A 72,089-nucleotide genomic window follows, 5' to 3' on the forward strand; every position below is an offset into this window, starting at 1 on the left:
CTGCGTCATGATGTTTTATGGAAAAGTGAACACAATCTTCTCATGTGACATCCTTTCAGCTACAACTTTGCCGAAGACCACATTTTGATTGGACGTCAGAATAAATTGCTATTCATAATCATAAACTAGGTTTGCATTTTGCATGCTTAACCAACTGCTCGGGAGGCAACTGTGGTGCCCCTGGTGGGTAAAATAGATCAAAGTAATCCAGGCTACTATATTCTGCAGCAAAAAAGCAGTGTTGCTCTGAAAGTAATTGAATGATCATCTCAGCATGGTTTAGACTTTGTTATCAATAATAACAAATCATCCTTACGTCCCATCAAAATGTGGTGTTCGGCAAAGTTGTAGCTGGGAAGCTTTCACATGAGAAGAGTTTGTTCAATTTTCCATAGATTATTATTTCGAGCAGTTAGAGGACTAAACACAAAAGCTTTGTCTTTTTCATAGTAATTTCCATATAAACTTGAAATGGCGTGTGCACAACCAAATTTCGTCCAAATCACTTCAAATTTTGGGAGAATGATTTTTATCATAATTGACACCGTTAAAGCATAGGGGAGCAAAAATTTCAAAATTTGTATCAGTCTAATGTACATATCTGAGAAAAAGTGTTTAAAAGATTTGAATTCACCTTTCAGAACACATTATCCAAAATTGTCTCAATAAGTGTTGTCAAAAGTACTATTCACAATTTAACTCCATAGATTATGATTAGTCCGGGTTTCGTTGGCAATTTGCCTTTGTGTTAAACAAATGATGTTCTTGTTCAACTAGTATTCATTCAGAGATCCCTAAAGAGGAACTTCGTAAGATATTTCTATAAGACTATCCATGAGGACTTTTCGCGATAGGACTAACAGCTGAAATTGTGCACGCAATCGAAACAGAAGGGTAAACAAAACATACAAGTGTAACCAGAGCTTAACATTTTTCTTTGTATTCGAACGATCACTCCGATCGCCAAACGTCAAAAGCTCATGGTTAACAAAAAACTAGCTGAGGGCAGTTGTCTCATGGATTGCCTTCTAACTACTCCAGAAAGTAGTAATTCACCCTGTGTATTACAAACAAGTTTTTCATAATAATAATTGGGAAAGGCTATCTACCTGAAGTCGTCAAAACCAGTTCGTGGTAGAACACAACTCATTAGTTCTCTTTCAGGGAGGGAATTTCAGAACCATTTTCAAACATTTTATCAAATAGCTAGTCCATACTGGTACAGCATACAACATGGCTGGCCTGAAAATCGTTAGAATATCAAAAGCTTGTTCTTAAATTATTTTGTTTTTATTTTCTGTTAATAAGTGGGTAGACATTTTATATATTTGTTACATTTGGCTTGAATGCACTCAATGTGATTTTCGAAAGTTAAATTTATATCCAGTTTAGCTATTTAAAATTGGATCTTACACAATGAATCATTTAGTTATTGCGTGCCTTATTAAATCCATTCGTTGTTTTGAATTGCTTTCTTGTCGTAATATGAGGTAGCATCGTTAGTAATTATTTAATGTTCTGTTTATTATATCCTTTTACCGAAGATCTAGGTAATAAATAAAACCGCAGAAGTTGTGGTATTTCTGAGAAATAGGATTACAAGATGCTCATCAAACATTCAGATGGAAAAAAATCCCTGAATATGTGTCAGCTAAGAATCACAATATTTAAACATGAACATATGTGTTATTGGAAATTTACCATATAACGAAAAATGGCATAAATTAGTTCTGGAAATATTTAAAAAAGTTTTTCTTGAAAATTGTTGTTCCACAAACTCATGTATCTCATCAAATTGTAGAAGGGCTTACTGCACTAAGCATTTTCATCTATAAATTTTTTATGTATAAAAATTTAACGAAAAATGCGATTTTTGATAACCTCAATGATTGTTTATGAGAAGCTCTGAATCTCCAGTGCAGCAAATTTTAAATTACTTTCAAGCAACGATGAATCAAACTTTAAAAAGCTGAGATTCATGTCTTCAAACTTGTCTATTTTGTATGGAATAACGGTCAATGCGTACTTCGTTTTGTCTAGTATTTTAAATTTACGTAGCACATGAACATAATCATTGTAAAACGAGTTATAACTTAACATTCAATGAAAAATTATTAATTAAGTAAATATAAATAAAGTAAACTGCCTCATTGCATTCTGAAATGCTTGCAATCTTGAGCGAAACTGAAGCATTTCATGATCTTGCATCCAACATTCGCCAATGTTGCATGCTTTTTTGCATCTTGAAAGTGAAATTGCAAACGATAACGTTCAGTTTACACGATTAAACCCTGAATATTGACAATTCGAATGACATTTAGAAGTTCGGCAGTCAATACTTCGACGAAGTTCGGCGTCGGCATTCTAATTTAGTGCTTCGCCGACGCATAAGGATTGCCTCTGTCGGCGTAGCAAGGCGTTAGAATGTTTGCAAATGGACATCCATTAGAAAGACAGTTCCTGCTGAGAGAAGTGCGTGAAAATATCATAGAGAAAATATTTGAGCAACGAAATGTTATCGTTTATTATCTTGCATTGTTGCATTATCATTTTTAAATGTAACATTCCTTATGTATGTTGCCGTTGGATAACGTCTTTCGGCAACATACTGGGGTACAATTTCGAAAAACGAAAATCGCTCGCGTCATGAAAACTGGTTAGATTTTGACTGTTACCGTAAAACGGGGTAACTTTGATAATGCGGGTAACTTTGATAGTGCGTAACCCACCACATACTAAACGAAATATCATAATTTCTGTTAATCAGTTAAGCAAAACGAATGCAAAACTAAAAAATATTAGTATGCCATTTCATGTAAGAGCGGTTTCCATTTAAATCAAGAACATTTTAGGCTTTTTATGCGAATTTAAAAAAAAATACACAATTTTAGCATTTTCGAAACGTAGTTTTGAATAGTTGGCCACTTATCTTTGACAGCCTAGTTATCATAGAACTTGAATACGGTCTCAAATCTCTTAGCGAAAAGCATTTTCACAAACTGGGATCATTTTTGTAATCTAAGTCAGAAATGTCCATATAACGTTAAACGCCTAGAGGTATGCAATACCCTACAAATGTTCATTATTCATTCAATTTTGTTCGAATCATACTCCAATATCAAAGTTATCCCAAAACAGAAAACCGACTTTCGATTATATGAAAAATTATATGTCCATTCAAAATAAATCTTTTGCCAATTTATCGACTGTAATCGATAGCTAGGATGCTAGTACTTGTTTTAAAAATATAAATTTTAAATCTTTGAAACAGCATGCAAAAATATTCAAGTTTTCTTCGAAAAAACTATCAAAGTTGATAATACCGACATACTAACGCTTGGATAGATTTTTGAGACTCTTGCACAAATCGATTGGAAATCTTTCTACGAATCGACTCCAATAATGAAAACTATTAATTTTCATGACTAAACTAGTGATAAATGGGTAAATGTCGAGGCATGTCTTGTTTTCCATAGAAAAGCACATTTTACTTGCTGTTATAAGGTTTTGACGTTTTGAAGTTTACATGTACCGTAAAACGGGGTAACTTTGATAGTTTTTTCGAAGAAAACTTCAATATTTATGCATGCTGTTTCAAAGAATTACAATTTATATTTTTAAAACGAGTACTGACATCCTAGCTATCGATTGCACTTGATAGATTGCCGAAAGATTTATTCTGAATGGATATATAATTTTTCATATAATCGAAAGTCGGTTTTCTGTTTTGGGGTAACTTTGATAATGGAGTATAAATCGAACAAGATTGAATGAATTTCGGAACATTTATAGGGCGTTGCATACCTCTAGGCGTTTAACGTTATATGGAAATTTCTGACTTAGATTACAAAAATGGTCCCAGTTTGTAAAAATGGTTTTCGCTAAAAGATTTGAGACCGAATTCATGTTCTACTATAACTAGGCTATCATGGGTAAGTGACGAACTCATTATGACTTTATCAAATAGTGGTCGTAGAACAGATTGTTTGTAAGCGTTGCAAAAATGCTAAAATCTTGTAAATTTTCAATATTTGCATAAAAATCCTCAAATGCACTTGATTCCAACGAAAATAGCTTTGACATGAAGTGTCATATTGATACTCTTTACTTTTGCATTCGTTTTTCTTAACTAATTGACAGAAACTTCGTTATTTCGTTTAGTATGTAGGGTGTCTCGCACTATCAAAGTTACCCGCATTATCAAAGTTACCCCGTTTTACGGTACCGTAAAACGGATAACTTTGAAAGTTTTTTCGAAGAAATCTTGAATATTTTTGCATGCTGTTTCAAAGAATTTTAGTTTATATTTTTAAAACAAGTACTGGCATCCTAGCTATCGATTGAATTTGATAGATTGCCAAAAGATTTATTTTGAATGGATGTATAAATTTTTCATACAATCGAATGTCGGCTTTCTGTTTTGGGGTAACTTTGATAATGGAGTATATATCGAACAAAATTGAATGAATAACGTAACATTTATAGGATATTACATACCTCTAGGCGTTTCACGTTATATGGAATGTCTGACCAAGATCACAAAAATAGTCCCAGTTTGTGATAATGATATTCGCTAAGAGATTTGAGACCACATTCAAGTTCTGTGATAACCAGGCTGTCAAAGATAAGTGACCAACTATTCAAAACTGCATCAAATAGTGATCGTAGAACATATTGTTTGTAAGTGTATCGTAAATGCTAAAATCGTTTCAATTTTTAAAATTCGTATATAAAGCCTCAAATGCTCTCAATTCAAATGAAAATAGCTCTTACATGAAATTTAGGGTCGCCAGGTTCTCTTCCACTGCGTACAGCCAGCGTATTCGTGGTCTTCCCCGAAGCCGCCGACCTCTACCTGGTTCCCTGCTGAATATTATTTTTACAATTCCATTCCAGTCCACTAAATTCTGCCGTATTTCACACGCTTGATAATATTCGCATATTTGTACACTTCATACAACTCGTGATTCATGCGTCTGCGCCACACACCATTTTCGAGTTTCCCACCGAGTATTGTCCGCAGCACTTTACGCTCGAAAACACCGAGAGTTTTCCGGTCTGACTCTTTCAACGTCCACGCTTCGTGCCCGTAGAGAGCCACCGGAAGAATCAATGTTTTATACAGGGCGAATTTCGTTTCCATTTGCAAGCTGCGGGACCTAAGCTGGTTACGTAGTCCGTAAAAGGCCCTATTCGCAGCCGCAACACGTCTTTTCACTTCGCGGGAAACGTCGTTGTCACATGTCACAAGTGTTCCAAGGTAAACAAATTCTTCAACAATATCAAACACATCTCCATCAAACACTACCTCAGCACCTACACCACCATGTCTGACTCTACCTCTACCTGCAATCATGTACTTCGTTTTGGTAGAATTAATGGTCAGGCCTATCCTCGCTGTCTCCCTCTTCAGAGGCACGAATGCTTCTTCCACTGACCTGCGATCGATTCCAATTAGGTCTATATCGTCCGCAAAGCCAAGGAGCATGTGCATTATCACCTTGTGATAATAGTGCCATGTCTCTGCACACCAGATCTCCTAATAGCACCCTCGAGTGCAATGTTGAACAATAAATTCGAAAGTGCGTCTCCCTGCTTCAATCCGTCTAACGTCACGAACGTGGTTGACACCTCGTCTGCGATCCGAACACTTGATTTCGAACCATCCAGCGTAGCACGTATCAGCCTAATTAGTTTCGCCGGAAAACCATTTTCAGACATTATCTGCCAAAGCTCATTTCTTTTCACTGAGTCGTACGCCGCCCTGAAATCATTAAACAGATGGAGAGTCTACAAGTTATACTCCCGGAATTTGTCTAGGATCATTCACAAGCTAAACATGCCGTTGTCGAACGGCCCTCACGAAAACCAGCTTGGTATTCGCCGACGAAGGACTCCTCGAGCGGTCGCAGTCTGTTAAACAGGATGCGCGACAGAATTTTGTACGCCGAATTCAGCAGGGTAATTCCTCTGTAATTGGCACACTCCAGTCTGTGCCCTTTCTTGTAGATAGGGTGAATAAAGCCATCCAACCAGCCGGTGGGAAATTCTTCGTCCTCCCATACCTTCAGATGTACTCGGTGGATCGACTGGTAAAGCTGCTCGCTTCCGTTCTTGAGAAGCTTACAGTTCTTCAACTCGCTGATAGCCTTCTTAACCTCTCCTATGGTCGGTGGTTCTTCGCTACGTTTCCATTTTCAGCGTTCAACAATTGCTGAAAGTGCTCCTTCCACATGGCAGCCACCGCCGTGATTGCACCATTGACGGTTACATAGAATCTACGCATATCATTCCGATTCATGATTTCTTGAGCGTCAGCTACCACACTTTCCTCGTGCTGCCTTTTCTTTCTGCGGTGGATTCGCTTTTCTTCGGCTTTCGCTGCCCTGTGCCGCTCTCTGTTCTGTCGGGTACCGGCCACAAGCATACGGCTTCTGGCGACATTCTCCATGTCTGTCACTCTCTGGCACTTTTCATCGAACCAGTCGTTTCGTCTTCGTCGTTGACCAGTGCCGATCACTTCCCGCGCCGTTGTTGTCCCAGCTTCGTGGATAGGGTCCCACAGGCTGTCGACGTCTCCAGCAACGTTGATTCTTCCCAACTGCTCGTCTAGTTGCTGATGGTACTGTGCAGCTACCCCATCAGTCGACAAACGTTGTATATTGAAGCACAGCGTTCTGTTTGTTGTGAAACTCGTGACGCTGGATAACCTCGCCCGAATTTTAGCTACAACGAGATAATGATCCGAGTCGATATTAGGGCCTCTGAAGGTCCTGACATCAATGACATCTGAGAAATGTCGCCCATCAACCAGCACGTGGTTTATTTGGGAGAAGGCATCGCCACTCTGGTGTCGCCAAGTGTGTTTGCGGATACTCTTTCGTGCGAAGTAGGTACTGCTGATTGTCATCCCTCTAGCAGCAGCGAAGGTTACTAGCCGCAGGCCATTATCATTGGTAACGGAATGAAGGCTTTCCGTTCCAATGACGAGTCGGAAGAAATCTTCTTTCCCGATCTGCGCATTTGCGTCGCCGATGACTATCTTGACGTCTTGTTTTGGGCACTCTCCGTAGGCCTTATCCAGGCTCTCATAGAACTCATCCTTCATGTCATCGGGCTTATCGTTCGTTGGCGCATATATGCTGATCAGGCTGTAGTTGAAGAACTTGCCCTTCATTCTCAACACACAGATTCGGTCGCTTACCGGTTCTTGTTCTTTACATGATAACCACGGTCATAGCCATCACAACCATCCACCTTTATCAGGGCTTTGGACCTCAACCTCAAGCCCAGGCAAGACCATATAGGGAAACTGGAGGTAATTTGTCCATAGGGGGCAAAACGCGCAATTCTCGATTTGAACGAACGATGTGTTTTCCATCCTAGATTATATAAAATTGATAAAAATGCTTCTCTTAATATTTTTTATATGCTTTTTCTCAAGAAAATCGTAATCTATATAAATAAAAATGGAATGGTGTTTGTATGTCACGAAATGGCTTGAAAACGGGCTATCGGATTTTGAAAATTCTTCCATAGTTATGTTCCTGAGGTGTTCCGACGTGTTTGTAGATATAAAAAGTAAAGGATATTTAACGGGAAAGTTGAAAAAACTAGAGTGAACGGAACTTCCATTTTGCACGGGACGTTTCATGGCGTTTTTCAACAGCCTTCTTGATTGCAAGACGAAGTTTGCCGGGACCACTAGTAAAGTAATAAAAACGTTTTTCGTTGTTTTCGTTGAAAATTTGAGCGATTTTCAAGGTCATCACCAAGAGTCAACTTGTGCACTGTCATAGTTTGTATGAGATGCAAAAAAATATGTTAAATTTGACTTTAAAAAGCTTATTGATGGATCTAAACTCTAATCAACTTGTGGGGGCAAAACACTTATCTCAATTTCATAACACTACCGGCTGTTGTAAGTGTTGAATTCAAATTCTACCACACGCAATGTCACATTGAAGTTACGTGCAAATTGGAACCTTACAAATGTACATTTTTCGCATTAGCATGTATACTATTAATGAACAATAACATCTGAACCAAAGCCCGGATGTATGCGTTTAAAATATCTTTTTTTTTATTTTAAAATACGCTTTCAATTATACCAAGCCAAGCCGTACTTGAAATTTTCAAGAGAACAAAACAGTTGGTCCTGCTGTAAATTTGATCCATTAGTAACTCTTTGGTTGCGATTAAGCGATGGAAATTTCATTCATCAATCTTTGTATTGTTCGCTAGATTTGTGCTACCGAAAAAATACGTATCTTATATGAGTTCTGCGAATGATGTGAGCATAAAAAATGCTGTTTTAATTGAGCGGTTCCACGCCGTTTCGCAAACCCGATTATTTTTGTATTTTTTGAATCGCCTGAAAATTTGCATACAGATTATTTATGACCAAAAATGCCATTATGCACTTTCAGACTGCCATTTTGAACCTCGTCTTATTTTTAACCCTTCAGTCGACGCGCGGTTTGCCACCGTCAGAACTACCACGCTGATGCTGTGTACGATAAGCGAGGTTTTTTCACCACTGTTGTACAAAATACAACAGCGCGACGACTGAAGTGTTAAGAAGGGCGTATCGGAAAATGCATGGCAAATCTTTAAAAAACTGTAACTCGAAAATGGTTTGTCCGATCGATTTGAGATCTTTTACAAAGTTGTAGGTATTGCTTAGGACTATATGGAGAAAAATATGCACGGTAAAAAAAGTTACAGATTATTTTTTATTTCAAAAACAAAATTTTATCATCGATTTTCTCCAGAAACGCAGTTTCGATTTTTTTTTATTTTTGGATATGTTTTAGGGGACAACTTATGTGATTTATTGCACAATATTTCAAAATGGAAGAATTATGGACGAAGAAGTTATGATTTTTTTAAAAATTACAGATTTTGAAAAAAAATTGAAATAGAGGAAAACAATAATTTTTATGTGATTATTTAAAAGTACAGAAAAATTGCAATCGAAAAGTACTTAAGTAAATTTTTTCAAGGTTGCATTAATTTCGAGATATACTCATATTTATATAAAATTTTCATATAAAAGAAGAAAAATAGGCCCTTTTCAAGCATATTTCGTGTTTCTCCATTCCAAAAAAAAAAAAATATTTTGATTGAGCGATTCGTAGCTAAATCGTTTAGTTTGATCAAAACATTTATGCTTAAGGATTGAAAATGAGTGCACGGTAAAAAATATAAACGATATTTTCAAATGAAAATTTGAAGCTTATAGTTCTTAAAAACCGCAACATTGATGTTTTTAATTTTTGGATATATGTGCGATATTTTGATGATATATGTGCGGGTGTTGTAGGTATTGTTTAGGACTATTTGGAAAAAAATATGCACGGTAAAAAATAATGACAGATTATTTTAAATAAAAAAAAATTAAAATCGATTTTCTATGAAAATGCATCTGTGATTTTTATTATTTTTGGACATGTTTTAGGGGACAACTTATGTGATTTATTGCACAATGTTTCATAATGGAAGAATTATGGACAAAAAAGTGAAAGTTTTATAAAATATTACAAATTTTGATAAAAATCGAAATAAAGGAAAACAATATGTTTTATGTGTTTATTTGACAGTACAGAAAATGCATTGGAAGAGTACTTAAGTAAAATTTTTCTAGGTTGCATCAATTTCGAGATATACTCATACTTATATAAAATTTTCAAATAAAAAAAGAAAAATAGGCCCTTTTTAAACATATTTCGTTTTTCTCCATTCCGGAAAATTTTATTTTGATTTCAACAACACAAACCAAGTCAAGTCAAGTCAAGTACACAACACTGAAGACGGCTTTACAGTTGAGGTTGAAATACTCGTATCTGTCGAAGAATACAATAGTAGAATTAAAAGGAACAGTACTACTCATCTTTTTGTATATTTACAGGCATTTTACTAAACAGGCTAAACAAGGGTTTTCATCACTTTTGCCTGTGTTAGTAGGTATGATGAACAAAAGAAAAACGATGCTTTTTTTAAACGTACTTCATGGGTACAAAAATAATGCGCTATGTTGTCAAGTTTTATCACTGTGGCAATCATCATTGAAAAAAATGCGGTATAAAAACTTCGTGGTGTGAAGTACCTATGTAGTATATAAAGTAAGTCTGAAATCGTGAGAGCATTAGTGTTGTATCAACAGTCATTGTTCAGTGATTGTAAGTGACGTTAATTTGCCTGTGAAATTGACGTGCTACGAAAGAAGATACAGCATTATATTGTGGATTAAGGAAGCGTTTTACAGAGGTATTTATTTTTGTTGTGCGTGAAGCTGAACAAATATCATTTTTCGCAATGAGTTATATCAGTTCAAGATGTATTAAAGTGTTCAAACAAAGTTGTTCTTAACATTGTCGAAATCTTACGGAAGATAATATTCAGAAATTGGTTTTGTTGGGATTTGCTGAACAGAATAAATTAAATAGTTAGCTTAAAATTTGTGATTCTTGTCGTTTAAAACCAACCCTGGGGCATCATGACAGCTGCAGTACAACGTCAGTGTACCGAAAAATTTTGGTCCGTGGTACTGTCGAACTCAATGAAATCACGGAGTGTGCTGAAAATAGGGCGTAAACTAGAATTATGCTTGATGGGCATAAACAAAGTTTTACAATTTTTGTTTGGCATTTGTAATATAATTATGAATGAGTGGTTACCAAATTGCGATTCTCTGAAAGGATTTGTACGGCCATCGGGAAGATTTTGTATGGCCCATGAGCGAGTTTTGAATAGTGGTGTGATGTGGTCCGCATGTTGTAAGTTGCTTATAGTAATCGATCCTTTGTTTATGAAATTATTTATTGACCACTTGGCAATTCAAAACAAGATAAATTTGTTAGGGATCATTCAAATATTACATGACACAACAGGGGAGGGAAAAGGTCTTTTGTAGTGTTACGGTCCATACAATAAATTGAAATTTTCCATACAAAATCTGTTACTTCAGGGAGGCAGGGGGTTTAAATTGGCAAATTTCTTCGTTACGTAAAATTTGAATCATCACTTAAATATTTACGATGATCAATAATTTGTGGGAAATTGACTGTAGTTATAAGCCTGAAATTAATCTGAGATCATATCCAGCTTTTGACTCGCAGTACATTTTTTTTGTGGATTTATGGATTTTTCTCATAGTCACCCCCAGATGTCTATGTTTTAATCAGATAAGTTTATTAGATAAACTATCCAGCTTTTAACGAGCGCTAATATCACCAATAATTAGCCCACTTTTATAAAAAAGGGATCTAATGATCTGACGTTTCACATGGGTCGCTTAATATAGTATGGGTGCCCTAGTGTAGATGTAGTTGTGAACCTTAGAAGAAAACAATATGCACTCTGTCTCGAAAAACACCCAGAAACCGGGTGTAAATTTTTCAAATTGGGTAATATTTCCATATGCATTTTGATGAGTCTGAAAAGCGTGTGCAAGTTTCTTTGAGGAAAACAAAAACAACCTGTGTATGACGAGCGTATGCTAGTCTACGTGTTTTCAAAGCTCTATGGACTTATCCTCCGGTGCACTAAGTTTACTCAGTCCAAGAATTTTGACACTTGGGGAGCATTGAAAAGCGTGATCCGCTAAAGTGTCAAAATTCTTGGACCGAGTGAATTTATCACACCGGTGGACAAGTCAATTGACCGGACTCAAGCCAAACGTCAATATGTTGGATCCCTACCAGAAAGTAAGCTAACTTTTGGCGGCCATTACCGCTTTTGAACAGCTGGGTAGTTCATCCAATGGACTTATCCATCTAAATCTAAATATTTCATAAAATGAAATCCGCACCAACACGAATGTTCACCGGATGAACAATGCGTGGATAAATGTGCAACAAAATCGTTAATTTTTATGTATTTATAAATTTTTCTGTATGCAGTAAAGGTTTCTTTCTCGTTGGAAGTTGCAGCATGGCGTCATCGTATATTATTTCATAGGCTTATTTGATTGAAACTTAGACCTCTGGTGGTAAGTATGAGAAAAATTGAACACTTTTCCGCATAGAAAAAAAAAAACTGCAAATAAAAAATATCACTTTTCGACTTGATTCGATCTTATTGAAACCCATTCAAGGACTCCGTCTTCAGCCATTTAGCTGTACAGACTGTAACTTAGCACTAGACAACGGACAAGCATGCTCCAGTGGCACAGCCAAGAAACACTCCTGACGAAAAGTTTCAATGGCAGAAGCGGGAATCGAACCCACACCCAATGACACGATGCGCTTAAATGCCTGACCGCACGGCCGCGAGGCCCACAATATTTCTCTTGAGTTCATAAAAACGATCCACAAAATCAGTTAGGCTGTATTGTGAGTAATTTCTGATGGATTACTTTCCCGCAAAACAAAGCACTAACTGGTCATTTAATCTTTTCACCTAACGAATTGGTGTGCTCTGAAGTTCATTTGGTGCTTAAACTTGGTGATTTAATTAAATTTATTTTCATTGGAAAACGAAAATATCAGACTCGCCCTTATTTCATTTCATTCCATTTGTTGTTTTGCATCCGTCAACAACGAAACAAAATTCCGATCTGCCATAGTGAAAAATCGTGCCGGCAGCGGTGGATGGCCCCATTGTTTACGTTGCAAGTAGGTACGTGAAAATTGCGTTATCTGTCACTTCGCGGGAGGGTTGTTTAAAACTGTCTAATTGTACTCAACTATCAAGTAGCGATGACTCATCGAGCAGTGATGAACATGTAACTTCTGATACTGAAATGAATGTTCCAAGCAGTGTCTGCATATTTCAATATACAGTCAACAACGCCGATCCTCAGTAGGCTCCGTCATCGTTGAATTCTTCTTTGTGTGAATGTTTGTTTGACAATACATGCACGAATCTGGTAGAACGTGCATTCAGTTTTTCAATTACTTTTGCTACACTAATTCTCATCCACTACTGACATTCAAATTCAATTTCACTAGTGAAAAAAATCATTTCCGTCAGAATACCCCACAAAACATCCACAAATTGCAAAAGTTGTATTTTTTTTATTAAAAGACAATCATGATTCATCAACTGGAGGCATCACATTGCCGTTTTCTTACACCAGTAATATAAAATTCATTTGTAATTTTTTATATTCAATTTTCAATTTCAGTGCCTCTAGGTGAAACTGAATTTTGAAATGACACCAACAGTGGGCGAAACTGAATGTGTGCGTGTGTTGCACCCACTCTCTTTCTCGTCGCATTCGCACTCGAAGTCAGATTGGCTTCTTGCTAGCGGAGTTTGTTTTTGTTCGTTTTCGCAGTGATCGGGTATCATTCGGCTGAATTTTTACGACACTGGTTCCAAGTCAGGAGTCTTTGGTTACTGTGCCGTCAATGACCTCGGTCAATACGACTGATTCTGAAATAGGTGAAAGTTCACAAAGTGTAAATATTGAAATTTTTAACAAATCAATTTCCAGTATTTTGACATCTCCAATTGATCGTAAAAAAATGAATTCAATAAATTATGTAAAGCGAAAATATGAAGAAGTTAATAAAAATATAAGAAGAGAAATATTCAAGTTAAATACAATTGATGAAATTGACAGAGATAAGGTTAACGAGTTTGATGAAATGATTGCACAAATTAAAGATAAATTTTCTAAAAACGGTATCACCAGGAACGAAAAACTCCAACTACTTTCAATATTGCCGAGGTCATGGACGGTTCAGAAATTAATGGACACATTTAATACATCCAGGTATTTAGCAACACAAGCTAAACAGTCATTAGAAGGAACAAGTAAATCTCGTACATCTTTCGGGTTAAGTAATGTAACAAAAGAAATTGTAGTAAACTTTTACGTAGATGATGGAACTAGCCGAGTGATGCCTGGCCAACGTGATTATGTTTCTGTAATGAGAGACGGAAAGCGGCTGGCAATTCAAAAAAGGTTAATGATGACTACATTAAGAGAGTCGTTTAATCGATTTACTGAATTACATAGTGGTGTTCAAATTGGATTTTCATCTTTTGCAAAATTGAGACCGAAGAATTGTAAATTGTTAACTAGCTCTGAAACACATAATGTGTGCTTATGTACTATTCACGAAAATGTTAATTTGATAATCCATAGTTTAAAGAAATATAATTTACTACATGATTTCAATTTTTTTACTGATAGTTCATTATGTGAAACAAAAACAGTGGATTGCACCTTACGTTGTTGTGAAAAATGTTCAGATTCTACTACCTTTGAACGAAGCTTGTTATCAGAAATCGAAGAGAATGGCATTGACGAATTACAATTTGAACAGTGGGTCACAACCGACAGGTGTGATATTGAAACTTTTTTAAAGCAGCTCGATGAATTTGTATCATATTTTACTCGTAAATTGGTGAAACTAATACCTCATGATTTCATCAAAAAAGAGCAAGCTACATTTTTAAATAACACAAAAAATAATTTGATAGAAGGTGAATTTGTGGTAATTTGTGATTTTTCGGAAAACTACAGATTTATTCTTCAAGATGAAGTTCAAAGCCATCATTGGAATGCTCAGCAAGCTACTTTGCATCCGTTTGTAATATATTATCGTCACGATGGCAAAATCAATCATTTAAGTTTTGTTGTAATTTCAGTAGATTTGCGCCACGATTCTGTATCTGTCAACTTCATATATTCTATTTTTTCTGAAAAGTTGAGATCTTAAGCATTCATTCCATAAAAAACGATTGGAAATCGGTTGAGCTGTTCAAAACTTATGATTTTTTTAAACATAACAAATCTAATGCGCTGAGATCTACAGTGTGTGCCGATGAAAAATGACTGATTTTTAATTTTCAAAAAAATATATCTCAAAAACTAAAAAAACATACATCGCTGAAAATTTGACAGTTTACGTAAAATTTTCTGAACTTTTAAGAAAAAAATGAGAGCAACAATAGCCCCTTTGGTCCCGAGACCTTCAAAACACGAAAAAACGGTAACTATTGAGTTTTTTCATGTAAAAAACACAATTTTTGTGAACTTTTATGTTTTCCCGAAAAGTCAAAATCTTTAGCCTTCATTTCGTCCAAAAAAGATTGAAAATCGGTCAAACGGTTCAAAAGTTATAATTTTTTTAAAAATAAAAATTTTGCAAAATCGCGATTTTTCTGGTCACCCTATTTCGGAAATGGACACCCTAATCAAAAAATCCAAATAGACGTGTATCCTTATTTCGGATAAGGAACAAAATGGCAAATTTGCACGGAATTCGGAGACCCACTAGATCGGTTTTTCATGGAATGGCTGTATATATAAAAAAAAATGGTTGTACGATCTTGCCGCGATGAGAGGGCTTTACCCATTAGCCGGGCTTAGCCCTGGGGACCAAAGGTACACCGTTGTGATAGAATCACATTTTTAATGCCACGTTTAGATTAACCGTGTATATCTCGGAAGTGATGCATCTCAGCTAAATTTTACTTGGGTATTTTTCGATAGAAATTTTTCATATATAAAAATATCTAGTTATTTTTCTGTACTCAAATAAAAAACGTACCAAAAATATCGTTTTACATAAATTCGTTTTATTTATTTTTTTAAATAATTTATTTTTTATCCAAAAATTTTCCATTTTGAGGCATTCTGCAAGAAATTACAAACAATATGCTGCAAAACATATCCAAAAATTAAAAACATCAATTTTGCGATTTTTAAGAACAATGAACTTCAAATTTTCATTTGAAAATTTCGTTTATATTTTTTTACCGTGCATATTTTTTTAATTACTTTAGTATATAGGTTTTGATCAAACAATAAACAATTCAGCTACGATTCTCTCAATCAAAATACAATATTTCTGGAATGGAGAAACACGAAATATATTTGAAAAGGGCCTATTTTACTTTTTTTATTTGAAAATTTTATATAAATATGAGTATATCTCGAAATTGATGCATCCTAGAAAAAAATTACTTAAGTACTTTTCGATTGAAATTTTTCTGTACTTTCAAATAATCACATTAAAAAATATTGTTTTCCTATATTTAGATTTTTTTTTTCACAATCTGTAATTTTTAAAAAAATCATAACTTTTTTGTCCATTATTCTTCCGTTTTGAAACATTGTGCAATATATCACATAAGTTGTCCCCTAAAACATATTCAAAAATAAAAAAATCAAAACTGCGTTTCTGGAGAAAATCGATGCTAAAATTTTCTTTTGAAACTAAAAATAATCTGTAACTTTTTTTACCGTGCATATTTTTCTCCATATAGTCCTAAACAATACCTACAACTTTGTAGAAGATCTCAAATCGATCGGACAAACCGTTTTCGAGTTACAGTTTTTTAAAGATTTGCCATGCATTTTCCGATACGTTCTTCTCAAAAATAATGCGAGGTTCAAAATGGCGGTCTGAAGGGGCAAAATGGCATTTTTGGTCATAAAGAATCTGTATGCAAATTTTCAGGCGATTCAAAATATACAAACATTAAATTAAAAAAAAATCGTCATGTTCGGTGGAATTGGATTGTTTAGGGGTATCCAGTTTCATACATATTCTGAATCTTTGGTCAAAATTAAACAAGAATCCGAAGTTTCACCATTTTCCGTGGCCTGAAACTATTTTTAAAACACGTTTGAAATTAGTATGGAAATCACTTTTGAATCACCCCTCGGCAAATTTTACTTCGGGACGAGCTGTCAATATGTAAATTGAAATGTTATTGACATATGTTTTATTTATTTATAATATCAACATTTAGATAATGAAGTGCAATTAATTCGTATTATACTTAGAAAAATGTGCTCTTTCGATCAAGCTTCAAAAAACTGTGAATTTTTCTTCACTAAACAACCCAATTGCTCAATTAAACCAATATCGCTGAAGACAATTCAGTTATAATAATTCCCATAAGAATGTTTCACTCAAAATCTACAAATTACTATAAATAAAGCCGATTTTCGACTATCTATTGCCCACCTTTAGGCGTTTTGACAAGGTGACACAAAATTAGGGATTATTTCACGAGTTTTTTCAAGATTACACAACTTAAGTCTCTAATAAAATATATTGTACAATTAAGTAAAGAAATGTTTTAGGAATTAAAATGAAATTTAAATTATAAATATTATTTCAAGGTTTTCATAAAAAAATTAGGGTTGATTTAGGATTGTAAAAAAAAAATCTGGATTTCAAAAGGAGTGATGATGAAGAACAAGTTCGCACCTCAACAATTTTATTTCGAAAAGCTCTCCGCGATTCAAAAGGGCTGAAAACCCCTGGTCTTCATGATATGATAACTACTGACAACATTGAACTAATTATGTCTACTCAAATGGCATTTGAAGACTTTGCTTCTAATTTTAAAATCTAAAAAGTAGTACACAGAACAAAAATCTTCTGCACCGCAGAACTCTCGAGGTTACATCGATATTCAATTCATAATGAGTTATGTTATAAAGTTATGCTGCAGAACTAGTTCTCAATCAGTCATAAAAAATCGCACACCCCATTCCGTGACAATGCTTTGCGCATTGCCGTGACCAGGATTCGAACCTGGGTTACTACGGCCACAACGTAGGGTCCTAACCACTAGACGATCACGGCTACCTGGGGTGTCGTGTCAGTTATAAATTATCTTTCAATTCATTGCTTCTGCGCCCAAATCGGGTCAACTACCAAGCGAAGCCAAACTAGCACACAATCACTGAACTTTCAACCTGCGCCAAATCGGCGCCGTGCCGCTCAACTTCTCTTAGCTGCTGCCATTCACTTTAATGTGACAATACCGAGCAGCAGCAGCTACACAAGAGCGACGATTAATTCAGACATCTCAAGAATTGGAAGCATTGCCAAAATCACGTCCGTCGCGATACCTATACGTTACCACCGGCACGGCGACCAACAGCCAGCCAACCAGACATGGCGTTGGTCAAAGGAGAAAGTATTTTTCGTTTCTTCTCGCATCGCAACACCGCATCCACGTTTGGTAGATCTCGAACCTCATGCAGCAATGATCGTTGGTTGGCGTCAAGCTTGACATTTTTTGTGAACGGCGCTGTTGACGCGCTTTGCCTACCTTGTGCCGGTGCCTATATGATTGTTGCAAAGCAATTAACATTTTAGTTCAATGTCGAAGCCAGTTTCGTGCTGAAAATAACTCGAAAAGTGAAAGTCCACCACAGCAACGGTTTGAAGTTTGTACTGTGAAATCTGCTTAGCATGAGCAGTCGTGGCCGAGCGGTTAAGGCGTCTGACTAGAAATCAGATTCCCTCTGGGAGCGTAGGTTCGAATCCTACCGACTGCGTCATACTTTTTTTATAACGTGTTCATCTACCTTATCTACTTTTTATATGTGAATACATCACGATTGAGGACAACCTTGTTTGCTATCAACGTTTTCATAGTTATCACCATCGGAACAATTTGTAGCACACCGGTGGCGCCGATCGTCTGAGACGTGTTCAAAAGCGTTTCACCTTAATCTCGTTTCTCTCGACGTGTGCGTTGTTATTGTCATTGCTGTTCGCTGGCTTCTGTGGCGGTGAAATGTGTTTTGGCAGCGTGGAGAGACTTGTTATGGCATCTCAACGGGTGGTCGCAGTCGCAGTCGCCAGCCAGCCAGCGTCGACATAACGAGGTAGTAGCATTCATTCGATAGCGCACCATTAGGAGGAATGTGAATTATTTTCATCGGTGTCTCACCTCTTTACCTCGAGATGTTGCCCATCAGCAATTGCAGTAGGAGTGGGTGTTTTTTTACCCACAACCTTACAGTATCCTACATAAGGTGACAGAGTGAGAAACGAGTTGGCAACCTTACAGAAGTCATTGAGTTCAATCTTTTTGGTGGGTTTGATTTGATTCGATGGATACTTTCTGCTTGCTGGTCTAGTTTTAATGACTAGTTGAGGCGTTCTCAGCTTACTTTCTTCGTGGTTAGAATTAGCTATCCTGGAGTTGATAGTCTTCATGGTATTCAATAGGTTACGGGTCCAGGGGACGGCCTAGAGGAGATGCTTGGGCTATTTTGATGTGGGACTACGAGGAAGCAGAACTAGAACGACAGGATCCCTTGGATGATGAGGACGAACTTCGTCGAGAAGGTATAGCTTGGAGTGTGAACGAGGAGTTAGCTGTGAGGCTGATCGAAGCACCCTCCGCTGTGCTGGGGAACTTGTAGTGTTTGGCAATAGAAGAAGCTTCCTGATCTTCGGGAGGTATGAACGAATAGAAAGAACCGGACAGAGCTTTGAGGACATGGTCGAGTTTTTCTCCTGAAGGAGCGATTAGGATCGGCTGATAGAGTTTAGCGGTATGTTATGCTAAGTGAAAATTAATTTTATTGCGGTGCTCGTTTCAATCGCAATATCGAAATTCAAGTAGGCTTGGATTTTTTCGTTCATCAATCTATATAAATAAAAATGGAATGGTGTTTGTATGTCACGAAATGACTTCCGAACGGGTCAACAGATTTGAATAATTATATTTCCGTTTTGTTCGTCAAGTGTTCCGATGTGTTTGTGTGTATAAAAATTCCAGGATATTCACCGGGAAAGTCGGAAAATCTATATAAATAAAAATGGAATGGTGTTTGTATGTCACGAAATGACTTCCGAACGGGTCAACAGATTTGAATAATTATATTTCCGTTTTGTTCGTCAAGTGTTCCGATGTGTTTGTGTGTATAAAAATTCCAGGATATTCACCGGGAAAGTCGGAAAAACGGGCGTGAACGGAACTGTCATTTTGTATGGGACGATTCATTGCGTTTTTTACCAGCCTACTTGATAGCAAAACGAAGTTTGCCGGGACCACTAGTTATTAAAATATTTATTCAATTTGATAAATCTGCATCATTTGATGATTTTCATTATCCGCGTGGATATTTGCGTTCCGTGGATTTTTCGTGCAGAGCATAATCGATATCTGAATGAAATAAAAGTAGCTGCAGTTGCTAGATGTCAGAAGCTGTCTGCAGCTGAATGGAATAGTTCGTTTTCTTTTTGGTTAGAATTATACTCGAAATTAAAGCTGTTCTGGAGTTGATTGTCTTCATGGTCTTCAACAAGGTTATGGGCCCAGGAAAGGCATGAAGGAGAGGCTTATGGTTATTTCCATGAGGGATCATAAAGAAGCAAAACTTAGACGACAGGGTGCAAGGCCTTGACGATTAGGTAAAACCCCGACGAGAAAATATAGCCGAGGTGGAATCTGACCTATAGGTAGCTTGGACCAAGGGTCGGAGGTCAAGATGTGGTGGTTGAAACCAGAGAGACGCATTGGCGTAGCTAGGATTTTTTTCTGGAGGGGGCCTAGGGGGGGCCTAGCAAATTCTTGGATTACAGAAGTGATGTCGGCCATAATAAGGCCGGAACAAATCTTAAAATCTTCTTTTGTCACTTTCCATCAAAATGTGTCGAGGGGAGGACAAAAAAAAATTAAAATTCAGTTAAATTAATAGTTTTTTTATACTCATATGCTGCAAAACCATGTTTATGGCATATAAAACCGTCAAATCAAAATGTTTTGAACAATAACTATGCCATTTTTTTTTGTTTTTCATAAATCGAAATATGAAAAATGTTAGAGATTAAACATTTTTCATAATTCGATTTTCCATAACAACAATCTCCATATTTTTGCCTTCTTTCTGTTGAGTTTTAATGAGAGAAAATAGTAAACTTTCAAATTGTATTTTAGCTGTTTACAATTTTAGGACAATGCACAAATGTTGCACTTGGATGCAACTTTAAAATAAATTTAAATTATTTTAATTTGATTTAACATATAGGTATGTAACATTTTGTTTGTAAAAATATTTCACTAGATTACTTTTGGTAATTTTGGACAAATTTTGCACTAAATTGAAAATACATTTCAAATGGGTAAACTCAGCGGTGTGTTAGTAATTGTAATTTGTATTTTACAAATCAAGGTAATAAGTTAAATATTAGAGCAGCAATTTGAAATTTAAAACAAAACAAGCAATCAGACGAAGTCCAAGATAAACTAAATGATACAAAAATTGGTGGAGGAATCTTGACTCCAAAATAAATAAACCATTTTAATAGGAAATAAACTGGAAATTACTGCGATTTTTCATATGAATTCAAACGATCAAACGAATTTTGGGGGTTTTTCTGAATTTCGCGTCGAAGGCCAAATTTCACGGCTTTCGCGAAATCGTGAATTTCCATTGTCCCTTGTTGTACGTGTCCTGAAAAGCAGCTTTGATGGCACTTTTTCTACATACGGCTTTATACTTATAGAGCGATTTCCCCCATTGATATGGTTATATTCTTTAATGCAAAAATAGAATCATAACGTTTACACGAATGCAATGAAGGCAAGGACAAGGATATTTGAAACGTAGCATGTGGATGATGACCATGCTTTTAATATTTATACATCCAGAAGAAGGAGGATCTACTAGGAAAACATGTATTCAAATAAATTTTAAGAGCCAATTGCTGAATTGATTTGACAAATTGAATGTTCATCGAAAGTATATACAAATGATAATTCATCGAAATCACTAAAATATTCTTTTTCCAAAGGCTACACTGTTACAGTAAATGCTGCGTAAACTTTATTCTAAAAGAAAAACGTTCAATAAAAAACTCACACCTATTAGCATTAACGAACAGATTTAGGACTTATAATCTTGTTATCTCATCTAAATCTAAAAAAACAAAAAAACAATGAAATCCATTACTGAAAATAAGACATTTTATTTTATTTATTTCCCCCCTCTGACTTTTTGAAAAATTTGAAGGGGGGGGGGGGGGTGACAAAAGTAAAATTTCAAATTTTTTTCGGCCTAATCATTATTTTCACAAAAATCGATGATTGCATAGATTTTCTATGTCTGACATTGCTGCAAATCAGTGATATTTGTAAATTACAAATTTTACTTCATACATATTCCTTTTTCTGTTACCTTCATGATGTTTTCCTAAGAGATTACGATAAATATCCCTTGTGATTCTTCCACGAACTTTGGAGGTATTCAACCATGTGATTTTAAGAAATTAATTTTTCATGAATTATTTCCATACTTTTTTTGTGCTTTCTCCAAGAAATCCTTAAGCAGTTTTCACGGAGTTCCTCTTGGGGTTCCCACGGCAAATCATTTCTGGGATCAGTAGTTATTATTCAATACATTTTTCCTTATATTTATCTACGCTTTCTTAGCTTATTAAAAAATCTCGAAGGATCTCTATTAAATTGCTTGAAAAAAAAAAATCTTGAAAAATATCACCAGAGAATGTTTTAGAAATTGTTTTAGAAATTTCTACAGGGAGGACCTCAACATGTTTAGACATACAAATTGCAATTGTTAGTTAGAAATATTATCCAATTGTTCATGAATAGATTGTTTATGATTTTCTGGAATAACAGAGGTATCCTAAGAAATTCTAGGAACTTCGCCACAATTATCTTCAAGATCACCAAGCAAGGATACATTCCATTTTTTTAGAGAGTTCACCAACAGTTTTCCCTACTTTTCTTTGAGTTTCTTCCTATATTTTCCTATTATTTTATCTCTCTGTAGTTCATCAAGGTTACTTGAAATATTCGCACCAAACATTATCCAAGGCTTCTTACAAAAATAAAACTTTAAATGATTTTTTCATTTAAAGTTTTATTTTTGATCTAAGGATTACTCTTAATATTTCATAAGCAATCAGACAAGATTCAGAAAATGTTATTAGCGATTTTTCAAAGAAGTTCCCGCAGATCTATCCACATTTTTAGCAGAAAATTCTCTAGGTGTTTTTTAAGATTTCTCTTGGAATCAATTTGATGTTGCTTCCTGCATTCCTTCAGAACTCTCTTAGAAATAATATTTTAAAACTATACAGTTACAACGAAAAACGTTCAGCTGTTTTTTTGTTTTCAAAGACTTTTCCGTGAAAATACTCAAGGGTTACCTGAACAATTTATTCAGGGATTTCTCCAAAGAATTATATTGAGGAAACACAGGGATGTCATCCTAGGATTTTTTAATTTATTTATTGGTTAGGCTTTCAAGCACAGGCTAATCGTCCTAGGATTCTTCTGAAAAAAATTACCATTCATCTTATTAATTTCCAAAGATTTATTCCTTTAAAAACTTACCTTTTTAGTGATTCTTCGGAGGATTTTTAGAGATACTTTTCAACAGATTTACTAAAGGATTTTGCAATTTATCCTTGAATTCCATCAAGTATTAAGGTTCTATAAATCACCTTGTATTTTTTCCGAATATTTGTCTCAGGATTCTACATCTAGAAATCCATCCACTCCCAATTTCTGGACTCAAACTACTCCATGAATACCTCAATATTTTTTGGAGATACCTTTACAAATCACTTTACTAATCACCGGTCCTAGAGTAACACATACAAAAAAATAAGGAAGAACTTCTAAAGATATGTGTTGGATAGATAGGTTTTACTACAAAAATCTTGTTTCTTTTCTATGTTTTTTTTCTTATATTGGACAATGATTGGCGTTATGATGGATGGAATTTTTACTGAAGGTATTTGTACCAAACACCTTAGACAATATTTCGCATGTATTCCGAAGTTTCAAGATACTGTGGCGAATAGATTGAACTAGGAACCAACTTTTTCTTACATGCAGATATTTCAAACAAACTTTTTTGGAGGGACTCCTATATTGTAGTAGAACTGTAGAAGTTTAACGCGAAAATATTGGCGGTATTTTTTAAGAACATTACCAAAGATGTCTTATATTAGAATTTGTAGAATCATGGTCGAATATGTAAGATTTTACTAAATTGGAATGTTAGAGGAAAATTTGCATTGCTTTAAACATTTGTTGAGGAATTACCAATGCACCTTTTTCAGGACATGATTAACTTTCAGGAACCATATGTATATTGTGCAATTTTTGTGTTGCTTTTTGTAATAAGAAAAGATTTTTACCAGCAAAATGTTCAAGCAGGAAGATAACGAAAGAAAAATGATTATTTATTATTATTTCTCTAGAGATGAATGATTACAGGATGAATAAAAACCTCTCTAATGAATTGTAAAAAAAAACAATATCTCAAGAAGTTTCATCATAAACTTCTTCAGAAATTATTCTAGAAATCTAGCAGAATTTCTTTATTTCCAGAGTTCTGCTAGTAAGCCTCCGCCCTAGAATTACACAAGACTTCAATCCCAGAATATGTTCCTTTTTTCCAGTTAATTTGTCGGATGCTTTTCCACAGATTCCGTATTCGCTTTGCTGGTTCGGGAAGCAAAAGTATTACAGGGGTTTCCACTTAAGATTCGAAGGCAAAACATACTTTTTGAAGATAATTCTTGCATAATCCGAGGATTTGAAGTAGAATTTGAAAAGACAAAGAAAAATTTCTGGAGAAATTTGTGATGTATTTAGGAAATATTATCGAAGGACTTTTGATGATCTTCGTGAAAGAATTTGTAATGAAGTTTGAAGGAAAACTATTCGAAGAAATTCACAAATAAATTTATAGAACAACTTTCGTTGGCATATCTTAGTATAAGGCTTGACATAATCAATGAATTTTTGGAAGAAATGCGAGGGAAAACTTTTAAGTTTTGAAATAACAAGTTTAGTTTTAGATGAATCCAGGAGCATATTCCAGAATCAATTTTTTAAAGAAGTTATAGAAGAAATGATTGTCCTCCATGATGAATTCACGTTGAAAGTATGAACAAATCTCACAACATTATTTGACTTATTTCCAAGAGAAATGTAGCATTCGTTGAGAATTTTTTTATATTGAAATTCTTTCAGGAATATTGAAGGTTGGCTTAACACATTTTGCTACGAATCAGTTGGAAACTCAAATTTAAAACATAATACTTTTCCTTGTAAAAATGTAGTATTGTAGTTTGTTCATGCGAAATTACTCTAAAGAATTCAGCAAAATCAAAGAAATAATTTATTGGTCCAATAACATTGGTAGATTTTGTTGGACTTTTTCACATCAGAAAAATATTTGCCATCCATCTGAAGAAAATGTAGCCAGGTTGATTTTTTTTTTTGAAAAAAAAAATGTCATGAATTCCTTAAGGCTTATAAGCCATAAAATTAATCCCACTATCTTTTGTCTATGAAATTTCCTTAGTAATTTTGCCAATCAGTCAAAGTCGGACATTTTACGAGTTGTTAATTTACGGATTTTTATAGCGAGTTCTTATTAGGGAAATCATCATCACCAGACACCTCGAGCATAATGCAGTGAATACTATGAGTTTTTGGAATCGAATTTCGAATATTGACGCTATTTTGTACCACGATATTTTCGCAACAGAAAAGTAAAAAAAATCGCGTATCGCACACAACAACAAGCTGGTTCCAGCGGTAACCAATCGAGCGACAGCCGAATGGTAAATCTTTCGGTTGCCGTACGATTCGCCGAGGTCAGAACCGCCACGTTGATGTTGTGTACGACAAGCGAGTTTTTTCCACTACTGTTCTCACTGTTCAAAGTAAAAGAAAGTAGCTACTGAAGAGTGATTTGTCAATAATAAGAGTCATGTAAATTGATTCAGAACATATGTTTCCAACTAAAATTCTAGGGGGGGGGGAAGTGCTTTTTACCATAACAACAAAAACGATCAGTGCGCTGAGAAAGTCTTGAAAATGCAAACAATTTCAAGTTATTTTTCAAATTTTTCGACATGGAATGATTCTTCTTCCCATCCATCATTAGAAATTCATAAATATGACATAATTCGATGGATCTTATTTTGATATCTGGCCCTTTACCGTATTTGAGTAGGAGGTTAGAAAATGCAACAATTTCTGCGCAGACAGAGTAGACCAAGTGTCAAAAAGCGACAAACTGATTGATTATTGCATTTTTTTTTTTGAGTCGATTTCAGAGTCCGATAGAAGTTTATTGTAGTTCTATGGTGTATGTATGGACTGTCCTAGAACCCGCTTATTGGAATACCGTGCACCCCCGCTAATTTGAACGGTACCTCATGCAAACCATCGGGGTTCATTTTTAATTTGACCATCTAGTCACCCTAGAAACGTGTTTCTGGTTACTTCTTTCACTGTTTTGTTTTGATTTTGCGTTCCGTTCCACAGCGTTCCATCTCACTTCACTCTGTTACATGAGCTAAATGACGTTTAAACCACTTTTAATTTGAACGATGTGCAAATTAGCGGGGTACAGATTAAAAAGTGTTCAGATTAAATGTGGTCAAACGAACGGGGGTACCCGGGTATATTTTGGTCGGTACTCGAGATTTTCACTTGGTCCACTCTGACTGAACGCAAATTTGAATATTTCTGGTCTTCAATGCCCTGACCCTGCAAAACCTTAATTTTCAAGCTATCGTAATGCCACTGATTTCGGGATTGATGAATGAAACATATTAACATAATATACATAATAATTAAACATAACATAACATAACATAACATAAACAAAATTAATAATTAAACATAATAATTAACATAACAATGAAACATATTTCATTGAAGTATTTACAATACTGATGTCGAAGGGTCTTGATAATATGTTTATCTTAAAGATATGCACCCAGTTTGGCCATGCAAGCATTAAATGATTGTTATTTTTCTAGAAATTGTTCATTCAGAGTGAACCAACTCACTGAACGGTGGTTTTCAGTTCAGTCATAGTGGACCAAGTACACATAGTCCATCGAAAAATTGTTCTATCAGAGGTTTGGATTGTGATTTTTCATAATTATCACTCCACATTATATTATTTGAAAGTAACATAAAGATGGGTAGAAATATTTAACCAAAATTTTACCGACTTAAAAATTTACAAAGCGTTAAACTTTAAGGTCGTATTTCTCATAATATGAAAAATGTTTATTTGTTTTGTGATATTTTCTGATATCTTATGAGCACTTCCACAGTTATGAGAGCTTTCTATGCCAAAGTTGAAATTTTCGCATTCGTATATCGTGTGGCAGTACAATAATACTATATGCCCAGGGAAGTCTAGGAAATTTTAATTACGAAAAGATCCTGGGCCAACCGGGAATCGAACCCAGACACCTTCAGCATGGCTTTGCTTTGTAACCGTGGACTCTAACTATTCGGCTAAGAAAGGCCCCATGTTTACATGATGCTTTATTCAATAAATTATAAAAAAAAATCCCAAAGATAGAACACCCTATCGCAACATAATGCTAGTTATAGCATTAATGACACATGTACCGACGAATGAATGAATTGAACAAGTTAGCAGTGCATCTTCTTTCCGAGTGATCATTGTTTTGATTACATTTCATTGACTATTTAGAACGATTTAAAAACAATCATCATCATCGACAGGGAAAAAGCACATGTTCATTTTTAATATTATTCGAAGCTCACGGTGGTGCTCTTGGCTCATCCACAGCGGATTTACAAATGTGTTTCCGTATTACCAATTTTTCATGATTTATTTTCTTAAATGGTTATTTCAAACGGCATAGTTTTTTTAAATATGCATGTTCTGGAAATTTAAAATCCGTAGTTTTCATACAGGTAGGGTCAGTGTTCCCTTAGTAGGCAGTTCCCTATAGTCACACTAGTGGCTGTTCACGGCCGTTTTTTGACATGACCTGAGCTATTTATCTAAGTACCATTGATACACAGCTTGATTTTGCTCAAAAAATGATCGAAATAATTAGTTTTGCCTAAAATTTGAGCTCCCTCGAGCCCATAGTAAACCCATTGTCCTATAGTAGCACAACTGAGAGAAACTATTTTTTATGATTATTATACGAAATTATTGGTAAATCAAGAACTTTTTATACATTAAACGAAAGCTTTTGATACACACTTCAAAGGAAAAATTTAAAAGTTTTGAAAAATACGGTTTTGATTTGTATTTTGCCATCGCTGTGGTGCTAAAGTTACTATAGGAACAAAAATTAGATATAGTGCTAAGATAGGCATATTTGTTCCTTTAGTGGCACAAGCGATAATAAATACAAACATATGAATTTTCATAGTATTCAAATTTTCATTCAAACGTATAATTGGTTTGAAGCACACCTAAAATTCAAAAATTGACCGAAGTTTTGACCATAAGTTCATCTCGACACAAAAAAATAATCAAAATATTGGTTGACTGGGAAATATTCAGACATTTTTGAAAATATGCATAGGTCTAATACAGGCTTATATTGTACCTGTTTTGAGTTCAACGACTAGTTAAGGTTATCCGAAACCTTCTTTAAAGGCAGGACTTCAGATCTACAAGCGGAACTAGTGATCGCAGCTGAAGAAACCCCCTCACATTTTCAGAATGTATTACAATTCATAACTATTGCGATCGTACAGAGTATTATATTTAATACAATAACTAGGTCGACCATACATCCCGTATTTAACGGGACAGTACCGATTTTACAACCTTGACGAGCTGTCCCGTCGTTTTATTAAAAATTCTCAATTTGTCCCATAATTTTGGAACAGGATATTTTTCAGATTCTTATGACTTACCCATTTCTGAATTTGTAGTATATTTAGACAACATACACTGATAAAATTGTTGTACCATCCGCTCAGATATATTTTTTTCATGCTCATGTTATTTTATTTATGGCATTATGCCTTGTCATTTGCGATCAATTTTCCTAATTCATGTCGCTTATACGTTGTTTTTTAGTAAAATATGAAATTTGAAAATCTGTCGTAAATTCACACAATTGTAAGGATAAATGCTACATGACGAAAATATTTTTGACATTTTGATAATGCAAAATCCAAAATACAACTTTAAAATCGACACTGATTTTGTTAAACTTGGGAAAGTTTATTTGAGCTAAATCTTTAATAGGATCTTTTTGTGACCTGCTTCCAATTATTGACAAAGAAAAATTTATAAAAATTCAAACATTTTTCGGTTTGATCGGTTTACTATGAGATCATTCTTCAACAACGTGCATCACTCAAATAAAACTAGTTAACTCATCTACCGGCACTCGCAGCATCATTTTTACAACAAAATAATTGTAAATTGCGATCACATTTATGTTTTTCGGTCCTTTTGTACATTTTTTTCAAAAGTTTTCAAAATAAACTTTTTTTATTTCTAGAATATGTGTCGATGTTGATCATGGTTTTATGAAATAGTCATATATTCTATAGTTGATTCCTATCCATGAAAATTATGTTTTTTTTTTTGTAGTTTTTAGATCTTTATACGCACAGATTGATACGTGAAACGTGAGTTCTTATAAATTGACTTACATTATTTTACGTGATAAAAATGATGTAACCGGTAAATGCAAATGTAAATTTGAATTTAAAATATGAACTATTTGAACAATAAAACATTGTAGCTGTTGCTGCCAGCACTGGTCAGTTGTGTCACTTCAATCGGTTGACTCCGAGCTGTCACCATATCTATTGCCAAGTGTCAATGAAAACGTTAAACAGACATGCAAGTTGTTGTTTGTGGAAGAATAACGTGCAATGTGCGTTAGGCACGCACGTATCAGAACTACATAATTAATTACTACTTAAATCTATAGTATATTTGCATTTGAAGTTGATGTCGAAAAGTTGGAACAAATTGAACTTAATCTAAACTAATTGTATCACAGTAAGTTGTTTCTTAAATCTACTTGAACTAAACCTAACCTATAATTATATCACAGATTGTAAAAGGGGAGAGCATAGAGGCTAAAACTAAGTTAACATTGCTCACATGCCGAATACCGATAAATGTAAGTTAATAATTGAAATTGTAACCAGAAAAACCTAATAAAATGAATATTTACAGCTTTTAGCTTTTTCGCACCTGAAACGATGAGTTTGCGAGCTGCTTATTAGAATTTGGTCCGAGGCACCTCTTTGCTCCCGGTATCGAAGGACAAATTCCAGGAGTCGCAGAACATACGAGCGAGAGACAGCGTTATGTATTCGCGCCTCGACTCGAACGACGATCACCACTATATTTCCGAAAAGTGCGAACCACTGAGTATTGCAGCATCGAATAATAGCTCTACCCGTATTGCTCTCCGATTAAGACAAATCGAGGAAGAGCGCGCAATCCAGAAGCGTGAAAATGAAGCGGAGATGAGGGCAATAGCACAGGAGAAGAGTGCTGTGCAAGAAAAGTATAGATTGCTCGAAGAGCAATTGGTCCAACGACGAAATGGGACCAAACTCAACAAGTGCGCTATTAATGAAGCGGCAGTGTTGCAGTTGCTACACAGTAAATCTAGTGAAACCATAAAAGATGGACCACCAACTGGTAATGATAAATGCCTCAAGGTTACTGGCAAAATAGAGGTTGACGAACTGCCGAACCAAGTAAATGTGTCGTTGCAACAAAATTCAATAATTGATCGATCGCAACTGAACTGGACTCAGCAGCAGATAATTTGCGCGTTTCCCAAAACGGTTCCGAAAGTAATTTGCTTCGTACCTCTAGTATCACCATCGTATGAACAGATGGATCATACTCGTTCGAAAGATGAACCTTCTCCGAGATATTCTTCCAAGCCGAATGATGTTCGTAAATGGTATCCCGAATTGATTCCAATTGAGGAAAACGATAATCGAGCAAAGAGAGTTAAAGTTGACTCCGGCGATGATACGTTATCATGCGTCCCTCCAACATTCGTGGCACCAGATGTTCCAGACCCAGCTCCGCCACCTTCGTTGTCAGATGCTCCAGAATCAGTAACGTTTGATTGGATTTCTATTGTCCTCTCGTTTTCGCGAGTGCTACCCAGTACGCGTACGTTCGGAAAACAAACAGTCTCGTACGGATATCGGCGAATGTGCTCTATAAGCTCTGATGGGATTGTGATTGAACTAGTGCTCTCCGAAAGCAAAACAATGCCGTTGAAGAGAGGATTCGATGACAATATTTATATTGTGGTTTTCATATCGGCAAAACCATTCGTAAACAAAGTAATATTCGGAAATGAAAATAGCAATGGTTATCAGATGTCGAGCTCGGTTATATTTCAAACAGTGTTAATCATGCATCACTGGTTAACAGGTGAACAATTCGTTAGGAATCAGAGTCGTAGTAGGAGTAGCAGTACTACCGATCGTTCATGGAATACTTATGGCTCGAAATCAACAAGTCGCTCTCGTTCTAGATCTTTCAATCGGAGACAATCGCGCCCAAAGTGTAGTGCGTCCGATGCACCGTTTCGGAATCATGAACTGGTTCAAGTCCATCAATTAGATAAGGAATGTGATAAAAAATGGGATTGGAAGCTGCTAGTGATCACAATAAAACATAGACAGCTGTTCGATAAAATATCCAATCTGGAGAACAAAAGTGATGAGGAGAGCTTGAAGGATGAAAGCACGTTAGATGTAGACTTAATCGTAGATGAAATTTCGCAGCGGATTCCAATATCAACAAACGTTTCGGACGGTATGAGTTCCAATCATCCATCGACGATAGGTGCAACCTCTGCTATAGGCTCGTTGGAGGTCCACACAAGATTCCATTGGAATATCTCTGGGTATCGTGTAACATATGAAGATAGTGTTTATGCTGATCAGGTTGAACTAGAGGAGTTGTGTGATTCGAAGAACTCAAATCACAGTAATATGTATGAATTGAGTACTAGTGAACACGCTGGATTCAATCATCAATACAACAGAAACCAAAGTGTTGACTGGTGCAACGTTGTGATGACGCATTCTCACAATATTGAAGTGTTTATGATCACGAGCAGAACCAGGCGTAGCAGTTTATTTACTGCAACACAATGCGAACATAGGAGTATCCTTGAGACATTTAACAATCGAATGGTGCAGGGGAGGATATCTTCGAGAATAGATATGGAGATGGTCGAGCTCCTTTCACAATCGATAGGAAGTGCTCATACAGAAGTCGTGCAGTCCACGGATTTTGTACACTGAGCAATTGGTAAAACTGGTCCCATTGACCAGTGTTACGGGGGAGAGACTGTTGCTGCCAGCACTGGTCAGTTGTGTCACTTCAATCGGTTGACTCCGAGCTGTCACCATATCTATTGCCAAGTGTCAATGAAAACGTTAAACAGACATGCAAGTTGTTGTTTGTGGAAGAATAACGTGCAATGTGCGTTAGGCACGCACGTATCAGAACTACATAATTAATTACTACTTAAATCTATAGTATATTTGCATTTGAAGTTGATGTCGAAAAGTTGGAACAAATTGAACTTAATCTAAACTAATTGTATCACAGTAAGTTGTTTCTTAAATCTACTTGAACTAAACCTAACCTATAATTATATCACAGATTGTAAAAGGGGAGAGCATAGAGGCTAAAACTAAGTTAACATTGCTCACATGCCGAATACCGATAAATGTAAGTTAATAATTGAAATTGTAACCAGAAAAACCTAATAAAATGAATATTTACAGCTTTTAGCTTTTTCGCACCTGAAACGATGAGTTTGCGAGCTGCTTATTAGAATTTGGTCCGAGGCACCTCTTTGCTCCCGTAACAGTAGCTTTAAATCGAGTTACATTATAAAATCATCGTAATGGATTCATTTTTAATCTAACCCTCTCTTAGGGTAAAACCTGCGTTTTATGCTTATCAGAAAAAAAAAAAATGTATTCGATTCAAACACTTTTTCAGACTTAATTCTTAAAAACAGTGTTCCGCAGGGAACTGTTAGAAAGGTTATAGTAAAAAAATTAGAACTCTGAACAACCATAATCGTGGAACGAAACTTGCGTTTTTTTTGCAGTATGCTAATTTTAAATAAACCTGGAAACAATGATTCTTAAGCTTTTATCAGATTTTTTAGAAGTGAATGTCAAATCTTAGCTGGATCTCATATTATAAAATATGAAAAAAAAAATTCAAAACCTGAATAACTATGCAATGTTAGATCGCATAATTTCAAAATTAATCTTGAAACTTGAAAGATAATGCGATCCTGAAACAATTTTGAAATTCCTACGATTGGCACACATATTTTCTTGATTTTCATAAGGGCAAATTTCGAGATATACTTGATCTAAGAATTGTCCCTTTTGTTACCTTATGGTCAGCCTAATAATAACAAATGTGGAAATGTGAATTGTTAGCAAAAGATTTTCAATGTTATATAATGCAAAATCTTGGCTACACGTTGCTCACTGGAATTGAAGCCATCAGGAATGTTTCGAATGTCAACCAAAACTTTTTCAAATTTCTGTGCTAAAAACATAAAATTCCTTCAGTTTTCCATTGTTAATCGATGGATTGAACTACCTTGATACCTTGATGGCTACAGCGTAGCGTCACGCCATTGCCGGGCGTATTGTAGAGCTCCATCTTCGTCGGTCTTGGGCGAAACTTCTCCAGTTGCCCCGAACGTTTAGGGTCGCCAGATCCTCTTCCACTGCGTACAGTCAGCGTATTCGTGGTCTTCCCCGAAGCCGCCAACCATCATAACTATTTCTTAAGAAAACAATAAGCTTTTTGTCTTAGTGTACATGGAAAGTTCTAAGCAGAATCCCTGAAAAAATCTGGCGAAGTTCGAAGAAGCAACTGAACGCATACTTGAACAATTTCGCAGAAAAATCACTGGAGGAGCTTATTGAGAACATTCTTAAACGATTCGTTGTAGAATCAGTAAGAAATTTGCTTCCACATAAAACCCTTGAAGAAATTTTAGTAATTGGTGGGCTAGATCTTGAAAAAAAAAAATCTTGAATTTCTGGAGTTACTCTTAGAGTATTTTTGGCAGGTGTTTTGGAATAATTCTTATTTACATTCCATGAATAATTACCAGATGGGTTTCAATAGAAAGCTCTGACTTGGCATTGGATAATTCTTCTTCTTCTTCTTTCTGGCGTTACGTCCTTACTGGGACAGAGCCTGCTTCTCAGCTTAGTGTTCTTATGAGCACTTTCACAGTTATTAACTGAGAGCTTACTATGCCAATGACTATTTTTGCATGTGTATATCGTGTGGCAGGTACGAAGATACTCTATGCCCTGGGAAGTCGAGAAAATTTCCAACTCGAAAAGATCCTCGACCGGTGGGATTCGAACCCACGACCCTCAGCTTGGTCTTGCTGAATAGCTGCGCATTTACCGCTACGGCTATCTGGGCCCCTGGGCATTGGATAGTTGTAAAATTTTCATAAATGTTTTTTTAAGCTTATAAATCAAATAAATGAATAATCTAAAAATAATCATAAATAGTTCAATATTCCTTCTAAACATTTACATAAATACTCTATCTTTCATTTTTTACTTCACTAAATCAATATCCATAGTGGATATCAGTGCCAGTCTGTCATTCTCTGTTTAGAGACTACCATGAGAGAATCAAATTTCCCAAAGGTGCACGACTCCATCTGCCTCTGGCTGTAATTTGATGAACCACATCGCAACCAAACCCATTACGGTAACCAACCGTTTTGCAGAAAAAAAATGTAGGTGCTTCTGTGCCCGAAGTCACCCAAAATTAACCTTTCGGTTCGAGCACGTTTATCATGCACCGCAACCAACGAACGAACGTTTGCTGCTGAGTTAGAAAGCATCACGGAACACAAATCCAGAGGACATCCTTCAAGTGCTCTCCTTCTGCTAAAACACATCCCAAAGTCCCAGAAGTTATCAAAGCACATAGAAAACCACACGACAGACTTGTCCCGTCTTCTTTTTTCCTTTCTGGTTGTTACCTTAGCATTCTGAACGTGTGTTCAGTTATTTTAGCTCAACATCGTCATACTGACTGAGCACACCTCTCCACTCGGAAACAACGACGCAACGTAAAAGCAATCGCACTGAATTCCCACCGCAGAGCAGGCATACGAACAATTGCGAGCGTCTTCCATACGATTCAGCATAGGAAAAAAGTGAGAGAGGGAGACCTTCTCCCCGTGAAGGTAATTATTGGTGATTAATTCAATTTACCCAACGAGGGCGAAGAACTCTCCGAGGTAAAATAGCTTTGCGACGCGTCGTGTCGGAGATCATTCAAGGAGAAAATTATTTCAAGGTAAACAGCGAAGTTTTTTTTATATCGTTTTCACCGCTATCAAGGGCCTTCGTGGCGCAATCGGTTAGCGCGTTCGGCTGTTAACCGAAAGGTTGGTGGTTCGAGTCCACCCGGGGGCGGAATTTTTTCCAGTCACTCTAATAGCGAGATCGTCCTCTTCGGTAAAGAAATTTCATTTAAGAAATAGTTTTGTTGCTTTCCAGAGTTGAATTGTGCACTTTTTGCCTGCGGGCCTAACCGCATCGATTTTCAATTACGATAGAAACTAGCTAGTCAAAAGTTGCACATGGTTGGTGGTGAATGAACTAAGTTTCTTATCTTCTTGAGTTGTTGCTGAACGACGACGACGATGGTATGCCGAAAAGGGAACCGCAACTTGAAAAGTCTTACAAGAAAATAGAAGAACACACTCCCGTGTGGTTTCTTTCAAACTCGCTAGGGGATGTGAACATATGCAGCAACAGGAATGCCGCAGCTGTAAAAGAACGGATTAATGAAGTGAAACGTTGACTACGTTGATGTATGAGATAATCTTATCGGACAAGCGCTGATTCGTTGTGCCTTTGTCGATTGGCTTGCGAGTTGAATTTTGAATAACGATGTTTCAACATCTGTTCAAGTTCAAAAAATTATTTTTTATTATAAATTCCAAAACACATGTAGTCCTCGATAGTATAGTGGTCAGTATCCCCGCCTGTCACGCGGGAGACCGGGGTTCAATTCCCCGTCGGGGAGGCTTAACTTTTTCAAGTAATTTTCATTGATTTAAATTAAAAATTTGATTAGTATTTTGATTGGATTAATGTTAAGATTAGAATTGGGAGCGGGATTCTCTTTTTCCGTTCTGTCTTTTGTCTTCTGATTTTCTGCCTATTGAGTGTTTGCCTTTTGCTTTTCTGCCTTCTTCCTTACTGCCACTTGTCTTTCTGCCTCTTGACTTTTTGAATTTCTTCGTTTTGCTTCTCTTCCTCATGCCTTTCTGTCTTTTGCATTTCTGTATTTCTGCCTCTTGCTTTTCTGCCTTTTGCCTCTCTGTTTTTTTTTGCATATATGTTGTTTGTCTTTCTTCCTTTCTTGCATCCATCTTTTTCCTTTTTGCCGTTAGTTTTTCTGCCTTTAGATGTTCCGCCTTCTTTTCTGCGTTTTGCCTTCTTTCCTGTGTGCCTTGTTTCTTTTTACCTTTGTACCCGTCAATCTATCTTCCTTCATTTTGCCTTTCTGCTTTTCAGTGTTTTTTCTATCTTTCGAAATTTATTGAAATTCAGACATTAATTATTTTATTGTTTGTTCGCAAACAAATGTAGTCCTCGATAGTATAGTGGTCAGTATCCCCGCCTGTCACGCGGGAGACCGGGGTTCAATTCCCCGTCGGGGAGGCTTTGATTTTTTCGAGGTCAGTTTGGATTGAGAACTGGACAAGAGTAAATAATTATTCTGTCTAGTGTATTTCTGCCTTTTACCTTACTGCCTTAGGCTTTTCTGCCTTTCTGCTTCTCTGCCTTTTGCCTTTCTGCCTTTTGCATACACACTTACATTAAATTACTAGGGTCGGTAAAATTTTACTGGGTTTTGGAACTACCGAAAAAGTCAGTGAAATGAAAAATGTCGCCACGCGTAATTGAAAAGCAAATTTCACCATGTTTTATTTTTTATCGATATATGATATGAAAAGAAAAAAAAAATTCAGTGAAAAAGCTCTGTTTTTCGATTTCTGAAATTTTTTTTTAGTTTACTAACTTTTTCGGTAGTTCAAAACCCCAGTTATTTTACCGAACAGATTGAGTGTGTATTGTCTCTTGCCTTTCTCCCTTCTGCTAATCTGCCATTCGTTCCTCAGCCTTTCTAGTTTCTGTCTTTTTGGCTTTTGCTGTTCTGCTTTTTTTCTTTCTTTCATTCGCCTTTATGTCTTTCTGTATTTTGCCTTTCTGCCTATTGCCATTTTTGCTTTCTGCATTGTGCCGCCCTGCTTTTCGCCTTTCTGCTTCTCTTGCTTTCTGACATTTGCCTTTTTTTTTGCCATTTTGCCATTTGCGCTCATAGCATTTACTTTTCTGTCTTTTGCCTTTCACCATCCTGCATGTTTTTCTGACTCTGTTATTCTGAGTTTTACCTTTTTAAATTTTGCCTCTATGCTCTTTGCTTTTCTGCTTTTTGCCACTCTCCCTTTTTACCTTTCTTCCTTTTGCTATTCTGGTAAAATTCTATCTTTTTGCCTTTTATCTCTCTGCCTTTGCCTCTCTGTGGTTTTTTGACTTTTGCATCTCTACATTTAGCCTTTCTACCTCTTGTCTATATGCATTTTACCCTTCTGCCTTTTGTCTACCTGCATTTTGCCTCTGTCTTTTTGTCTGCCTGCTTTTCGCCTCTTTACCTTTTGATTTTCGCCTCTTTGACTTTCTGTCTTTTGCCTTTCTATCTTCTGCTGTTCTATTTTTGACTATCTTCCTATTGCTTTTCTGTTCTTTCCTTCTATCTCCCTGTATTGATCTTTCTGCTACTCTGGCTTTCTGCCTTTCGCATTTCTCCGTTCAGCATTTTGCCATTTGCCTTTATTCCATTTGCCTTTATGCCATTTGCCTTGCCATTTGCCTTTTTGCCATTTGCCTTTTTGCCATTTGCCTTTTTGCCATTTTCCTTTTCGCCATTTGCCTTTTTGCCATTTGCCATTTTGCCATTTGCCATTTGCCATTTGCCATTTACCTTTTTGCCATTTGCCTTTTTGCCATTTGCCTTTTTGCCATTTGCCTTTTTGCGATTTGCCTTTTTGCCATTTGCGTTTTTGCCATTTGCCTTTTTGCCATTTGCCTTTTTGCCATTTGCCTTTTTGCCATTTGCCTTTTTGCCATTTGCCTTTTTGCCATTTTCCTTTTCGCCATTTGCCTTTTTGCCATTTGCCATTTGCCATTTTGCCATTTGCCATTTGCCATTTGCCATTTGCTTTTTTGCCATTTGCCTTTTTGCCATTTGCCTTTTTGCCATTTGCCTTTTTGCCATTTGCTTTTTTGCCATTTGCCTTTTTGCCATTTTCCTTTTCGCCATTTGCCTTTTTGCCATTTGTCATTTGCCATTTTGCCATTTGCCTTTTTGCCATTTGCCTTTTTGCCATTTGCCTTTTTGCCATTTGCCTTTTTGCCATTTGCCTTTTTGCCATTTGCCTTTTTGCGGTTTGCCCTTTTGCCATTTGCGTTTTTGCCATTTGCGTTTTTGCCATTTGCCTTTTTGCCATTTGCCTTTTTGCTATTTGCCGTTTTGCCATTTGCCATTTGTCATTTGCCATTTGCCAATTTCCATTTCTATCTTTCTGACTTTTGCTTCTGCTTTTTCCCTTTGTACCATACTGTCTTTCTGACGTTTGCCTTTTTGCTGTTTGGCAGTGTGTCTTTTATCTTTCTGCCTTTCTCCCTTTGGTTTCCTGTCTTTTGCTGCTTTTTACATATCTGCCTTTTGCCATTTTGCCTTCTACTCTTTTTCTTTGACATTTTCCTTTCTGCCTTTTGCATTTTAACTTTCTGCCTTCCTGCTCTTCTTCTTTTCTGCCTTTTCAAAGTATGCTATTGTCCTAACAATCTTTCGACCTATTCCCTTATCTATTTATCTGTTTGCCGTTTGCCTATTTGCTTTTCAGTCTTCTGCCTTTCTGCATTTTGTCTTTCTGGCCTCTATTTTTCGGCTTCTAGCCCTTAGATTTTCTAGCTTTTATTCTTCAGTATTTCTGCCTTATTATCCTTCTATCTTTTTGCCTTACTGTCTTTCTATCTTACTGACTTTCTGACCTTTCTGTCTCTAAATGCACATTCGTAAAAAGTAGGCATTGATAGCAGTACCAAGCATACATTTAATGATGGTATGGGAAGCAACCAAAATGGTCGAATGTGGCAAATATGCAGTTATTTGCATGTTGCCCTTCTGTTTTTTGTCTTTCTGATGTTATCCCTTTCTGCAGTTCTGTACTCCTACCTTATTGTCTTCCTGCTTTTTGCCGTTCTGTTTTCTGCCTTTTGCTTGCATTTTGCATTTTTGCCTTCCTACCATATACCTTTGGCCTAATGCCTTTTGCTTTGGGTCCTTTGCTTTTTGCATATTGTATTTTTCTTTTTCGCCTTTTTGCCTTCCTGCTATTTGCATTTTTGCTTTCTGCATTTTGCATTTCTACCTCCTTCCTTTCTGCCTTATGCCTTGCTTTTCAATGGAAATTCTGTTTGAGGATTTCTTTTAGAATTATTTTTGATTTTCTGACCATTCCCTTTCTGAATTTTGCCTTACTGTCTTTCTGCCTTCTGCCTGAACGACAGGCCTTTCTGCTTTATTGCTTTCTGCCTTTTGCTTTTTTTTGCCTTTTGCCTTTCTGTCTTTTGTCTTTCTAGTTTTCTACCATTTTCATGCATTTCGCATTTCTGCCTTAAGCCTTTTGCTTTTTGCCTTTCTGTATTTACACTTTTGCATTTTGCCTTTCTACCTTTTGCCTTTCTTCCATTTATCTCTTTCATATGCCTTTTGTCTTCATGCCTTTAAATTTCCTGATTTTGCCCTTTCTTCTTTATGTTATTTTGCCTCTTGCCAATTTGCTTTTTGCCTTTTTGTTTACTGTCCTACTGCCATTCTGCCTGTCTGCATTTCTGCTTTTCTACCTTACTGTCCTTCTGCCTTCCAATCTTACTAGGAAGACAATAAGATTGAAAGGCGTTCCTGCCTTTCCATTTCTAACTTTTGAATTTCTGTCTTTTGTCTTTCTGATTTTCTGCCGTCCTGCCGTTATATCTCTCCACCTTTGACTTTCTGCCTTTTTACCTTCCTACCTTCCTGCCTTTTGCCTTTTGCATTTTGACTTTCTGTCTTCTTGTCATTCTGCCATTTGAATTTATGACATTGCAGTTCCAGCCGACATTTACCTTTTGCCTTTTAGCCTTTCTGACTTTTGCATTTCTATCTCTTGCCTTTCTGCTTTTTGTCATGCTGTTCCTTGCCTTTCAATGGAAATTCCGATTGAGGATTTCCATTATTGATTATATTTTTGGCTTTCTGTCCTTTCCCTTTTTGTCTTTTGCCTTACAGTTCTTCTGCCTTTCTGCATTTACCATTCTGTTTTCAGCTTTTCTGCTTATCTGGTTAACTGTCGTTCTGCCTTTCTACCTTATTGCTTTCTGGCTTTTAGCCTTTCTGCCTTTGCTTTGTTTGTCTTTTGCCTTTCTATCTTTTGTCTTTCTACCTTTTGCATGCAATTCGCATTTCTATCTTAAGCCTTTTGCATTTTGCCTTTCTGCATTGTGCCTTTCTGTTTTTACACTTTTGCATTTTGTCTCTCTGCATACAGTAATGTCCCGATTTTGTCAGCCCCATGCTGCATTTAGGGTTGACAAAATTGGGAAAGAGCTAAAATCGGGATGAAATCTTTCGACTGGTTTCAAATTTATTTTTAACTTAAGGACTTAGTTTTATGATTTTGTTAATACAAATATTATATTTTTTACTTCTATTTTCTATGTACTGTAATCCAAGGAAATTATGAACTTGGTCACGTCTATACAATCATCTAAAGATCGAATTTTTGAAATTTGAAATTCTTTATAATTATCCAAGAATCTTATCAATTTCTTGGATAATTATAAAGAATTTCAAATTTCAAAAATTCGATCTTTAGATGATTGTATAGACGTGGCCAAGTTCATAATTGACTTTATGAACCCAATTTTGCCAGTTTAGATGCGTTTAGTTTAATTAAAATAAATATAAATATTAGGCTGACAAAATCGGGAAAAAAGGATGCTAAAATCGGGGGTAGACAAATTCGGGTAAAAAAGGGTGCTAAAATCGGGGGTAGACAAAATCGGGGGTTGACAAAATTAGGTCATTACTGTATTACCTATCATTTTTCTGCCTTTTGTCTCCCTGCCTTTTAAATTTCTAATTTTCACCCTTTCTTTTTGCCTTATGATATTGCTATTCTGCCTCTCTGAATTTTAGCCTTTGGCGTTCAGCCTCTCTGCCTCATTCCTTTCTGTCTTTTGCTTCTCTGCCTTTCTGAATTTTACTATCCGCTTTTGCTATTCTGCCTTTTTCCTTTCTGCTTGTTACCTTTTCGCCTTTTGCTTTTCTGCCTTTTGCATTTCTACCTTTTCTATCTCTGCCTGCCGTTCTGCTTTTTGCCATTCTGTCTTCTTCCATTCTGCCATTCATCATCATCATCATCATCATCATCATCATCATCATCATCATCATCATCATCATCATCATCATCATCATCATCATCATCATCGTCATCATCATCATCATCATCATCATCATCATCATCATCATCATCATCATCATCATCATCATCATCATCATCATCATCATCATCATCATCATCATCATCATCATCATCATCATCATCATCATCATCATCATCATCATCATCATCATCATCATCATCATCATCATCATCATCATCATCATCATCATCATCATCATCATCATCATCATCATCATCATCATCATCATCATCATCATCATCATCATCATCATCATCATCATCATCATCATCATCATCATCATCATCATCATCATCATCATCATCATCATCATCATCATCATCATCATCATCATCATCATCATCATCATCATCATCATCATCATCATCATCATCATCATCATCATCATCATCATCATCATCATCATCATCATCATCATCATCATCATCATCATCATCATCATCATCATCATCATCATCATCATCATCATCATCATCATCATCATCATCATCATCATCATCATCATCATCATCATCATCATCATCATCATCATCATCATCATCATCATCATCATCATCATCATCATCATCATCATCATCATCATCATCATCATCATCATCATCATCATCATCATCATCATCATCATCATCATCATAATCATCATATATATTCAGATACAGTTAAACCTCCATGAGTCGATGTTCCATTACTCGATATCGACTCATGGAACCATACTAAAAATCAAATTTCATGGTTACTATGATGGTCCCTCCAAGCAGCTTTCCATAGCATTGCTGTTCCATGACTCGATATTTCCATGAGTCGATGGTCCCTCCAATATCGACTCATGGAGGGTTGACTGTATATCAGCTAAGTACTAACAGCACACACAATCAGTTTTGATTCGATTTCTAATAAGAATAAAATAATGGATGCTCTTGGCATCCGAAAATCTCTGACAATATACTCTATGTACAATTAGAAATTGATTTACTCAGCTACCACTCACATACACAACAAAACAAAATGAGAAAACTGTGTGTGTCAGTTATATGTGTATAAGAAATAATGTACGTCTCGTCATTTGTCGGATCTTGCGTAGTCTGTTTTTATCAGTGGCGCGAACACGTTGTCGTTGACGTAAAATCGAACGAAAATGGTGAAACCTAAATCACACGAAGCAAATCGCTACGTTTTGTGTGCCTTATGTGCCTCAAAAAAGGTGAATTGAGAAAAATAACGGAGGCTCAGAAACAAACGATTACTACACATTTTATAAGTGATTTTATACGACTTCTGCTCCTGCTGTGATTTGTGGAACTTGTAGAATTGTTTGCACTGAATATGCTGTTGGAAATTTCGAAAGGTCAATAAAATTGTAAAATATTTTGCACACAAGTTCAACAGTAACAAGGTTGAAACCTAAGTGCTGTTGTGGAATTTGTGTAATTGCTCGGGCTGGGATTAACAAACCGCTCAAGCTCCCACGAGGTCGCCCAAGGATCAAAGAAAATAAAGCCAAGGAGACTAAACGCATGTGTACTGATAGCTTTTCTAACATTGGCCAAGGAAGAAGACAGTTTTGTACAATTTCTGAGCGTGTCCGAAATTTGACTGGTCTATTGGATAATGACTCCTCTGCATCATGCGCTGGAGAAGCGGCTGTTTCATACTTCATCCACAAAAAAATAGTCGAGACGAAAAGTTTGACTATCCAGCTTAGAAATAGAAGGGGCAAATCATCAGTATGGACCGATGCACGAGTTCACTTTTTGACGTTTGAGCGGTGCCGTGTTATTTATGTGACCATGGAAACTAGTGAATTCGGCACCGCTCAAACGTCAAATTAGTGAACTCGTGCATTGATCCATGGACCTTTGCACGAGTTCACTAGTTTGACGTTTGAACGGTGCCGAATTCACTGGTTTCTATGGTCACATAAATAACACGGCACCGCTCAAACGTCAAATAATGAACTCGTGCATTGGTCCATTCCAGAACACAGGTTCTTTCAACCGTCAGTTGCGTGATTTCTTCGAAGTCAAAAACATACGAGAGATAGGAGGCGTTGAAAGTGTCGGAGATGTTCCAGTTGTATACTGCGTCGATGTTGAGGGACTGATCAGAAAAATTCAAGAGTCCCGCAAAATCAGCGGTGAAGATGTTTTGATAAAGTTTGGCATTGATGCAGGCGGTATTTTTTTTTAAATAACTTTATCGGTGATTGCAGCGGAATATGAAACTAAATTCGAACGCTTCAAAGATGGAGGAGTTCGCCGGTCAGTAGTTGATTGTTTATTCTGAACCCAATATTATAAACATGTTAATTTTACTTTAGGCTGTTGATTCTTGCCCTTGTCCCTGGTTTGGCAGAGAAATATGAAAATGTTGCTCCAATCTGGAAAATTTTAAGGCTGCAAGAAATTGATGGAGTTATTGCAGGAGACCTTAAAATCATCAATATTATTACTGGTATAATGGCCCACTCATCGTCACATCCATGCCCATATTGCGATGCTGATAAAGAGCATCTAACAACATTAAACGGAAACTTAAGGACTATCGGCAAAATAATGGAATACGTACAGTTATGGAGAAAATCAAATTCAAAGTCAGCTAAGCAATTTGCTTGTTGCGTTGATGAACCTTTGTTCAAAGGTTTAGAACAGCAATTAGTTTTGACAGTCTGTCCTCCACCATCATTGCATATTACATTAGGTATTGTGAACGCATTATACAAAGCTGTCGAGAAAGCGAATTCCTAATTTGCCGAAATGTGGGCTACGAAATCCTGTGTGAGGCACCAGCAGCGTAATTACGGCTTCACTGGAAAAGCTTGCCATGAATTAATTGAGAACTCTGATGTGCTCAAAGGATGTGTGGAGCTAAAAGACTTCCTAAAAGTGAGTAAAATGGTTACAATGTATTTGAACAAGTAATATAAATTTCACTATGCTTATATTTTCAGGCAGTAGAACTCTTCAGGAATATATACCAGGCGTGTTTCAAAGATGATCTAAAACCGGAGTATTCATCGTTGATTGACGAGTTTGCAACGTTGTGGGAATCGTTAAAGCTGCCAAACTCCTCAAAGTTCCATATACTACGATTTCATGTGAGACAATTTTGTGAGGATACTGGTAGATTTCTGGGAGTGTATGGTGAACAAGCATCAGAACACTTTCTGTGATTAGTGATTTTGCGGAAACTTGGGCGAGGTACCAATTACCAAAAACGTCGAAATCATATTCTGAACATCTATTACGCTCCGTCGTAGACTACAACAGCGGTCATGTAAATAATTGAAATACAAAGACAGAGAAATCTGAAACTAGAAAATAAATAGCATTTAGAAAGAAAACGTTTTGAATTTTTGGTCTCAAGAGTCTCTATGAAGAAAATAAGGCAATTTTTCAAAATTCGATATCTTGTGTATATTTTGATGGAATATTATTTTCTTTGCACCAATATTCCTTTATAGTTTAAGTTCTTGCAAGCTGCAAATAAAGGTGAAATTGTTTTTTAATTGAACTAACGTTCGAGGAAAAACTAGGTGTGTTTGATTTAGAGATGATTGGAAATCTATCAAATATAGCGTAAAATTTCAAATCACTGTAACTTTCGATTCCCTCGTTCAAATATTTTCATTTTCACAGAGAAGATGCTTGAATATCATATCTTTCAGGTGGTGAGTGCCGATTTGATGGACATTTTTTTTGTTAACAACGATTCTGGGCACACCGTGTCATCATCATCATCATAAAAACTGAAAAAAAACAGAATATCAAAAAAAAAATATTCCGGGTAATCGAGTCGAAAATTCCAGATAATCAAGTCCAGGATTATCGAGTCCGACCTGTACTAAGATTAGCATACTAGGATTGGGGTATAGGGATTGGTGTATAGCGATTAGAATATTAGAATTTAAATTAGTATTCAGATTCAATTGTTTTCATAAACCAGAAAAAAAACTACGTAAACTCGAATTTCTTTACATATTACTAAACCTTAAAAACATACAAAAACTCACTTGCCTGAACTCCCCCGGGAACACAACCATAGTCCATTTGGGTTTCACAGTCGAAACAATCGAAGTTGAGTGATTCATTTCGTGGGTCAACCCACCGAGTGGTAATAAGAGACGAACTAACATCATTTGGAAGAACGCTATACCAACAAGCAAATGAATTGCAGTCGTCGATGGGGTTCAAGTACGTGTGGCCCGGCAGGAACGGAAAGATTCTCATCAAACGCCAGGACGGTGGGAAAATTGAGGAAATTGGTTGCAAGAAGCAGATCGAAGATTTGAAGAAAACGTCAGCTAAACGGTCCCTAAACTCTTCATCCAATTTGAGCTTAACGTCCCTGTCTCCAGTGCAAGAACCAGCATCAAAGCGTATACAGATGTAAACTGTTTAGTAAGAAAATTGTATGTGTACTATTATATCGCAATGATGAACAACAATATGAATAACTATTTCTATTATACAATTGCTGAATTAAATAAAAATGTCGATTCGAATTTTGATAACAATAAATTGAAACTTTTGCAAATAAATATAAGAGGAATGAATTGTATGGATAAATTTGATAGGGTTAGGGATATTCTTTCATTATACACTGGAAATATAGACATCGTTGTAATTGGGGAAACGTGGCTGAAGGAAAATTGCACAAATCTCTACCACATTGATGGCTTCCGCAGTTTCTTTTCGTGTCGTCCGGATTCATTGGGTGGTGGATTAGCAGTGTATGTTAAACAAACGATCAAAGTAAGTGTGCCGAAAATTGAACACGACAACGGCATGCACCATATTCACGTGATAGTTCACGCGAATGCATTACCGTTCCATGTACATGCAGTTTATAGACCTCCATCTTATGACTTCTCGCGTTTTTTGACAACGATGGATTCAATAATCACTGCACAAGGAATCGACACTTCCTGTGTTATCGTAGGTGATGTAAACGTTCCAAATAATCATCAAGACAACCCATTGGTCCGCGAGTACAGTAATCTTCTAAGATGTTACAATTTTGAAGTGACCAACACATACACGACCAGACCGGCAAGTAATAATATCTTGGATCATGTTGTCTGCTCCGAAGCAGTTAAGAATAAAGTGGTTAACGAAACCATTCTCACTGACATAAGCGATCACTATCCGATTCTTTCGACCTTCAAACTGGGTAGAACAGTTGAGAAGCGAACTTTGGAAAAAATAATAGTTGACAAACAAAAACTGAATGATGCCTTCGAAAATGCAGTTAGCGGCCTGGCTTACGAATCAGCTGAAGATCGTCTGTATAAAGTAATGGATTTATATAAAACTTTAAGAGAAAAGTTCTCGAAGAAAGTGGTCGTACAAGCTAAGATCAAGGGCCATTGCCCTTGGATGAACTTCGATCTTTGGAAACTCCTGCGTTTCAAGGAAAACGTTTTAGCTAGCTGTAAGCGCTATCCGAATGAAAGTAGACCAAAAGAACTCCTTGCACACATTTCCAAAATGGTTCAGCGAACTAAAGCTAATTGTAAAAAAACCTACTATGGTAATCTATTCCGTTGCAACAATCAGAAGCAAAGTTGGAAAAACTTGAATGAAGTTTTGGGAAAATCTCGTTCTGGTAAAATGGAAGAAATAAAGCTGATGGTGAATAATCAAGAAATCAGTGGACACTCAGTGGCGGATGCATTCAATCAGTACTTTTGCACAATTGGACCCAAGCTTGCCTCAACAATAAATAGCCAACGAGACATAAACAAATACGATACGCTAACGCCTCTTCATGCTTCAATTTTCCTGCGGCCTACAACCGAGCAAGAAGTTGTGATCGAAATAAAAAACCTAGATGCCAATAAAAGCAGTGGACCAGATGGAATACCTGTAAAATTCATCAAAGATCATCATCATACTTTCTCAGCCCTGATTCGAGATGTTTTCAATCAAGCCATTAACACGGGAATCTTCCCAGATAGGCTGAAGGTAGCACGTGTGACGCCGATCTATAAATCAGGAAACAAAAATGATATTAACAACTACAGGCCAATATCAGTTTTACCTGTTTTGAGCAAAATATTTGAAAAACTACTAGTAACTAGGCTGCTCAACTTTCTTCATACGCACAATATCATGTATAGTCATCAATACGGATTTAGGACAGGTTCCAGTACCCTTACAGCCACTAGCGAATTGGTTGACGAGATTTACGATGCTATAGATACTCAAAAACTCGTAGGAGTGCTTTACCTCGACTTGAAAAAGGCGTTTGACACTATCGATCATGAAATGTTGCTTCGAAAACTGGAATACTATGGATTAAGAGGAATTGCAAATAATTTGATTCGGAGCTATCTTACGGGAAGAAGTCAGTTCACTCACGTAAATGGATCAAGCAGCTGTAAAAGGGCATTGACGGTTGGCGTTCCACAAGGTAGCAACCTCGGACCTTTATTGTTTCTCCTATATGTGAACGATTTACCAAAACTTAACTTGCATGGAAAGCCTCGGTTATTTGCGGACGACACCTCGTTGTCATACGAAGCATCGGACCCAAATAATATAGTGGATCAAATGGAGCAAGATCTCGTAAAGCTCCAAGATTACTTTAACGAAAATTTGCTGTCTTTGAACTTGTCTAAGACCAAATATATGATGCTACATTCACCTCGTCGCAATATCTCACCACACAGAGATTTGATAGTTCAAGCTATCCCTATAGATAAAGTTCAATGTTTTAAGCATCTTGGTTTGATGATTGACTCAAAGCTCACATGGAGTGATCACATAAATTCACTCCAGAAAACCATCAGTTCAACGTGTGGCATGCTATGGAAACTTTCCAAGTTTTTACCAAGGAACGCATTGTTGACGATGTATCACGCATTCGTTCAATCAAAACTGCAATATCTTGTTTCGCTTTGGGGAGCTGCAGCTAAGTCCCGGTTGAAACCACTACAAACCATTCAAAATCGTTGTCTGAAAGCTGTGTTTAACTTACCACGGCTATACTCCACGGCAAATTTGTACGAAAACAGTCCTGCTTCAATATTGCCTGTGTCTGCTTTGCGAGAACTGCAGTGTTTGGTTCAAATTCACAATCAAATGTACAACCAGGAAATGCACCATAACCAGGATATAGAACGAGCTTCACATAGATACTCACTACGAAATGCAGCATTCCTACTAATATCGCGTACCAACACAGAGATGGCTAAGAAATCGGTTTCATACTTCAGTAAAAAATGTTTTAATTCTTTACCAGAAGTGGTGAAGCTTGAACAAAACACGAATAAATTCAAGCAAGTTGTGAAATCCATGATAAAAGCTAGAGTACACCGGTACATATTATGATTTGTAATGTACACTTTGCCTGGATAAAGACGAAATCGACAATTCCTGCTCCCCCGCTGCTACCTCATTGGTGTACCGTGAACAAACATCGTTCGTGGCATCTTCATTCGTTATCGGCCGGGAAGAAATTTCAGTTCTTCCAGGTAAGAGCTAGTATATGTCTGGCCGAAGTCAGTGATGCTGCGCGCCTAGTAATGTTGAAAAACCGTTCCAGTTCTTGCTTCTCTGCTGTTTCTCTACAACATCTTCAATGCCGCACCGTGAGCAACCGTTCATGGCATCTCATCAGCTATCGGCCAGGAGGAAACCCCAGTTCTATCAGGTAAGAGCTGGTATATGTCTGGCCGAAGTCAGTGATGCTGCGCGCCTAGTAAAGTTGATAAACCGTTCCAGTTCTTGCTTCTCTGCTGCTTCAATGCCGCACCGTGAGCAACCGTTCGTGGCATCTCATCCGCTATCGGCCGAGAGGAAACTCCAGTTCTATCAGTTTTTGCTTATCCGCTGCTTCCCTACAACTGCTTCAATGCCGCGCTGTGAGCAACCGTTCGTGGCATCTCATCCGCTATCGGCCGAGAGGAAGCCCCAGTTCTATCAGGTAAGAGCTGGTATATGTCTGGCCGAAGTCAGTGATGCTGCGCGCCTAGTAATGTTGAAAAACCGTTCCAGTTCTTGCTTCTCTGCTGTTTCTCTACAACATCTTCAATGCCGCACCGTGAGCAACCGTTCATGGCATCTCATCAGCTATCGGCCAGGAGGAAACCCCAGTTCTATCAGGTAAGAGCTGGTATATGTCTGGCCGAAGTCAGTGATGCTGCGCGCCTAGTAAAGTTGATAAACCGTTCCAGTTCTTGCTTCTCTGCTGCTTCAATGCCGCACCGTGAGCAACCGTTCGTGGCATCTCATCCGCTATCGGCCGAGAGGAAACTCCAGTTCTATCAGTTTTTGCTTATCCGCTGCTTCCCTACAACTGCTTCAATGCCGCACTGTGAGCAACCGTTCGTGGCATCTCATCCGCTATCGGCCGAGAGGAAGCCCCAGTTCTATCAGGTAAGAGCTGGTATATGTCTGGCCGAAGTCAGTGATGCTGCGCACCTAGTAAAGTTGATAAACCGTTCCAGTTCGTGCTTCTCTTAATCGCTTCAATGCCGCACCGTGAGCAACCGTTTCGTGTCATCTCATCCGCTATCGGCCTGGAGGAAACCCCAGTTCTATCAGTTCTTGTTTCTCTGCTGCTTCTCTACAACCTCTTCAATGCCGCACCGTGAGCAACCGATCGTGGAATCTCATCCGCTATCGGCCGAGAGGAATCCCCAGTTCTGCCAGTCACTGCCACCAACCACTACTGCCCTCCATCAGCCCACCATCGTAACACATCGCCATACGTTAAATTCCTAATTAAGATAAGAAGCTTGTAACATAAGTTGAAATACTACACTTCCTTAAAAGAGCAACTATGCTCACTGGAATGTGTATTGCAATGTATAAAATATAATAATGAAAAGATGAGGAGGTTTTATGCCTGTTGGAGGAAGATTCTTGAAAGAAGATCACCTCCAATGGGCTTTTCCCTGCTCCATAAGAGAAGAAATAAAAAAAAAAAAAAAAAAAAAAAATCCCCGAGGGGAGTGCGTCCCATTTGTCACTCCGGTGCTAACATTCGGATGACAACCTATCGTACCAACTAGTCGGAACCACAGTGTCCGTTGCTCGCATTCCACGTGGTGGCTTCAGCTCGTAAAAATTAGTAACGGAAAATCCTTCCAAATCCCTTCTCGAAAATAGAATGTGACACACTCACGTTCGGCCGTTCATCACTGCTGACTGGTGCCTCTGTACCAGGACCCAATACCGGGAGGCACATGTTTTCCAACTGCTTGAGCCCCAGAGAAGGACGTACACCGACAGAGAAAGTCCACGGGGCGTCCCCATTTACGGGGCCGGAGAGAAAGTGGACAAGATAAAAGCCATTATTAAAAATTTTATTGCTTACTATTTACATGTGTGGAATCCCAGTTTTTCGGGGGAACGTGTTCTAGGTTCCAGGCTTCCATCTCTCCATTCTGGGGGATGATGTGGGACTGGTAGAACTCTTGTATTACGAGATCTAATGGGAGAAAGGCAGAATCATCACGTTGTTGCCGAAGTTACTGCCTACCAACAGCGTTGTCCAGTAGGATCTGCTGCAATCGAAATTCTTTGGGCTACTTTTTTACGACCGAAAATATGTTGTTAATGGATGTGCGATAATCTTTAAATCAGAGTAGTACCGAGAGGATGTGAGCCCAGTAAGAGGCACGTTTTCGGAAAGGGGGAAGAGAAAGTAATGGATTTCCTGATGTCGATTGCAGATGATAGAATGCCAAACAACTATCCATACTCTTATCTTGTATGTGTTTTTCCCCTGATAGAGTGGACTGTAAAAAACTGCCCATGTTGGCTAACTCACTACCTTCCGTCGTATTTCACAGTAATGACCACATAGATGCCACTCATAAAGCGAACATGAATGATAGACCTCTCGAGCAGCGGCACCACCTTTGGGCCGGTCAATGGACGCATTATATCACCACTAGGCCATAAATTGCCCAAACTCAGTTCGGCTACGCATTGAGGCAAAACTATGAATTTCTTATCAGAGCTTCAATTATTCGCTCCCTCGGCTAGGTAGCCGGCAGCTGATAAAAATGTTATGGTCATTGGCCGTCATTAATGTCATCGAGCGGATGAGTTACGAGCGACATTTATGGATTTCTACGTCTCCGATCGGTACCTTAATCCGTAGAAGACAATCTCCTATTCTTTGGCGTTATTAGTAATGGGATACAGCCCTTGATGACGGTTGGAGTGACTTTAACCTGATTTTTATCTGTATTTTTGGAAATGAATGCGTTGAAGCACCATTTTGCCAAAACTGCAAGGTAGACCACAGACCGACTAACCGTCAATATCCGGTGTACAAAAAAGAAACAGGTAGAAGTTATCAAAATCAAAGTACAACATAATTTGAGATTTCGGAAGTCAGAACACAAACCGTAAAACTGGTTGTAGATAATTACATCTGAGTGGCCTCACAAGAATATGCGTTCCATAAGAAATCGAAGAAGTCTGAGACGCTTTGACCAAAAAGATGCAGAGATCGTTAGACTGCAAGAACGAAAAGATGAGAAGAGCAGCATATAAACCGAAAGCAAAGAGTCGAACTTTACGTCACACCTAGTAACCTGATCAAGGTACGACTCTTCAACTGTTCAAGAATCCAAGTGTGAAGTTCAACCTTAATAAACCATCTATCTCACCTGACCTGACTGCATGGCGTTGCCCATATGAAGTACTTTGGAAATATAGCCGGAGGTTTTGAAGAAAATTTCCAAATAGCGTCATAGCATGAATAATCGAGAATAGTTGTCTCAGAAGATGAAAATGTGTTGAATCTTTTTCAATGCAAGTACGGCAGGCGTAAGTGATCAACAACACCACGTCATTGGATATTTTGGATGAACGACAGGATACAGGAATAGCCTTTCGTAATTCCGGATAACACGCTTCCATCGCCAACAACGTACAGTGGCCCAATTTCATATTCGTACAGGATACTGTTTCCACATCAAGTCAGTAAAAAACTATTAAATGAAGTATTGAGCTACAAATACTTTATCCACATTGAAGATAACAGGTGTCATCTATTGTTTGCCAATCACAAAATGTTTCCATTTACATTCATCTTTTTTTTAACTAGTTCATTTATTTGAGGCTCAATCGCGTTTAACGCTTTACGGAGCCGAAATCCATTTTTTTGTATTATTTACAAATCATTCAGATTTTCATACCAAAATTAGTATGGGATGGAGCCAGGGTACTCGTGGCAACTCGAGGTTAATAGTCACAATTTTTGGAAGGAAGGACATGGTGAGGATTGGGTTTAGGGTTTTCTGCAGCTCATCCGGGAGGTATATCGTGGTAACTCGTGGTAACGTGTAATGGCGTTGGTACCAATTTCTTGCCGGTATTCGTCTGCCGGATGGCCAGGATCCTCAATCCAACATAAAGGGGACAAAACACAGAGAAAAAAAAAAACTGGAGAAGAGAACACAAGAGTATTAAACTTTTATACACGACAAGCGAAGAAAATCGTAAATTGCGACCATATAAATGAGATCGCGGGTGCCCAACACATCTCTAACAGGAACATAGGGTTGTCTACCTCGGGCCGCAAGGGTATCCAAAAGTTGCGCTCTGGAGGCGTCCATATCCGGGCATTTCCAAACTACGTGATCGATGTCATCATAACCATAACCACACCTATTACAAATATTGCTCAGCGCGAGGTTAATCCTGTGTAAATGTGCATCTAGCGAGTAATGGTTGGACATAAGTCTTGACATCACGCGAATGAAATCTCGACTCAGATCCAAACCTTTCCACCACGCTCGCAAGGAAACTCTAGGAATTATGGAATGTAACCACCGTCCCAGTTGGCCATTTAGCCAATCGCTTTGCCAACCGTGAAGAGAACTTTGACGTACTAAATGAAACAATTCATCGTGTGAAATTCTTCTATCATATATCTCACCTTCCTCAGCGCCCACCTTTGCGAGAGAGTCCGCCTTCTCATTGCCATAAATTAAGCAATGTGAGGGGACCCGTACAATTATATGATCTTTCGACCAGTACACACATCTGCTCTCTTATTTTTGTATGAAAGTAAGATGCATGCTTTACAGGTTTCATCGATCGGAGTGCCTCAATAGAACTGAGACTATCCGAGAAGATGAAGAAGTGGTCTGCGGGCATGTTTGAGATCATCCCCGAAGCGAAGTTGATTGCTGCCAGCTCAGCAACGTAAACCGTGCAAGGTTCCTGCAGTTTTCGGAAGGCGGAAGAGTTTTCATTGAAGACACCGAAGCCAGTGGATCCATTGATACGGGACCCGTCTGTGAAATATCTCCTGTAGAAATCGACATTTTGGTACTTTGCGTTAAAAATACGTGGAATAGTTAAACATCAAAGTTGATCTGGAATTCCATGAATAGCTTGTTTCATGGACAGATCATATTCAACAGAGCAACTGTCATTGGTGAAGCGTACACGTGAAGGGTTATAACATGAAAGACTTATGTCCGATGACATGTAGTAGAGAAAAACTCTCATGAATTTTGACTGAGTATTCAGTTTGAGCAATTCTTCGAAGTTTTCAATGACGAGTGTGTTGCTCACTCCACACTTAATAAGTATTCTTAGCGACAGCTCCCAGAATCGTTGCTGTAGCGGTAAAACCCCTGCCAGTACCTCCAGGCTCGCATTATGTGTTGAGTGCATACACCCTAAGGCGATACGCAAACAACGATATTGAATTCGTTCCAATTTGATAAGGTGGCAGTTTGCTGCTGAGAGAAAACAGAAACAGCCATTCTCTAGAACAGAGAGAATTGTTGTTTTATAGAGTTTTATGAGGTCTTCCGGGTGAGCACCCCACCATGTTCCGGTAATTGTTCGTAAGAAATTGATCCTTTGTTGGCATTTTTCCATTAAAGACCTAATATGGGTTCGCCAAGTGCCTTTTGAATCAAATCAGACCCCAAGGTATTTTGAAGTCAAAGACTGGTCGATGTCTGTTCTGAATAGCTTAAGCTTTAGTTGGGCTGGATTCCGCTCCCTAGAAAATACAACCAGTTGAGTTTTTTGCGGGGCAAACTCTATCCCTAAGTTTCTAGCAAAAGTGGATAGATTATCAAGGGAATTTTGCAATGGTCTTTGCAAGATTTCTGCTCGTGGGCCCTTCATAGAGACCACAGCATTATCTGCAATTTGTCTAAGCGTGCATGGTTCTTCCAAACAGTTGTCAATATCTCTAACATAATAATTATAAAGCAAGGGACTCAAACATGAGCCTTGGGGAAGGGTCATATAGCTTATTCTGGAAGTTGTCAGTTGGCCGAGAGTGAAGCTCATGTGCTTTTCTGACAACAAATTGTACAAGAAATTATTCAATAATCCGGGTACGCCACTATTGTGCAGGTTTTCTGACAATATTTTTGGAAACTGAATCAAATGCGCCCTTAATATCCAGAAAAACTGAAGCCAGTTGCTCCTAGTCGGCAAAGGCTAATTGAATATCTGATGAAAGCAACGCTAGACAATCGTTTGTTCCTTTGCCCTTGCGAAAGCCAAATTGAGTATTGGAAAGCATGTTGTTTGATTCGACCCAGTGATCGAGTCGGGATAGGATCATTTTTTCTAACAATTTCCTTAAACATGACAACATAGCGATCGGGCGGTATGCATTGTGATCAGACGCTGGTTTCCCAGGCTTTTGAATAGCAATTACTTTGACTTGTCTCCATTCAGGTGGCACAATGTTGTGCTCCATGAATGAGTTGAACAGGTCAAGCAACCGTCTTTTAGCGATATGGGGGAGATTTTTAAGAAGATTGAACTTGATCATATCGCGTCCCGGAGAGGAGTTGTTAGATGAAAGAAGATCCATAGAAAATTCCAGCATAGTGAATGGCCTGTGCAAAACATCGCCTCTTGGAGTTTCCCAGAGAGGCGGATGAGCTGGAACTGAGTCTGGACAGACCTTTTTTGCGAAATTGAATATCCAACGGTTGGAGTATTCATCACTCTCATTTGCGGATGAGCGGTTTCGCATGTTGCGAGCCACTCTCCAAAGCGTCGACATTGAAGTTTCTCGTGAGAGGCCATCAACGAAACGCCGCCAATAACTACGCTTCTTCGCTTTGATAAGATTCTTCAGCTTTTTTTCGAGCTTCGAGTACTCTAAATAAAGTTCTGAGGTACCATATCTACGAAAAGCTTTGAAAGCATTAGATTTTTCTCGATACAAATGAGTGCATTCATCGTCCCAACCAGGTGTGGCTGGTCGTCTTTTGAAGGATCCACTTGGAACTCGTTGTTTTTGGGATTCTAATGCACTTTTATAAATCAATTCTGTTAGGAATCGATACTCATCCAACGGTGGGAGTGTGTTGAATGTTTCGATACCAAAAGTTACCGCTGATGCAAATTTTTGCCAATCGATATTCCTAGTGAGGTCGTAAGGAACCTGAATTGACTGTTCTGACCTTTCACAATTATTTCTGATAGACGTTATTATGGGCAAGTGATCACTACCATGGGGGTCATCGATGACCTTCCACATGCAATCGAATGATAGTGAACTTGATCCTAAAGACAGGTCAAGACGGCTTTCTTTGCCGTCGGATGAAATACGTGTCACTTCACCTGTGTTCAAAATGTTCAAATTGAAATCGTCACATAAATCATAGAAAATAGCCGCTCTACAATCGTCATAAGATTCGCCCCATCCAGTACCATGTGAGTTCATATCACCCAGTATTAAAACTGGGGATGAGAGCATGGAGACTGCATTCCAGAGATGACGGCGGTTTAATGAAACTCTTGGAGGAATATAAACAGAAGCTACGCAAAGATCTTTACCCTTTACGTTTATTTGGCAAGCAACGATTTCTATGCCTGGATGGGTCGGGATTGGGATTCTGTAGAATGTATGGCACTTTTTGATCCCTAAAAGTACTCCCCCGTAATTATCATCTCGATCCTGGCGTATAATGTTAAAATCGTAGAAGTTAAGATCATCTTCAGAAGAAAGCCATGTTTCACAAAGTGCAAATATATCACAATCGGAATTGTGAAGCAAAAACTTAAATGTTCTAGTTTAGGTTTTAGACTATGACAGTTCCACTGTATTACGGGGAGAAAAAGGTCGAGTATGCCTCTGAATGAGTCTGAAACTGCGAGGGCATCACATATGCGATCCACAAGGGCCGTAAAAGTTATCAGCCCTCGCTTGGCCCGGGGGGTTTTCGAGGAAGAGCGAGGGACTTCAGTTGCTTTTTTCTTGCTATCTTGTCTAGAGCTTCTTTTTGAAGTATATTTAATCGGTGGAAGCGGGGGCGGCAAATCTTTGCTACAGCACGGAACGGATGCATCAAAGACCTGTTTCTTCATCATTTTCAAATTCACCCCACCTCCTTTGGAATTAGGCAAACTTTTGAGGGTAGATTTCAATACCTTACGGCGCAGTCCCGGAGAAGATGGAGACTTTCTTTTTCCGGGTGCATGTACCTCCGAAGAATCCCCCCCCCCATCGGTTTCGTCGTCGTACGCTCCGTCAGAAGACAACTCTGGAAAAGAGTTACCAACTGGGATGGCTGATGAAGACTCTTTTGCCGGCGGATTTAAAGATTTCACCATATCCGCATACGTCTTCTTGGAGCGCTTCACAATGGAGCGACTCTCATTTCGAATGCGCCTTTTGTATGCCGGGCATTTCTGCAAGTCATGCAGATGCTTGCTACAGTAGCAGCATTTTTCAGCTTCTTTTGTGTAAGCATCTTCTAAGTGAGCTTGGTTGCATTTGCCACAACGGGGCTTGTTGTCGTAAAAGCTAGCACTATGACCAAGTTGCTTACAGTTGGTACAATTGAATACCTTCGGCACGTAAAGGCGCACTGGATAAAAAACACTATTAATGCAAACAAATTTTGGGAGGACGGAACCAGGAAAAGTCACTCGAAACGAGGCTGACGGCGAGAACACTTTCTTATTTCCTTCCATGGAAACTGATTGCAATTGTTTGCAATCCACTATAGCCACATCAGGAATTGACCGGTTATCAAAAACGCCTTTGCCAGTCTTTATGTCTTCGCATGTCAGACTCGCGTCGACGATTTTCCCTTCCACCTCTACCTCTCGTGCAGAAATGTAGACGTAATATTCCACAGTAAAAGCCTCATGCTGAGCAATCTCATTTGCTGCTTTGTAACTAGGTGCAGTTACACGCAGCTTGGATTGTTTTACTTGATAAATAACGGTCCCAGGATATTTACGCGTCAGCTCTCGAGAGATCGAGAGCTCATTCAAAATCTTACTTTTGCGCCGGAAATAGACAACCCAAGGCCCTGCCGAAGATGGTTGATAAAACCGCGTTCTAGCAACAAGATCTTCAGGAGACGTATCGCCTCCATCCGATTCGTCCATGCGGGAAAATTTTCAACCGCAACCAAATAAACAAAACAGAAAAAAATGTAATAAGAAAAAATAATCCGAAAAGAAAAAAAAAACTTAATTAATCAATGGGCTATTATGTACTCACCTCCCCTATACGGGAATAAAAAAAAAACAAGAAAAAATAAATTAACCGATCAGTTGACTATTTTGTACCCTACTCCCCTATTCGGTCGAAACAATCGAACCGGGAGAGAGACAGAAAAGAAGCGAAAACAAGCTTGACCTCAACACTGTTTATTCGGAGATGTGATAGCAATTCAATGGATATGGAATATACTTATCCGTTTACGTTCGATGTACAGCAGGAGAACGTTCACGCTCCGTAGGTAGCAGACCGACTTCTGCTTTGACGTTGCTCTCGGTGCGGGGGAAAAAAACAATCACTTGGAGCTGGTTGTGATGACTTTTTTCCAATGCGGTGGAACGATACTAGTTACACTAGTTCGCTTCCTTCGCAAAGCGCGATCGCCTAAGCACAAATATTGCACTAAACTAGTAGAACTTGGAAACTATTCGAAAATACTGAATCAAAAACCCACGCGGGCGGTGGGGGAAAAGGGTCAAAAAGTACTTTGTAAAAGTGCCGTGCGATGAGACCGGGAATCAGTCAACCGACTCGTACAAGCGCTAAGCAAGGAATGAGAAATTACATTCATCTTTGGATTAATAGAAAAGTATTGAAATGATGTCTAAAATTCACCCAATTCCATATTCGTACACCTACCAAAATTCATACGCACAACGTTCAAAACAAAATTTAGAAGCTCTATTTGATTACTGAAATGCTTTATTATGATGTTCAGATGTAGTGAAATACATTTGGACAATTTATTAGTGGACTTATATGAAATTTAGGTAAAGTTATGAGAAATGACAGTTTTTCAATGATTTTTGCTATTAAATCCTATAATTCGAATAATAATGTTTATTTTTGTCATTGGATCCAATCTATAGATTATACTCGTAAGCTCTAATAGAAATTTAGTTGAAATATATAGTTTACAAAAATCATAAACAGTTTTTATCCCTTTTGAGTTCAGAAAATTGTTGTGCCATAAGTTCAAAACTCTTCTAAAACAACAACTAGGCAACTAAACTACAGGTTAATGTTAATTTTGAATTTGTCTGTAAAAATAATTTGAACTACGAACTTCGTTTTACAATAAAATATCCTAAACTACGCTGTACATACCTCCACATAATTGACGTCATCGTAATATTCAATTATCTTTGAAATAAAATTCAAATTATACTCAAAATAGCACCCTATTTTGCAATTTATTGATTTTATAAGAAAAATACAAAATAACTTGAATGAGCAGAGAGCATTGATATACTATTTAATAGAATATATCCTGTTGTTTTCATCATTTTAAAAAACGTTTGTGTTGCGGTTATGGCAATAATATTTATTCTTTAAATCTCTATAATCATGTTTGGTTGTAAAATGTAAATTAAAAATGATAATTACGCAATGTTTTGATAGGAACATTAACTATGGATTATGTATATACATTTAGGAGCCAAACATAAAGAAATTGACTAAAATTTTTGGTTTTGGATTTGTTATAAATGTTATACTACCTAAAATTAAAGTATAAGTTGTCGATATCCACTCCTAGCTACTCTAAAACTGATTATAATTTTTTGAAACTTGTGCAATATTCGCAATTATCATTCATAAGGAAGTGATGTTGAAAAAAATGCAATTTATTGTTCGACTTACCGAATATTTTAGCAAAAAACATGGGAAAACTGGTATTTTTCTTAAATTTACTTAAGTTTCAAATATGTCCGCTTTTAAATTTTCCAAATGTATTCTACTGCATCTGAACAACACAACGAAGAGCTTAAGTAATCATCTAGTCCATTAAAAATTAGTTTTGAATGATGTATATTTCTTTTTTGATAGGTGTACGAATATGGAATTGGGTCAATTATAAACACAATCTCAATACTTTTCCATTATTCCAAAAAATTAAGCAAATGAATACAGTTTGTCATTGCCAAACAATACATGACACCTATAACCTTCATTATTGATAAAGTATATCGAAGTCCATGCACCATTTAATAGACTTATACCAATTTGATATGAAAACAGTGCCCCGTACGAAAATGAGATTGAGTCACTGTATATCTCACGGAAGAAACTATTTTTCAGGCAACATCAACACTGAGGCGCCCAAATAGCCGTAGCGGTAAACGCGTAGCTATTCAGCAAGACCAAGCTGAGGGTCGTGGGTTCGAATCCCACCGGTCGAGGATCTTTTCGGGTTGGAAATTTTCTCGACTTCCCAGGGCATAGAGTATCTTCGTACCTGCCACACGATATACGCATGCAAAATGGTCATTGGCATAGTAAGCTCTCAGTTAATAACTGTGGAAGTGCTCATAAAGAACACTAAGCTGAGAAGCAGACTCTGTCCCAGTGGGGACGTAACGCCAGAAAAGAAGAAGATCAACACTGTACATCCTAGCCAATATTACACAGAAGGCATTTCGCAAGTGCCGTAGTTTAATCTGTAGATTAATCTGTAGATTAATCTGTAGGAGAAATCAGCGACCACTGATCGATGGATGAACCCTGCTATTTGTTAAAGAAGGGTCGACCTTCTCTCGACCATTTTTAAATATTTCGTTTTATATAATCTTATGTTTATCACCTTAAAATCACTACCTTAAATTGAGTGTGTATTCTTCAGTTGAATTCGAGCTATAAAACTGAAACTGACAACAATTACTTCGCGCAATATGCGGTAAGAAGCATAAATACAGTGCAATTAATAGGGGAACATGGTCCAAGACGCACTGATGGGGAAAAATGGCCCACCTCATTAAAATATTCCTAGAACGTTTCAATTTGTATTCTTTGTCAAACGACGTTAAAACATGTTTACTCAAGAGTTGCCGCCACATAGATTCTTCTTCCACTCATAGATTTTTCCTTAATTTTCCGATGAAATTCCACTTTTTTCCCTTTTTTGCCTAAAAATTAAGGTTTTCCGATGATTTCATTAAGAAATAAGCGTTTCCATACCGCAGAGCAAACTCATAGAGAACATGGTTGCTAACTACTAGTTCCCCATTCTAAATGGCATACCATCCATTTGGTCATTTTGAACCACTCTCATTTTTCAACCAACTTTTCTACACGATTTAAACATGTTAAAAAAACTCAAATTTGGGAAATGTTTCCATGATGAAAGCTAGCAAATATTGTAAAGTTACTGTTAGAAATTCTAATGGCGTTAAACTGTGGATCTCATTAGGAGAAAACGACACAAATCCTAAAAGTGGCATTTTGGACCATTTGACCCTAAATTTCAAACGTCGGTCCGCGAAATCGCGAAACGTAGCTGGCTCAGAAGAGCAGTGAACCCTCCAAACAACAAAATGTCGAACGAGGCCTGAGTACCCTCGGGTGGACCTTCTCTCGAAGCCGTCGGCCGAAGTCTGCCAGGAATCCGAGCAATGTTCGAATAGTTGAGCGGGACGATCGGGACTTGGATGAAGGTAACAGGAGCGACGAATCAAGCGAAACTGTCCAGTACCTTTATCAAGTCAACTGCGCCGGAAAGTCCGTATTACATGCCATCATTACGTTCTTCGATGTAAACAATCGTCCGATGCCAGTAAAATGCATCCTTGATTCGGGAGCGTCGTGCAACGTTATTGGTAAAAGTGGCGCAATGAAGATTCTGGGCATGAAGCAACTGAAACTCGATGACCACAAAATCGAATTACGAGCGTTCGGCGGGGATGTTTGATGTCTTTGGGAAGAACCGTAATACCATTTGAGCATCAAATTAATGAACTCGTGCATCGGTCCATTGCCTACAGTGAATGAACTCTTGCCAGCATTGACGAACGCAAAAGTTTTCTCTACTTTCGATGCCAAATGCGGGTTCTGGCAAGTCTGCCTCGATGAACAGAGTTCAAAGCTCAGTACGTTCTGGACGGGTGCACGACGTTAGGCATAAATATGTTTGGCATAAGGATGTTAGGCATAAGTACGATAGGCATAATGGACGTATGGCATAATGAATGTTTGACATAATAGACGTTAGGCATAACGGATGATAGGCATAATTTTCGAAATGAAAAATAGAATCATTTTAGAAATTAGCTGACTTATATGATTGTTGTAAAGGGCTTCATAGGGCCCGCAAAAGCGTTCTTCAAAAAGGGGTTGCCTCAATGTCCCTTCACTGAGAATCACATTCGAGAAGAGAAAAATTATTCAAGTCTTGCCTCGTAATAACGTCCGCGTCTTGAAAGCAAAGTGTATGGGCTCGACTCTTGTATAATCCAGGATCTTGTCGTAATTGAAATCGTTTGTGCCACACACTATACGAATGCAAAATGGCAGCTTTGGTAAAGGACTGTGTCAACTGTGTAACACTAAGCTGGTAAGTGGGATCAGCCTCAGATGGGTTGTAATACCCAGAAGATAAAATAGGAGAAAAAATAGACCTACCTGATTTGCTGCTCACTTTTTGTGTGTGGTATACTCATTCAACTAGGTACTATTACTATTATCTATTACCATTACTATTATCAGAGATTTCCTCTTCTTTATATTGAAGGCTGTTCTTCATAGTTTTCTGATTGAGAGTATTGTTAACATCAGAGATGCTGATGTTTTGAAGCATATGTTTCTTCTTTATTTAATTAGTATGCTGTTCTTCTTAGTCATACCAGTAAATAACGTCATTATTGCTGAAAATATTGTCATCAGATATTCTTCCTTCTTTAAATCATAGGCTGTTCTTCATAGTTTTACTATCAACTCTACTATGCTGTTCTTTCGGGTCATAACATTATACTACCTTTTGCATTGTAGCTGTAAATATTTCGATCAGAAATTTTCCTTCTATAGCTATTGAATTATTATATAGATACTCTACTGACATCCCGAAAAGTTTTAAGACAGATCTGTCTAACTTTCTTGGTTCTTAATCGACAATTAGTTTATACGTTCGCAAAACAAATCTGACACCAGCAAATATAACCTCAATTTTTTTTAAATTATATCTGACTGATTCATTTATGAAAAATCGAATTTATATTAAACTCTTTGCTGGCTTGTAATTAATTGAAAATCGTGCAAATAATGTTGGCTGAGGTGGGAAGGAAAGTATTCTCACAACACTAAATTTATTAGATAGCTCTGAGTGGGAATGCACACTAAGAACATAGCCAGATATTCACAGTTGAAGATGGTATTACCAATCGTGTTGATTGTTTGATTAAATTTATGTACGCTATTTCCAGATAAATATAACACAAACAAATTAAATTTAAGCAAACAACTTTAAACACTATGAGCATCTTAAAGTAACTGATAATATATAAAAATGAGTTGAGTGGTATTTTAGAATTATACCAATGATCACTTGTATATCTTGCGACTTCTCCATTCTAAAAATTACTAATGGGGGAAATGACAATTTTTGACACCCACCGTTCTGGAACAGTTTGTGTTTCTATATTGCAAATCTTTCATGACCTGTAACATCTCAAGGATACCCAGTCACCTCCTTCAGTTTTATATAAATCGTCAATGGACCCCAAATATTATCCGTCCAAAAACTTGTCAAGTGGCATACACAAGTAGTTTTATGCCAAACGTCCATAACGCCTAACGTATTTTATGCCTGTCGTCTGTTATGCCTTATGTCTTTATGCCTAACGTCCATTATGCCTAACATTCTTATGCCTAACATTCTTATGCCTAACATTCTTATGCCTAACGTCTTCATGCCTAACGTCTTTATGCCTAAATGCGGTATACTCTTCTGGACGCCATTTGGGCGATACAGATGGCTGAGGATGCTATTCGGTTTTTCACCTGCTCCGAAAATTTTCCAAAAAAAACTGCATGAAGACATGGTTTACGGGGAGTGCGAGCTCCAGCGGACGACATATTAATATTCGGATGCGGAGAAACCATCGATGAAGCAGTATCGGATCACAATCGCTGTCTGGAAGCATTCCTCGGACGAGCTAAGCAACAGAACATAAAGCTGAACACCGACAAGATGAAGTTGTGTCAAGAAAATGTGAAATTCTTCGGTCATGTGCTATTTACAGCAGGTGTAAAGGTAGACCCAGACAAGATCAACAGTATCCACGCTATCCAAAGCGCCAAGGACGTTCCAGCACTGCAGAGGTTCTTAGGTACAATCACGTACTTGACGAACTACCTCCCAAGTCTATTCACCGTAGCAGAACCGTTACGGCCTCTAACAAACAAGGAAGAGCCATGGACATGGAACTAACAGCAAGTTCTACGATATTATAACACAAGCAAGCACGTTGTCATCCAGTGCGATATCAGAAGCGTAGGGCTAGGAGCAGTGCTCATGCAGGATGGACATCCGATTGTGTATGCGTTGAAAACTCTAAGCAGCACAGAGCGTAAATACGCTCAAATTGAGAAATAGACCCTTGCTATCCTGTTTGCCTAAGGCAAGTTCGAGTTATATATTATTGGGAAACCGGTTACGGTTGAAACCGATCATCAACCGTTAGTAAGGATCTTTAAGAAGCCACTGGTGGAAGCTCCTCTTCGGATTCAGCGGATGATGTTGACGCTACAACGTTACCAAACCCTTTGCTTCACTCCAGGTAAGGAAGTCGTAATTGCGGATATGCTGTCGAGGGTGGCATTACAAACAATGACACAACGGATAGGGAAATCTATGACATTTATGAAGTGCAACAAATCAACATCATTGACTTCTTCCCTATCTCAGACGACCGAGTTGAATAACTAGTGGCTGAGTCTCACAACGATCCTGAGATACAAACTATCATCGACGGATGGCCGAACAAAAACGAAATACCAGAGGCGCTTAAAGTACTGGCCATATCACGATGAGTTTAGTACGCACAACGGACTGGTGTACCGGAACGACAGGTTCCAAGGAGACTATATATATATATTGAAACAGTTGCACCAATCGCACTCGGGCATCGAGGAAACGAACTTATTCCTTCCAAAATGAGTCGAAAAAAAAAATCGTGCTCGATAGTCTTCGATTTGGATTAAATTTTGCACATGCTTTTGGTATGATAGAATAAGTGTTGTCCATAGAAAAATTGATCATTTTGACTCAAGATAACTTATGAAAATGACCTATAAATTTTTGCATGCGACTTATTTGGGAAATTCTAACTTCGAAACTATTGATTTTAGAGAAAAATGTTCTATGAAGAAGTTGTTGTGAACCGTTTGGCCTACAAGAAAAAAGTATATACTGAAAAAATATTTTATGTTTTTTTCATTAAAAAAAATCCAAAATAAAACTTAAATTTTGAATTACACAAAACCCCATTTTTAATATTTTCCAAGTTTTCACCATACAATCTTGATAGTAAACAGATGTATGGGACAAAGTTTCATGATGGAGAAATTTTTAATAAAAATGGTTTTCTAAGAACAACTTTAGGCCGATCTTCAAAATTTTGATATTCTGTCATAATCAATACGTTCTGATTCTATTGCTGTGTGCATTTGATGTGCAAATCTTCACTAAATGTCCTTCAAATGCGGTAAGACAAAACAATCAAAGGACACCTATCAACGATTGCACACATCACCGCCAACCTAGCATAGAAAAGTTTAATTTGACATCGCATTGCTTGTAGAAAATCTTACTGCGTTTGGTGTGTGGGCGGCGCATCATCAGTGGAAGTCGGGCCTACTATGGCCTCCAGAAGAAGCTGAGGTCAAAAAAGATTCACGCCCGCTCCAAATGTACCATGTACAAAACGCTCATAAGGCCAGTAGTCCTCTACGGGCATGACACGTGAACGATGCTCGAGGAGGACCTGCAAGCACTTGGAGTCTTCGAACGTCGGGTGCTTAGGACGATCTTCGGCGGTGTGCAGGAGAACGGTGTGTGGCGGCAAAGGATGAACCACGAGCTCGCTCAACTCTACGGTGAACCCAATATCCAGAAGGTGACCAAAGCTGGAAGGATACGATGAGCAGGGCATGTTGCAAAAATGACGGACAGCAACCCTGCAAAGATGGTGTTCGCTTCGGATCCGGTTGGTACAAGAAGGCGTGGAGCGCAGCGAGCTAGGTGGGCGGATCAAGTGCGTATCGATTTGGCGAGCGTGGGGCAGAACCGAGGATGGAGAGATGCGGCCACGAATCGAGTGTTGTGGCGTGAAATTGTTGATGCAGTGTTATCTGTGTAGATGTTAACTAAATAAATGAATGACATATAAACGTATAGAATAAGCAAAATCAACAAACATTGAGTTCTCAATTACAACACAGCTTCAATTGCCGTTGTCTCCCATAAATCACGACAATTGATATGAAATCGAGTGAGGTAGAATTGTGATTACTGCTTGTAACGCTTGAATTTGCACGAAAAACGATGCGAATCAGAACGAATCCCATTATATCATAATGGTGCGATTGAGCTGCTAGGCAGAAACAGCACCGGAGGTAAAGGCACCTTCGACATACCACTCTCGTTTTCCTCCCCATGTTTTGAATATAAAGCAGGGAGAAAAAGATTTTTCACGCTCGCGTGAATGTGGGAAAAGTGTGCAGCAAGTCTCAGCAGCAACACAACGCGAGGCTGCAATTGAACATTTTATTTATGATTCTGCGGAGCGCGCGGTGTGTGTGAACCATCATCCCCGAAAAGGGAACCAGGAAAAAATCCTACACATTTCCGTGAATAAATTGTTTATGTTTGGCTGATGTTTGTTAATATGCTTTTATGATTTGCGCCCCTCCCTCGGATCCGGCGGCACGGCGATCGCCTCAAACACCCTCTTGGGATGCAAGTGTTTTGCATCATTTTCGCCATTCATGGACGAAAATTAATTGCATTTGTTGTGATTAATGGAACGAAACAGTTGCCTCCTCGATGCCGCATTAATTCTCTGCTTTTTGGCTACTCTTTTTATTTGGTCCTTGTAACCGTAGGTTTCCCAAAACGTTCGAGGTGAGATTTGAAGTGCGTGTCTTGTGCCAGACACGTGGCGTTTTGTTGGTGCTGCACTTTTTGATTGTCTGTCGAACGTTTGAGATCTGTTTCCTGGTTGATGTGATGTAAGAGGTCTTTTTACGATGATTCTTCTACTAGAGTCGGGCACATCTACAAGAGCATTACGGCAAATTCACCGGTGGTCTATTTTTCGATTCGAATCGGTTCAATTCAAATTCTTGAAGAAACTTATGGAGCAACTCCTGAAGGAACTCTCGGGGAAATTTCTGAATAACTTCCGGGGGATACGTGGAGAATTCCCGGGAGTGTTCTTGAAGGAACACCCAGCGGGATTCTTGGAGGAACTCTGGAAGAATTCCTGCTGGAACTGTCAGTGAGATTCTTGGAGCAACTCAAGGGGAAATTCCTGAAGGAACACCGGAGGAATTTTGGAAGCAACTTCTAAGGAATTTCCGGTGGAACTACGAAGAGTACTTAGATGAACCCCAAAAGAATTCCCGGAGAAATTTCGAAGGCATTCACGGCGAACCCCCGAAGGAATTTTCGGTGGAGCTCCGGAGACTTTCGGAAGAACTGCTGAGAAATTCCCCATGGAACTCCAGAGGAATTTTGAAGGAATTGCCGGAGGAACTCCGAAGGAATGTATAGAAGCAATACCTGGGGAAGTGCGGAGGAATTGCTGGAGGAACTCTGTAGGAATTTCCAGATAAGCTTTGGAGAAATTCCCGAAGGAACTCTGGAGTATTTCATGGAGCAAGTCTGATATAATTCTCAGTGAAAATCATAGGAAATTCCTGGAGATAACCTGGAAGAATTCCTGGAGGAACTCCGAAGGATTTTATGGAGGAACTCCCTAAGAATTGCTTGAGGGGAGGTGGGACATTTCGCATAAAGATGTTTCGCATAAGGACGTTTCGCATACGGACGTTTGGCATATTATCTACATTAATGTTTGCTTCAGGTGTATTGCACATAAAACTAATGTACTTTGCAAAGATATGTTTAATTTCTAGCGCTTTTCTAGATGGTACACCTCGCATTTCAGGAAATAGGAAGTATTCTGGTTTCTTTCTGCGAAGCAGAGGTCGAATAGCTACCATTTTAGACAACGCGAACATCCAAGGCATAATTATAATTACATGCCTTCTTTAAAATGCTACCTGTTCTTGCATGAAACTGCTTTATGCGAAACGTCCTTATGCGAAACGTCTTTATGCGAAATGTGTCACCCCGCTTGAGGAACCATGAAGCAAATCTGCGGGAATTATTGATGGAGCTCTGAAGGACTTCCTGGAAGAACTCTGAAGAATATCTGAGAATCATAAAGAAACGATTCCTTGAGGAACTCGTAGAGCGTTCCTGTAGGAGCTCCAAAGTAATTGCTTGTCGAACTCCGAAGAATTTCCTGCAGAAACTGTCGAGGAGATCCGATGGGATTTTTGTTGGAGCTCCAAAAAAAAAAAAACTACTGAGGAATTTCTGGATCTAATCCAGAGAAATTTCTAGAGGAACTCCGGAAGAATTTATGAAAAAACTTCAGAGCAGCTCCCGGTGGAACTCCGTGATAACTTCCGAGGTATTTTTGGATGAAATCCAGAGGAATTGCTGGATGAACTCCAGAAGAATTCCTGAAAGAAAAGAACTCCTGGAAGAACTTCGGAGGAACTCATGAGAAATTCCCTGAAGAACTATGGAGGACTCCTTGGAGGAACTGTGGAATATTTTCCAGACGTAATCTAGGGGAAATCCCGGAGTAACTCCAGAAAAATTTCTAGTGGATCTTCGAACGATATCCAAAGAGTTATTGGAGGAACTCTGAAGAATTCCTGGAGAAAGTCCAATACAATTGCTGGAGGAACTATGGTGGAAATTCGAAGGAATTCCCGGTAGACCTCCAACGGAAATTTCGGAAGAAATCTGAAGGAATCCCTGGAAGAAATCCGAATAAATTCCATGAGGAAATCTGAAGTAATTCTTTTAGGACCTTCGAAGAAATTCCTGGAGAAACACAGAAGGATTTACTTGAGAAACTCCCTAAGAACTACTGAAGGAACTATGAATCGTTTCTGAAAGAATTATCGGCGGAGCTCCTGAGGACTTCCTGAGAGAACTCTGGAGGAATTCTTAGAAGATATCTGAAAATAAAATAATAAAGAAACTTTGGAGGAATCGGTGGAGGAACTCCGGAGCGATTCCTAGAGGAACTCCTAGAGCATTTCTGTTGGAGCTCCAAAGTAATTGAAGAATTCCCTGCATAAACTGTTAAGGAAATCCGAAGGAATTTTTGGTGGAGCTGCAAAAAAAAACTACTGAGGAATTTCTGGATCGAATCCAGGGAAATTCCTAGAGGAACGCCGGAAGAATTTATGGAAAAACTTTGGAGCAAAATTCCCAGTGAAACTCCGGGAGAACTTCCGAAGAATTGCTGGATGAAATCCAGAGGAATTGCTGGAGGAACTCCGGAGGAATTCCTGAAAGAAAAAAACCCCTGGAGAAACTTCGGAGGAACTCATGAGGAACTCCCGGAAGAACTATGAGAACTCCATGGAGGAACTGTGGAATATTTTCCAGAGGTAGTCTAGGGAAATTCTCGGAGTAACTCCAGAATAATTTCTAGTAGAACTTTGAAAGATATCCAAATAATTATTGGAGGAACTCTGAAGAATTGCTGGAGAAAGCCCAATACAATTGCTGGAGAAACTATGGTGGAAATTCGAAGGAATTCCCGATAGACCTCCAAAGGAAATTCCGGAAGAAATATGGAGGATTTTCCGGAAGAAATTCCATGAGGGACTCCGAAGTAATTTTTTTAGGACCTCCATAGGAATTTGAATTTTGAAGGATTTCTCCAGTAAATGTGCGGAATAATTTTTAAGGAAACTTCAGAGAAATCCTATAAGGTATTATGGAGGAAATATCGGAGAAACTCTGAAGAAATTTCTGGACGATCACCTAAGGAACATCAAAAGAACTTCAGGAGAAACAGCGGAGGAATACAAACAAATCCTAATACGGAAAAATTCCATAAGGATCTATGAAGTAAATCCAAAGGGATTTGCTGTGGAGTTTTGAAGGCATTTCGGAGGAAACGCTGGATAAATTTCAAACCAACTCCTGAAAGAACTCCGTAGGAATTTCTCGAGCAACTCAGGAAGCATTACCGGTGATGCTCCGAATGAATTCCCGGAGGAAGGAACTTTAGAGAATTTCGTAGAGAAACTCCGGATGCGTTTCTGGAGGAACTCCGGGATAATTGCTTGAGGAACCATGAGAAACTCTGCGGAAATTATCGGTGGAGCTCCGAAGGACTTCTCGGAAGAACTCAGAAGGATATCTGAAACTCCGGAGGGTTCGGTGAAGGATCTCCGGAGCGATTCCTAGAGGAACTCTTAGAGCGTTTCTGTAGGAGCTCCAAAGTAATTGCTTGAGGAACTCCGAAGATTTTCCTGCAGAAACTATCGAGGAGATCTGATGGAATATTTGGTGGAGCTCCAAAAAAAAAACTACTGAGGAAATTCTGGGTTAAATCTAGAGAAATTTCTAGAGGAACTCTGGATGAATTTATGAAAAACTTCGGAGCAATTCCGGTGGAACTCCGGGAGAACTTCCGAGGAATTGCTGGAAGAAATCCAGAGGAATTGCTGGAGGCACTCCGAGGAATTTCTGAAAGAAAAGAACTCCTGGAGCAACTTCGGAGGAACTAATGAGAAATTCCCGGAAGAACTATGACTCCTTGGTGGAACTGTGGAATATTTTCCAGAGGTAATCTAGGGGAATTCTCGGAGTAACTCCAGATTAATTTCTAGTAGAACTTCGAAAGATATCCAAAGAGTTTTTGGAGGAACTCTGAAGAATTCCTGGAGAAAGTCCAATACAATTGCTGGAGGAACTATAATGGAAATTAGATGGAACTCCCGGTAGAGCACCAAAGGAAATTCCGGAGGAATTCTGAAGGAATCCCTGGAAGAACTTTGAAGAAATTCCGTGAGGAACTCTGAAGCAATTTTTCTAGGACCTCCGAACAAATTCCTAAAGGAACACTGAAGGATTTACTTGAGGAACTCCCAAAGAATTGCTGAAGGAATCATGAAGCATATCTGAAGGAATTATCGGCGGAGCTCTTGAGGACTTACTGGAAGAACTCTGGAGGAATTCTTAGAAGATATCTGAAAATAAAATAAAAGAGAAACTTCAGAGGAATCGGTGGAAGAAATTCTTGAGCGTTCCTGTAGGAGCTCAAAAGTAATTGCTTGACAAACTCCGAAGAATTTCCTTCAGAAACTATCGAGGAGATCCGAAGTAATTTTTGGTGGAGCTCCAAAAAAAAAAAAAACTACTGAGGAATTTCTGGATCAAATCCAACGAAATTCCTAGAGGAATTCCAGAAGAATTTATGGAAAAAATTTTGGTGAAATTCCCGGAATTCCGAGGAATTTCTGAAAGAAAATAACTCCTGGAGGAACTCATGAGAAATTTCCGGAAGAACTACGGAGGACTCCTCGGAGGTTTTTGTGGGGGCCGATCAACAACGGATCTAAGCCATTGATAAGTTCCGGGAATACTACTTGCAAACTTACCTTTTGTATATTTATTTGAATGCGGGGTATGATTCAGTGAAGAGAAGTGAGTTATGGCAAAATGGTTTTCCGCCGGAACTGATAATGTTAGATGGATCGAGATCGAGTGTGCGGATTGCGAGACTTTGACCTCCTTCGTAATTATAGATGGATTGAAGCAATGAGATGCAACCTTCTGTTCAACATTGTCATCAAAGTAGTTGTCGAGTAGCACAGCGGATGGAGACACAATAGAAATATTAGTAGTAGAACGCTAATGGCGCTGTTCTCATAAAACTGAATTAGTTCATTATCACCTTAAACTGTATCTTTTCATTGTTTGTTCGATGCCATGTTGTAGTGGATGATTTTAAAATTTATTTGACACTTTGAGGACCGGTACTCAAGCTTTCAGCGCGTGGCAAACTAGATGTTGGTAACACGAACAGTAGCGACATTAGCATTCTTAGGTTAATGCTTCTACTGGAGACACGCACCTTGGTGGTCGTGGTGTCTTTACAAATAATGGCGTGATAAGGGAGATGATAGTTCATCGTAGGTGGTGCTCCGTGATCGTGGACTAGTTGCTTATGCTCCAGTTCTTCGTAGTCTCGCACGGTATTGGTCACCTAGGCCCTGATTCCGTTGCAGACGATTTTCGATGAAGTGGAAACGACGAAGAGTTGAGCGGCGATTGTCCCCAATCAACCCTTAAGGGTGACCAGAGCATCCTGCTTCAGTGGAAGACGAACTTTGTAGCGGCCATCGCTCGAATGAGAAACGGGTCGTTGCCTTCTTCGATGACCCAAAATTTCTCCATCAGACGTTGGAGATCTGTGACCGTAGCGACGTTCACTACATCGGAAGCTGGTCAGCAGTTGGTTATCCCTCCAGATACGACAGAACCTAGAACGGAGTTGACGAGGTTTGGCAGGGACTCGCTGAGTTGAACCTGATCGGGTAACTTGAAGATTTCTACTCCCAGTACGAGCTGAATGGTATTGGTGTCGTAAAATGACGGATCTGCAAGCTGGATT

At 38.0% G+C, this 72,089-nt stretch overlaps 5 non-coding genes across 5 annotated transcripts; 4 read left to right on the forward strand and 1 right to left on the reverse strand.

Annotated features, from left to right (window-relative positions):
• Positions 1–17,489: 17,489 nt before the first annotated feature.
• Trnah-gug lies at positions 17,490–17,561 on the reverse strand. Its single transcript has one exon. It is a non-coding gene; the product is annotated as a tRNA-His (tRNA).
• A 619-nt stretch (positions 17,562–18,180) lies between these two features.
• Positions 18,181–18,262, forward strand: Trnas-aga. The gene has a single exon. It is a non-coding gene; the product is annotated as a tRNA-Ser (tRNA).
• A 16,668-nt stretch (positions 18,263–34,930) lies between these two features.
• Trnan-guu lies at positions 34,931–35,004 on the forward strand. The gene has a single exon. It is a non-coding gene; the product is annotated as a tRNA-Asn (tRNA).
• A 544-nt stretch (positions 35,005–35,548) lies between these two features.
• On the forward strand, positions 35,549–35,620 carry Trnad-guc. The gene has a single exon. It is a non-coding gene; the product is annotated as a tRNA-Asp (tRNA).
• Positions 35,621–36,189: 569 nt separating this feature from the next.
• On the forward strand, positions 36,190–36,261 carry Trnad-guc. Its single transcript has one exon. It is a non-coding gene; the product is annotated as a tRNA-Asp (tRNA).
• Positions 36,262–72,089: the final 35,828 nt, after the last annotated feature.

Source organism: Aedes aegypti, chromosome 1, assembly GCF_002204515.2.
Source record: "Aedes aegypti strain LVP_AGWG chromosome 1, AaegL5.0 Primary Assembly, whole genome shotgun sequence".
NCBI lineage: Eukaryota > Metazoa > Arthropoda > Insecta > Diptera > Culicidae > Aedes > Aedes aegypti.